Genomic DNA, 72,089 nt, shown 5'->3' with positions numbered 1-72,089 from the left:
TACCAAAGTGTAAAGTGAGGTGTTACTCGAGCTTGGGTTGTGCTCCATTTGAATATTGCAGCAGCCTGCATTTTCTTAGAATCCCTACAGTGTGGAAACAGGCCCTTCAGCCCAACAGGTTTATACTGACCCTGCAAAGAGTGTTACACATCACATCAACATCCCTGAAACAATCGGCAATTCAGCATGGCCAGTTCACCTAACCTGCACAACTTGGAACTGTGACAGGAAGCTGAAAGCTACGCACCCCTCAACTCACTGCTATCCATGTGCATGTCCAAAAGTCACATAAATGTCCCCAATGACTCTGCTTCCACCACCACCTCTGGCAATGCATTTCATGAATTCACAACTCTCTGCGTAAAGAACCTACCTACATCTGACATCTCTCTTTTACCTTCCTCTTAATATTTTCAAACTATGACTTCACGTACTAGTCAATCCTGCCCTGGGGAAAAGTCCTGGATGTTGACTCTATCTATTCCTCTCATTATTTTGTACACCTCGATCAGATCTCCTCTCTCCTCCTTCTCTCCAGAGAGAAAGGTCCAAGCTTGTTCAAACTTTCTTCATAAAGCAAGCCTTCCAGTCCAGGCAGCATCGTGGTAAACCTTCTTTGCACCCTCTCCAAGGCCTCTGTATCTTTCCTATAGCAGGGCGTCCACAACTGGACACAATATTCGAAGTGTGGTCTCACCAGGGACAGGTCGTGCTGCAGCAAAACTTTGCGGCTCTTAAACTCGATCCCGCTGTTAATGAAAGCCGAAACACCATATACTTTCTTGACACCCTATCCACTTGGTTGGCAACTTTGAAAGGATCTGTGCACTTGTGCAGCCAGATCCCTCTAGTTCCACCACACTGCCAAGAATCCTGTATTTAATGCTATATTCAGGATTCGAATTTGACCTTCCAAAATGCATCACTTCGCATTTATCCAGGTTGAACTCCATCTGCCATTTCTCAGCCCAGCTCTGCATCCTGTCTATGTCGCGCTGCAGCCTACAGAAGCCCCCTATACTATTGACGACACCTCCAACCGTTATGCCATCAGCAAATTTACTAACCCACCACATAACCTCCTCATCCAAGTCATGTATAAAAACTACAAAGATCAGAGGACCAAGAACGTAGTCCTGTTGCATCCCTCTCAACACTGTCCTCCCAGCAGAATACTTTCCATCCACTGTCTTCCTTCAGCCAGCCAGCCAAGTCTGAATCCAGATAGCCTAATCTCCCTGTATCCCATCCTTCCAGACTTTATGAATGAGCCATCAATGGGGAACCCTCTCAAATACCTTGCTGAAGTCGACATGCACCACATCCACTGCTTGACTGTAGTCAACCTGTCTTGACACCTCAAAGAAATCAAGAAGATTTGTGAGGAACGACTGCCCTTTAGTCACACTATGCTTTGCCAGATAGTCATAAATCCTATCCCTCGGAACTTTTTCCAAACTTTGATGACCACAGACTTAAGACTGACTGGTCTCTAATTGCCAGGGATTTCCCTATTATCCTTCTTGAAATAAGGAACAACTTTTGCCTCCTTCCAATCCTCCAGTACGACTCCAGTGGAGAGTGAGGAGGCAAAGATCATCACGAGTGACTTTAAAACCTCCTTTCTTGCTTCCCGGAGCAGTGTAGGATAAATCTGGTCTGGCCCTGGGGACGTATCCATCTCAATGTTTTCCAAAATTGCTAGCACATCAACTTCATCAATCTTGACCTGGTCAAGACTGATCTGGCTCAGCTACTCTAAGTTTTCATTTACAACACGTTCTCTTTGCTTGGTGAAAATCGAAGCAAAAAAACTCATTTATGGTTTCCCCTATCTGCTCAGACTCCATGCAGAAGTTCCCTTACCTTCTCCCTGATTATTCCCTTATTCCTCACGTATGAGAAAAATGCTTTTGGATTCTCTCTAATACTTCTTGTCAAGCCTTTTTTCGTGCCCCATCATGGCTCGCCTCGTTCCATTTATGAGTTCCTTTCTAGCAAGACTGTAATCCTCTAAAGATGTGCTAGATTCTTGCTTCCTCCATCTTCCGTAAGCTGCTTGCTTCTTTTTGTCGAGAAGTTTCTCTGTTCTCATCATCCAAGGTTCCTTAATCTTACCCCTTCTTATCTGTCTCAGAGGAACAAATTTGTGTATCACTGGCAACAACTGCTCCTTAAACAGTCTCCACATATCTGCTGTGCCCTTTCTGTGGAACAATTGCTCCCAGTCTGTACTTCCCAACTCCTGTCTGATAGCGTTATAATTTCCTTTTCCACAATTAAACATCTACCCTCCGAAACTGCACCTTTCATTCTCGCAGACTATGCTACATGTGAGGCAGTTGTGATCACTTTCAACAAAGTGCTCTCCCACCGTGAGTTCTGACACCTGTCCTGTCTCGTTGCTGAGCACCAAATCCAAAATAGCCTCTCCCCTCGTCGGTCTATCTACATACTGAGCAAGGAAACGGTCTTGAACACACCTGACAAAAATGGCTTCATCCACACCATCTGCACTTAGGAGGTTCCAGGCGATATTGGAAAAGTTGAAATCACCCATAACAATAACCCTGCTACGTTTGCATTATTCTAGAATCTGCCCGCCTATGAGATCTTCAATCTCTCTACTGCTATTAGGTGATCTGTAGAAAACCCCCAAATGCCGTGACTGTTCCCTTGCTGTTCCTAAATTCCACCCATACTGACTCAGGAGACAAACCTTCCTCAACAACCTTCATTTCTGTAGCTGTGACGCACTCTCTGATTAGCAATGTTACACCCTTTTCCCATTTTCCACCCATCCTGTTCTTTTTTTAGATAAAATTAGATTACTTGCAGTGTGGAAACAGGCCTTAGGGCCCAACAAGTCCACACCAACCCACCCTGAACCAGTCCCCTTCATCTAACACTATGGGCAATTTAGCATGACCAATTTACCAAAACTGCACATCTTTGGATTATGGAAGGAAACTGGAACACACCCACAGACAGTCCCCTCAGTTGGGAATTGAACCCGAGTCTCTGGCGCTGTGAGGCAGCAGTACTAACCATTGAGACACTGTGCCGCCCCGAAACATTTTTAAACGTTTTAAACCCTGGAACATCAAGCAACCATCCCTGCTCCTGTGAAACATACATCTCTGTTATGGCCACGACATCGTAGCCCCAAGTACTGATCCATGCGCTAAGTTTGTCACTCTTATTTCAGACATTCCTTGCATTAAAGCAGACACACTTCAACTTATCCCTTTGTTTCATCGCGTGAGAAACCTTCCTGAAAGATTAAATATATCCTGTCACTGTCCTGTCTGCAACTAACCCCCTCTCAGACACGTGGTCTTATTCCTACCGCCCTGCCAAACTCATTTAAACCGGCCTAAACGACACGAGCATACCTCCCAAACCGGACATTTGTGCCCCTCCAGTTCAGGTGCAACCCGTCTTTCGTGTATAGGTCCCACCTTAACCAGAAGGTATACCGATGGTCTAGGTAACTGAAGCCCTCCCTCCTGCACCACCCTCGAAGTCACGTGTGAAGCTGCATTCGCTGACTATTCCTCATCTCACTAGCTCGTGCCACTGGTAGCAAACCTGAGATCACTACTCTACTCGTCCTGCTCTTCAGCTTCCAAACTAACTCTGTGGAGTCACTTTTCAGATCCTCACTCCCTTTCCTGGCTATATCGTTGGTGCCAAATGGTCTGGTTTCCACAGCCTTCTGTGGTAAGGAATTCCACAATTTCACCACTCTGTGGCTAAAGACGGTTCATCTTTTCTCCGTTCTAATGGGTTTTCCCTTTTCTCTACGCCTGTGTCCTCCTGCCAGTGCCAACGTCCTCCCAATTTTGTCTGTATCCAGATCATTCAATATTCCGTAAGTTTCAATTAGATCCCCCCTCATCCTTCTAATCTCCATCGAGTAAAAACCCAGAGTCCTCCAATGTTCCTCATGTGCTAAGCTTTTCATTTCTGGTGAACCTTCTCTTGACGCACACCAAGTCTAATACATCCTTCCTGAGGTATGAGGCACAAAATACTGGAAATGTGGTCTGATTAGAGCCTTAGAAAGCCTCAGAATCCCCAGCATTATATCCTACTCCTCTCAAGATGAATGACAACATTGTATCTGCCTTCTTAACTACTGACTCAACCAGCAAGTTTATCTAAGGCGAATCCTGCGCTTGGAATCCCAAGTCCCTTTGTTACTCAGATTTGTGATTTTTTTTCCCCATTTAGTAAATAGTCCATGCCTATATTCTTCATTAGAAAGTGCATGACCTCACACTCTCCCACATTGTATTCCATCTGCTGCTCCTTTTCCCACTCACCTCAACTGTCGAAATATTTCTGTATGCTCCCTACCTCCTCAATATTAGGTGCCCCTCTACCTATCTTTGATTCATCTGCAAACGTAGCCAGAATGCCTTCTGTCCAGCCACTCAGATCATTAACCTATAAAGTGAAATTTTGTGATCCAAACACTGACTTGTGGAATACTGCTAGTCACCGGCTGCCATCCTGAGAGAGACAATTTTATCCTCACTCTGCATCCTGTAAGAGAGCCAACCTTTTATCCATGCTGGTACCTGTCCTCTGACACCATGGGTCCTTATCTTACTCTGCAGCCTCCTGTGGGGTACCATATCAGAGGCTTTCTGGAAGTTCAGATCAGTAACTCTCTCTGGTCCAACCCGTCGTTACATCCTCAAAGAATTCTCATTATCTTGAGAGCAATGTAGGTAATTGAAATGGGGAGCAATCAGAATGTCAGGGTCATTCCTACAGACAGAGTGGAGATGTTCATCAAAGCAGTTTCTGTTTAGCTCAGTAATGTAAAGGAGACTGCATTGTGAGCGGCAATGACAGGAGATTGGATTGAAAGCGTAAAAGTGAAATGCTGCTACACCTGGAAGGTGTGTTTAGAGCCTTGGACAGTGAAGAGGGAAGAGATGAATTGGCAAAAGTTGCAGCTTCTGCATTTACAAGGGAAGGTGCCATGGGGGTGAGGGGAAATGTTCGGGGTAATGGAGCGTGCCACAGAAGAAATGGTCCCTGTGAATTTCTGACAGTGGACGGGAGGGGAAGATGTGTTTGATGGTGCTGTACTGCTGGAGGTGGTGGAAGTGGCGGAGGATGATTCTGTGAATGCAGATTCTAGTGCAGCAGGAAGTGAGGACAAGGGGAGAACTATCATTGTTCTGGGAATGAGGGGACGGAGTGAGGGCAGAAGTGAGGGAGATGGGACAGACACAGCTGAAAGCTCCGTCCATCAGATTTAGGGGATTTCTCGTTTGAGAGAAAAGGATGACATGTAGGAAGCTTCCCAAAGGAACGTGGCATCATCGAACAGAAATGACAGACAGGGAAACTGGGAGAATGGAGTCACCCTCCGCTGATCATATGTTCAGCACCAAACGTAGGTTCCCCCTGAATGATTGAAAAGAGCCAGGCATTTCAAATGCAGTTTTATGTCATATACCTGGTCAAACACGGAGTGTGAAAATAGACACAGATGAAGGTCAGCGGATGTGTGTGTATGTGGGGATGGGGGATGGGAGGGTGAAGATGTGGGAACATTTAAGCAAGTACTGATTAATAACTCTCAGTAATGTTTGGCTCTGGTGAAAAAGAAGATGATATGAAGATGTAAAGATGAACCACCCTTGATGCACAAAGGCCTTGAAGGATACTAATCAATCACAAACTAAAGAATTCAGATTGGTGAGCTCGAGCGTCGGCCACATTTGTGAAGTTTACTTTCGGAACAAGAAGCAGATGGTATAAAACAAAATACAAAGAAAAAACATTTCAAAACTGGCAAGAAATATGAAAAGAAACTAGCTGCAAGAGTTTTCCGATATCGAATAAAAAACATTCATGATATATGTGTGACCCTTTGAAGGAAGGCAGGAAAGTATATGTGGGATACCTGGAGGATGTGACTGGGGAACTGGTTTCAGGGAACAGGCAGAGAATTTAAAACAGCATTTTACATCGTTCCTCACAGGGGAAGGCACGAAGAGTTCCAATATTATAAACAAAATTGAAAGTTTTGTACTGTCTCTAACAAAATGAACAAAGCTTTTCTCAAACAGAAAAGACCAAAGGTAAACAGCTCATCATCAATTCATAGCTTGTTTTAATAGAAGTGGTTACAGAGTGACTGGCGGCACTGGTGTGAAATATTCCATAACTCTCGGGATTACAGGAGTGTTCCAGTGAAATTGGCGAAATTCCAAAGTGGCGCCTGTCTTCAAGAAGAGAGTGAGTCTTCAAGTGTTTAGGTGCTCCCTTTGTCTAAATCGTTGAGCATATTTGAGAGGCTTAATGGCCTCATGATGCACTTTCATCCTGAGTGATATATAAAAAAAGTAAAACTCTACTCCTTCCTCTGATGCGTTACATGCTGGGGGATGAACATTTTGCTGAAGTTGAATTATTTTGAAAATTATCTGGAACATTGTACAACCGACATCATCCAGAGAATTCTAGAAAGTGTACTCATAAGAACATTTTATAACCATGTGGGGGTATTGCATAGGTGAGAGAGAGAGAGAGAGAGAGAGAGCTGCATTGCAGTGGTGAGAGTGTTGGAGCCTTATTCTGGGGAAGGCGCTAACAGATATACAATGAGTTTGAGAGAGTAGAGAGAATACGGTCACGCTTATCCTGACAGAACGGGGAAGGTTATTGATGCTTTTCCTGTATTGCTGGACTTTTCTTCGGACCGCAGATACTGCACTGAGCTGGGTGGTGTGCTCAGAACATGCTCTGGGAAGAGAATGGTCCCCCTCCGTACTAGAACAATCACCAGGACCTCCGTGCCGCTGTCGACAAGCTGTGGTGTAATTTTCCCTTATCTGCCATGCTCGGATAAACTGTGCAGGGCAGCACCAAACTGAGAAAGCTCAACCGTGTGCCCATTGGCCTTTTAAAAATGGCAGCAGTACCTGGGATCAATGAATATCCATGGGCATCCGGGCGATAGTGAGCACTGCCAGCCATAATGGGTGGGAAAATCGGGCTGGCGTTGAATGAGAGGGACACCATGGGGTGGAATGGGTAGTTAATCAGTTGTGTTCGATAAGATAACACCAGGAAACTAGCTCTGCCTCGTGCAGATTTTCGTTCAGTCACATTCAATGAAAATGGCACTGAGACAAATTATTGTACGATTCAGCCCAATGAGTCGAAGATTCTGCTGATCCTACTCCCAGTTACAACGCTGCAGGACAATTGCTTATCCAAAACTCTCAATCACCTTAACTTACACCAATATCCTGCTCACCCATCATTCCTAGAAACAGTGGCTTATATTGCAAGATGCTATCGAAATGTTCTCATTTCACAATTTTTAATCCTACCATCAGATCCTTCTCTGAAATTCTCTCTTAATCTCTCCCTCTCTTTTAACCAAGTTCCTCCCATTTGTTGGTATTTAAACTGATTCCCCCGCCATCTCTGTCTGGCAGTGAATTTCACACCCACAGCACTCCTGTGTCATGCCACAATGGAGATATGGAGCTGTAAATGGAGAGGTGCTGCACATCCTGTCACTTCCAGCATGAGCTACAAGTTTCCTCACGCTGGGCAGTGATCTATCATAGTGTTACATAGCAATTCAGCAATTGGTGCATACAGCTGCGTATGCTGGGAAGGTAACTGCTCCAGATTAAAAGATAAATTCACTGCTATTCACTGCAAAGCTCCCCATGCTGCACAGATATCCAGTCCGTGTGTATAGAACAATGCCTTTGTGTGTTCTGCACAGCGCCCTGTGGTGGACAGATCATCGAGTCCAAGTTTATAGATCAGTGCACTGTTGGACACAGAAGTAGTGAACATGTGAGCTCTAAACAGTGTTCGATCCTGAACTGATTGCTGAGCAGTACACTAGCCTGGTCTACGCAGTGCTTTATGTTGAGGAGGTACCTGATCTGGGCTTGTACGGGTCCGGGCTGGATCTGAGAGGTGGGTTGGGTATCCGATATAATTCCTGACATGATTATCACTCCTCCAGCTCGGCCCATTCCGCTGGTAAATGTGAGGTGCTGTGTTTGAGATAGAATTTACTTTGTCGAAATATTCGACATTAAGCAAAACACAATTTATTCGAAGACTGTCGATAAAAGACAACAAAAGGAAGAGGAACTTGCTAAACTTAATTCTGTTGGAAAACTTAACAGAATAATAGTTTATTTAACTACTATACAGTAACTGCTCCAATATGGTATCATCGGATAAGCACACAAATGTCAAAAAACAAATGCAGGAAACAGATTGTCTGACATGCAGTTCTCCAATCCAGGAGGAAAGAACATCAAAAGACACTTCAGAGAGAAATCTCAGAGACAATGTGTAGCACTTCCAACCCTGCTGAGGCTCCAGCAATAACTGGCGAAAGGTAAAACTAAGAATCCTGGTTCTACAAGAGTTTGACCATCACTCCACAGGACAAGGCCGTGGCTGCAAGAACGTGAGGAATGGACTGTATTTACATCGTCTATGGCTCTGTAGGTGTCTCTTAAAAATGCCTAAACCCACCTCAGCCATTTAATGCTGGACAGACAAAAGTCAAAGTTAAACATATATAAATAAAGCAAAAACATGCAGCAGGCCTGGTGATCAGACACAGACGGCCTCGGGAGCCCAGCAATTCCTATATTGCCAAAACACAGCAGAATCATCGAGGTTGTGAAGAGGAAGAATTATGTCTCTCCTTTACCTCGATGTTTACAACTGGAGATGTGCCATTAGCCCAATAATCATCGCTATCAAAATCCCACACAACCAAGTATTATTGTGATATATCAGAATTGCCGTGAAATGGGTTAACTGCAGCTGTTTGTTCAGTGACTGTGATTAATATCAGTCTTCCTGGACCTAACTGGGTCACTGGAGGATATCGCTCTTCCATAATTAGGGACTTCTTTCAACTTGTTATGCCATAGTATTCGGCGCAGAGTCAACCTCAACAAGATTGGGATCAGCAGCTGCAGAGAAAGAGAGAGAGATCAGAATCTGAGAACATTAGAATGTTCCAACAATGGATTTTAATCTGAGAACATTAGCCTGGAATGTTTCAACAATGGATCAGAATCTGAGAACATTACACTGGAATGTTCCAACAATGGACAGGAGTTTATCCTTGGGTCTTTACTGGATTTCCCGGGATTGGGCATTGTTAATTTTGCGGATACGAGCCGGACTGATGATTATTCAAGCTGGGTACTATCCCATCCTCGCTATCATTGGTGTGCCTGGTAAGTCTATCTCTATCAATTCTATGAATGATGCTGAATGTTATTGCTATTCTGGTTGATTATATTTAACAAAAACATAAACTTTCAGTCACAAACGCCACTTCATTCTCATGCATTTCCAAACTGCTTACACATAAACATCTGAGAAGGTAAAAGACTGTTCGGAACCTTGAGTCTCCTCTTTACCGTGAACTGTTTTATATCTCCATATTCTCTCTGCCATCAAACCTGCCGACGCCCCCCTTCATAATATCCACAATCTCCACACTTGTCTGAGTTCTGTTGCTGACTTCGCCATCATGTACCCCTTCGTTAACGACAGATTTTGTGGCTCCAGTTCTCTTCTGACCTCTCCTCCAGTTACAAATATTTTGACCACAAACGTGTTCTTTTCTCTACAGTTATTTCATAACAGGGACTCTTAAACAGAGTAATAATTACACTGACTGTGTAATTCAGAGGCGCAAGTCATGACTCTAAAAGCATTGTCAGACATCCTACCACAGCCGAAGATTAAATTTAAGTTCCAATATCAAAAATTGGAATGAAACCTACTTTCACTCATGGCAAGCATAAACCATCACGATTTCTTTTCTTATTTAATTGATAACCTTTGGTAAAGAAACCTAACGTTTTTACACTGTCTGAACTAAGTGTCAACTCAGATCCACAGCAATATGATTGCCTCCATATTGCCATGACAAATGGCCGCGTGGTCAAGGGTAGTTGTGATGGACAACAAATACTGCCCTTGCCAGTGGTTCTGGCATCCCGCGAAACAACAACACTAAATGTGGATGCTGGCGATCTGAAATAAAATTCTCCACCGTCTGAACGAATGTTAGAGAATCTCAGCAGGTATGGCAGTCTGTCGGAAAAAAAAACATAAATAACGTTTCGAGTTCAGTGAAACTATCAAAACTGAATGCAACTGAGAAATAATATTATTATATCAGGGATGGATGGAAGGGTGAGCGGGAGGTTTGTGTCGAGTGGATAATGTCCAGCAAGAGAGAGAAAGTGAGAGAGAAAGGGAGAGAGATTGAGAGAGAGAGAGAGAGAGAGAGAGAGAGAGGGAGAGAGAGAGAGAGGAAAAGCAAGCAAAAAGATTGCTGATGATGGACTGGAAGGAAAACAGAATGGGAAGTTATTCTACCATTTCCCCTTTTCACACATTCCTGAATATCATACTTATTATGGGATGTCCCTGCTTACCGTGAGTTATGTTCCCTCCAACTCTCGTCTCTGAGTGTGGTGATCAACTCCATCAGCAATACTTATATCGATGAGATATAGAGAAACGTAATGTTCCATTGTCAACTGCTTCTTTGGAGAGAGGAGCTGTTACTGTGCGACTGTGTGGAGATGTAAGAGCTTTCTCAGCCACGAAGAGAAACTGAGGAGCTGAAAAATGTATTGCTGGAAAAGCACAGCACGTCAGGCAGCATGAAAAGATCAGGATAATCGACGTTTCGGGCATGAGTCCTTCTTCAGGAAAGAGGAAAGTATGCCAAGCAGGCCAAGATAAAAGGTAGGGAGGAGGGAATTGGGGGAGGGGCGTTGGAAATGGAATAGGTGGAAAGAGGTTAAGGTGAGGGTGATAGGCTGGAGAAGGGGTGGGGGCGGAGAGGTCAGGAAGAAAATTGCAGGCCTGGAAGGTGGTGCTGAGTTTGAGAGTTGGGATTGAGACAAGGTGGGGGGAGGGGAAATGAGGAAGCTGTAGATATCTGAATTCATCCCTTGTGGTTGGAGGGTTCCTAGGCGGAAGATTCTTGGTAGTGTGGAGGAACAGAGGGTTCTTGGGGTCCGTGCCCACAGACTCCTCAAAGTTGCTATCCAAGTTGATTGGGTTGTTAAGAGGCGCATGGTGTTTTGGCTATCAGTTGCAGGGGGATTGAGTTTAAGAGACACGAGGTTATGCTGTAGCTCGGTAGAGCCCTGCTCAGACCGCGCAGGGAATATTGTGTTCAGTTCTGGTATCCTCATTATAGGAAGGATAAGAAAGCTTTAGAGAGGGTAAAGAGGAGATTTACCATGATGCTGCCTCGACAGGGGCAGGTCTTATGAAGAAACCATGAGGCAGCGAGGGCTTTTCTCACTGGAGGAAAAAATAGATGAGAGGTGACTTGATAGAGGTGTACAAGATGATGAGAGGCATAGAACATAGAACATTATAGCGCGGTACGGCCCTTAGGCCCTCGATGTTGCGCCGCCCTGTCACACTCAGCTGAAACCCATCCCACCTACATTCTTCCATGTCCGTCCATTTGCTTGTCCAACGACGTCTTAAATGCACATAAACATGGCGAATCTATGACAGATGCAGGCAAAGCATTCCGTACCCTTACTACTCTCTGAATAAAGAAACTGCCTCAAACATCTGTCTTATACCTATCTCCCCTCACTTTCAAGTTGTGTCCCCTCGTGTTTGCCGTCCCCATACCTGGAAAAAAGAGAGAGTGATTGGCCAGAACCATTTTCCTATCTCTAGGTGGCATAAATTTAAGGTAATTGGAGGAAGGTTTAGGGGAGATATCAAAGGTAGATTATTTACACAGAGAGTGCTGGGTGTGTGGAATGCACTGCCAGCGGTGGTAGTAGAGTCAAATACTTGAGGGAAACTTAAGAGACTCTAGGGTAGGCAATGGAACAAAGTGAACTGAAGCATGTAGGTTAGTCTGATCTTAGAGTCGGGCAAACGGCACAACGTCGAGGGCTGAAGGTCCTACCTGCATGCATTCATGTAGAACTTTGAGCTCAAAAACTGCATGAATTCATGTAAAACTCCGTTATCTCACTTTTTAGATTAGAATCAATATAAACATCATGGCATAGACAGACAACACAGGGTGCACCACTTTCAACATATTGTCTAGCTATCACCATTATTAACAGCTAACCTGAGAATGCAATTTTTAAAACAAAGTTTTGTGATTTACATATGAAAGAAGTGAAACTATCATGGTATTCTAACAGATTAAAGGCTTAACAGACAATCAATTTTTCAAAGTTTAATTTCAGTTAAATCACACTGTAAATTTCTGCTCTAAATTCTGTGTTAGGCTTGAGCACTTAACTATCACCTGATGAAGGAGCGACACTCCGAAATCTAGCGTGCTTCTAATTAAATCTGTTTGACTATAACCTGGTTTTGTGTGATTTTTAACTTTGTACACCCCAGTCCAACACCGGCATCTCCAAATCAGTATTGTTCTTTGTTCTGTGTTCGATGGAAGTGCTCAGGAAAACTTAAACATTAAGGGAGATTTGAGACTTGGAGCATGTCAGCCTTGATCTTAGTGAAGGGCAAGGCAGGCTTCGGATGTGAATGTCCTTCCCCTGTTTCTGATGTTCTCCCAATCTGTTTTTGGGAAGTTAGTAGGTGTTATTTTCCTGGAAGGGCTTTTATGAAATGTTGCAATCAGGGAGACCAGCGGATTTTATGAGCCATTGCTGGGTGAGATTTGGGGGTTGTATTCACAGTGAATCTGGGTCTCAAACATGATCAACAAATGAAGCACAATTTACTGAGAGTGAAAGCTCTGTAAAAAGAGATGAGCAACCTCTTTCATATCCAGCCTGGGCCTTCCAATTACATTTTCCAAATCTCCCAAACCGTGTGGGACAGTCTCGATGGACGAAATGGTCTCCTCTGTTTTTGTGCACTATGTTATAACAGTAAGTGGACTCCAACTACTCCTGTCTAGCAGGCTAGAGGGATTGAATGGAACACAGAAACGTGGGACTGAGGTGCAGGAGTGGGTCATTAGAGAATTTGAGCCTTCTCCACCAGGCATTAAGATTGTGGCTGATCAGATTGCGGTCTCAGCCTCATCTTCCTCTCTGTGTCCCATCATCCGTGACTCACTTCTCTGTCAAATCTTTAACTAATTCAGCTGTCAATACTTGTAATCAGAGAAGCACCACAAACTTCTAGCGAAAAGAATTCCCATTCGAATGGCACTTTTGGAATTTTTCCTCATATCGTTGTGAGAATAAGAGAGTCATACAGAGTGTAATCAGATCATTTTGCCCAAATTGTCCTTGCCAATCAAGCAGCTTAATCCCACTTGCCACCTCCCTCTGAACCATTCCTATTTATGTACCTATCCACATACATGACAAACGTGTAATTGTACCCGCTTTCACCACTTCCTCTGGCAGTACACCCACCAGCCTCTGTATCAAAAAATTTCCCCTCAGGTCGCTTCTAAGTCTTTGCCCTGTCACCTTCACCCTATGCAGTCTAGTTCTGGACACCCCTACACTGGGTAAAAGATCTTGCCTATTCAGACTGTCCATGTCCCTCAGGAGTTTTTAAACCCATGTCATGTCACCATTCAGCCTCTGACAGGCCAGGAGGAAAAGCCTCATCCTGTTCATCATCTCCGTGTAGCTCAAACCTTCAGGTTCCAGGACATCCTTGTAAAACTTTTCTGAAGCCTTGCAAGCTTAATAACATCCACCCTTTAGCAGAGTCAACTGACATGTACGCAGTATTCTTAAAGTGGCCTCACCTGCGTCCTGTACAAGCGCAGCACGTTATCTCAACTCCTAAACTTAATGTTCTGACCGATTAAGGCAAGCATGCCAACCACGTTCCTCACCACTCTACCGACCTAAACTCCACTTTCAAGAAACTATGAATCTTCACCCGTACATCTCCTTGTTCAGCAACATTTCCCGGGCACTACCCTACTTTAACTTAACAAAATGCAAAACCTCACAAATATGTAAAGTAAACTCCATCTGCCAGTCCTTGGCTCATTGATGTTCAATGACCCCGTTAAATTCTGAGATAATCTTCTTCACGGTCCACTCCACTACTTTGGTGATGTTATCTGTAAACTTACTAAACATGCCACCGATAATCACATCAAATTTGTTTATATCCGTGATGAAAAGCAGTGAGCTCAGCACTGATTCTTTCAGCACACCGCTCGCCATAGGTCTTCACTCTGGAACATAATCCACTACCTTCAATCCAATTTTGTATCCAATTGGCTAGCTTTTCCTAGATTACTTATAATCTAATCTAAGTAATCTGTCGACGATAAGGGACCGTATTAAATGTCTTGCTGAAGTCTGTGTAAACAATGTACACCACAGTGTCTTCTTCAATCTTCTTTGACACCTCTGCATAATACTCAATCACATTAATTAAACATGAATTCCATCACACAAATCCATATTGACTACCCCTAATCAATCGTTGTCTTTCTAAATAGATGTAAATCCTATCGCTGAGAATCCCCTCAAACGAACTCCGCGACACTGACGCTGGCTGATTGAGTCGATAATTCCATGTGTTTCTGTTTTTTTGGATTATTGCTCCCTTTTCTAGCCCCACTCCTCCTCTGGCCACAAAAAATAATTATAACTAGGTTGGTGATATGGCCAATGATAAAGTTCTCAGAGTGTGTCAGGGTCAGTGTTAGGAACAAGTTAGACAGATTTATTTAGGGGAGAAAGTGAGGACTGCAGATGCTGGAGATCAGAGCTGAAAATGAGTTGCTGGAAAAGCGCAGCAGGTCAGGCAGCATCCAAGGAGCGGGAGAACCGCCGTTTCTCCTGTTTTATTTGTAGTCATCAAGTCTTACAGCATGGAGAGAGGCAGAGAGGCTCTTTTGTCCAAACTCGTCCATTCTGACTCAAATATCTAACCACATTAACCTCATTTCCCTGCACTTGGCGCATAGCATTCTCGTCCTTTCCTGTCCATGTACTTGCCCAAATGCCGTTTACATATCGTTAATATAAATGCTTCAACCACTTCCGTTGGCAGCTCATTCGTTTTGTGTACCACTCTCTGTGTGAAACAGTTCCAATCAGTTTCCTTTTTATTCTTTTCCCTCTCACCTTAAAATGATGCCCTCTCCTCCTCGATTCCCCAACTCTAGGAATAAAAAGGCTGGATCCATTCACCCTATCCATGTAAACTTCTATAAGATCCCTCTCAGTCTTCTATTCTCGAAATAAAAAAGGCCTCACTTGTCCAACCTCTCCCTATAATTCATACTATTGAGATATGGCAACATTTTTGTAAATTCTGTCTGCACACATTCCAAATTAAAAACATCCTCCTGATCGCAATGTGACTAAAACTGACACAGCACTACAAGTGCAGCCTCACCAACTTCCTGAATAACTTCAACATGACTTCCCAACGGCTCGCCACCATGTCCTGACCGATGCTTGCTTGTGTGGTAAAACCTTCTTCATTACCATGTCTAAATATGATCTCACTTTCATAGAACGGTGGACCTAAACTCCATGTTCCCTCTGCTCAACTACACTCCTTAAGGTCCTACCAATCACCACGAAACTCCTACCTTGATCTAACGTTGCCAAAATATTCATTGGCCCACTTCTCCAGTTTGATCAAGATCCTGCTGCAATATCTGATATGCTTCCTCACTGTGCATGATACCACCTATTTCAGTGTCATCTTCAAGTTTCCAAATCATGCCTTGTACCTTCGCAAGAACATCATTGTGACAGATAACAAACAACAATGGGCCTAGCACTGACCCCTGAGGCACTTCATGTGTCACAGGCCTCCAGTCCGAGAGCATCCTTCCACTAGTACTCATTGCTTACAATCATGAAGCCAATTGTGTGTCTAATTTGCCAGCTCCCTCTGGATTCCATGCGACTCTAATCTTCCAGACCAGCCTATCAATGGTAACCTTGTCAAAGGCCTTACTGAAAACTATACAGAATATGTCTACCACCCTACCCTCATCAACATTCCTGGTCATTTCATCAATGAACTCAAACAAATTTGAGAGGCATGATCTCCCACTCACAAAGCCATGCAATCTTTCCAGTCTAAAAACAAACATTAATAATAATTATTAAAATTAATAATAACGAACTAATAAATAACAATAAGATGACATTTTCAATGGATAATAAACTATCCATGGTATGTGATATTGGAACGTGTATCATGGTTGAAGGGCAGAATAGAGTTTGTACCTGTGTCATTGAACTGTATCGAAAAAAGCAAGGGTGGCAATGTGATTCAGTGGCTAGTACAGCTGCCACATAGTGCCATGGATCCAGGTTTGTTTCCAGCTTCGGTTGACTCTCTGTGTGGAGTTTGCACATTCTCACTGTGCTTGTGTGTGTTTCCTCTGGGTGCTCCATTTTCCTTCCACATCCAAAGATGGAAAGCACAGGTGAATTGGCCATGCTAAGTTACCCATAGTGTTATGTGCATTCGTCAGTGGTAAATAAATGTGTGGTCTTGTTGGGCCAAATAGTCTGTTTCCATACTGTAGGGAATCTGTCAAAAATATTATGTCTAAACAAACCTTATCTTTCCTTATCAAACCTTATCACATCAGATGTGATCTCAGCACTGCCCTGCACTGATGCAAAAAAAAATGGCTTAGATCATACTCAACATCCCTTGCACGAAACAGAATCATTCCATTTCTCTTCCAAATCACTTGCAACATATTCAGAGTAATTTGATGTGATTCATGTACGAAGACACGCAAATCCCCCTGTACCACTGACTTCTGCATTCTCCCTGCATTTAAATAATATTCTGCTGTTTTGTCTTTTCCACGAAACAAAAAGCTCCCATCGTCTCCATTTGCACTGATTCTTTTTTACTGAAGGTTTGCTCACAACCGTTTTCTGACTGTATGCCATTGCAGATGCGCTGGACTCCCCCGTCTGTATCCTCATGCAGATGGTCTGCCCTCCTACTGTCTGTATCCCATTGCAAACGCTCTGCCCTCCCCGTCTGTATCCCATTGCAGACTCTCTGCCCTCCCCCGTCTGTGTCCCATTGCAGACGCCCTGCCATCCGCTGTCTGTCTCTCATTGCAGATGCTGTGCTCTCCAATGCCTGTATTCCATTGCAGACGCTCTGCCCTCCCCTTTCTGTCTCCCATTGTAGACACTATGCCCTCCAACATCTACATCCAATTGCAGACGCTCTGCCCTCAACTGCCTGTCTCTATTGCAGACCCTATGCCCTCCAATGTCTATATCTCATTGCAGACGCTCTCCCACGGCAGATGCCGTGTCCTCCGCTTGTCTGCATCCCATTGCAGACGCATGGCTCTCCCCCGTCTGTATTCCATTGCAGATGCTCTGTCTTCCTCTGCCTGTATCCCATTGCAGACGCATGGCCCTCCCCCGTCTGTATTCCATTGCAGACGCTCTGTCTTCCTCTGCCTGTATCCCATTGCAGACGCCCTGCCCCTCCCCTCTCTGTATTTAATTGCAGGCGCTCTGCTCTCCCCTGTCTGTATCTCATTTCAGATGTTCTGCCCTCCTCTGACTGTAACCCATTGCAGACTCTCTGCCCGCACACTGTCTCTATCCCATTGCAGATGCTCTGCCCTCCTCGGCTGTGTCCCATTGCAGACGCTCTGCCCTCCCCAGGTCTGTATCCCATTGTCGACGCTCTGCCCCTCCCCTGTCTGAATCTCCTCGAATACGCTCCGCCCTCCGGCTGTCTGTGTCCCATTTCAGATGCTCTGTCTCCATTTAACATCTTATTGAATGACTATCCTGGTCAATGAGCAAACTGAGCTCCATCCCCTTCATCCAATTTATTTATTTCGATTTAAATTTTTGATGACCTCACATAGATCCTTGAAGTATTCTACCAGTTCCAGCTTTCCAAACACAAAATGCATAATGATCTCTCCTCTGTATTTCCTGACAGCTATCCAGGGTGCCCCTGCTCCGGCATAACAGCCTGGGATGGTTATATGGCGTCCTCCTATTCTGTATAATTTTCTGAAATGACTTGAATCCTTCATTCTATTCTTTTCTAACCCCATGGATGGGCATGATGGCCTTCTCTTGCTGCGTTGTCACGATGCTGACTAGCTGAATGGAATCATTCTCTCCCTCTGTCACAGTCTTGAGGGTAAATTGACAGAACAACGTGTGAGTTAGGAGCAGCAGTTGGCCATTCGGACCCTCCAGCCTGTTGCTTAATTTAGAAACATCACGGCTGGTCTGACTGTAGCTGACCACTCCCTCTCCTGTCTTCTCCCAATTAGTGGGCGGCACGGTGGCACAGTGGTTAGCACTACTGCCTCACAGCGCCTGTAGACCCGGGTTCAATTCCCGACTCAGGCAACTGACTGTGTGGAGTTTGCACGTTCTCCCCGTGTCTGCGTGGGTTTCCTCCGGGTGCTCCGGTTTCCTCCCACAGTCCAAAGAAGTGTGGGTCAGGTGAATTGGCCAAGCTAAATTGCCTGTAGTGTTAGGTAAGGGGTAAATGTAGGGGTATGGGTGGGTTGCGCTTCGGCGGGTCGGTGTGGACTTGTTGGGCTCCACTCTGTAAGTCTAATCTAAAACATTCCCTCCCCTGTCCATCAAAGGTCAGTCGAGGTCAGCCTTGAATATCCCGGGAGACTTCACTGTCCCCGCGTCTGAGAAGGTCACAGATCACACAATCCAAAGGAGAAAGGAATAACGTTATCTCAAATGGAAATGGGAGACCCCTTTCATTTTAAACTGTTTTAACCTCACAGCAAGTCACCTCCTCTTTTCAGAAACAAAGCAAATATTAACAAGCATATACCATTCAGCCCCTCAAACGTATCCCACAGTCCTATTGACTGTTCAAACTTAGCTTCTCCTGTACCCTTGGAAAATAACCCTGACACCTTAAGGCCACAGAGCATTGGAAATTGGACTTAGGCCATTTGGCCCAAAAGATCTATTTTGCAGTTTGATCCTGTCTGATGTGTTTCTCAACACAATTTTCCCGCCTTCTCACTGCAACTCTTGATCGTTGTTTTAATCTAACCTGTCTTAAAGACATGGTTGCATCGGTGTCTCTATATGCGTGTGTGATTGCGTGTGTGTTTCTGTGTATATCTGTGTAATGGCAGGAGACAGGGTGGTGGTGGATGTTTGTTTTGTGAACTGGAAGCCTGTTGGCAGCGATGATCCAGAGGCAAAATTGTTGGGTACACTTTTGTTTGTCATTTATATAAATTATTTAGATACGAGTTGTAGAAGGCATATTTCGCAAATTTGTGGATAACTTCGAGTGTGGGTGTACAGTGGATAGTGTTTGTATAATGAAGAACCACTGAAGATTACAAAGAGACCTTCAGTTATTAAATCAATGATTCATAGAGATGTACAACAGGGAAACAGACTCTTCAACTCGCTCATGCCATCCAAATATTTGACATTACTCCGCTCCCATTTGCCAGCATTTGGCCCATGTCCCACTAATCATAAAGCCACCCAGTTGCCCTTTAAATGCTGTAATTGTTCCAGCCTCCACCAGTTTCTCTGGCAGCTTATTCCATAGAAGCACCATCCTCTGCAGCAAAAAAATAGTTGCTCTTCACTGTCTTTCAAACATTTCTCTTCACATCTTAAACCTATGCCTACTGGTTTTACCTTGGGAAGAAAGAACCTTGACCACTCAAACTATCCATGCCCCTCATAACTGATTGGCTATGCTTTCAGTCATCCTGGGTCTAAATTCACAAATTCAGTCGTCGTACCTCTTCCTTCTCCAGCAAGGCACGATTCCAAAAAAGTTTAATCAACTTGTTCAGATATATTATGAAACAGCTCTGTGAGATTTGGAACTACAATTTTCGGCGCAGTTACAGGGACACTACCATCATTCAGCATTAGCTCCTAAAGCTGCAACATGATGCTCCTGTGTGTTTGTTCATCCGCCTGTTGTAACACGCTGTGACACACTTCTACAGAACATGAATCCACTCCACCTTCTCCAGAGATAGGGGCGCTATCAGACTTTGATGGACTGGAATCGAATCAAGAGCCCCGGCTCACACACGTGGGCACCATCCATTAAACAAGGCCTAAATCACGCCCAGATTTCGAGTCATATTTAAAGCGTATGGATTTATTAAATTCTCGTTAACATTACCAAATTATACAGTGGACATTTATAATTGAAAAATAAAACAAGTTATTACCCTCAACTAAAGGAGTTTGAGTGCATTCGCTGTGCCATTGAGACAACCAATGAACATCTTCAATTACTTGGCTATAATTTCTTGTTTAAGTGGCTATTACCAGCAGTCTGCTATATTATGGAAAGAAATCCTGCAAACATACTCTGCACTATGAATGATCTCGAGTAGATATCAATACTGAACACTAGAAACGAGGAACGAGCACAATTCTGGGCCCTAAACACCGGTCACTACTTCAAATCTCTAGCATGTGTCTCCCCTCATCCTAAAATCATTAATTGATACAAGGCAACTGTCTCCTTGCCAGCTTCTCCTTACCGACTCTTTCCTCTACCTGCGCAAGGCAAACCAAGCTCTGGGTCTTTGGGAAACTTAAGAGTGGTGTCCGGAGGCCTTCTGGAGAGGGGATTGTCGTTTTAATCCAAAGTGGGAGTGTGATGAGGGCAGTAATAACATTCACTGAGCTGAGCTGTGGCAGATGGGATTTAACATGGATGCATGTGAGGCATTGCATTTTGATAAAACAAACAAGGGGAGGGCTTACACAATTAATGCTGGGCTTTGGTAGCTATGTAGAAAAGAAGGACCCTGGGCGACAGGCATAATTCATTGAAGTTTTGGGCGCAGGGTGTTTAAGGTTACTTGATTGGTCATACCTTTGAGGTTAGAACCTGGGAAATCATGCTGAGATTATGCAGAATATTGATAAAGCCTTTTCTGAAGTACTGTGTGCAGTTCATTTAAAGGAAAGAGATTATTAACCTGGAGATGGTTGAGAAGAGATTTACCAGGATGTTACCAGTAACACCTCATCTTCTGCCTCGGAACCCAACAAACACACGGCATGAACATTGGATTCACTGATTTTCAAATCTCCCCTCGCCAACCCAGATCCCAGATGCAGCCCCCGGACTCACATCTGCCCTCCTGAGAAGACCTAATGTCCACCTTCCTTCCCACCACTCCGTTCCACACTCCTCACCGATCTATCACTATCACCTCCTCCCTTTGCTCACGTATTATTTATGTTGCCCCCAGTCTCACCCCATTATCCATTTTCTCTTTCCCCTCGCCAGTCCCGAAGAAGGGTCCAGCTGAAACGTCTACTTTCTTGCTCCTTGGATGTTGCCTGACTTACTGTGCCTTTTCCACCACCATGCTTTACCTACACTGAATTATAAAACAGCTGCAGTCTCCATTATGTCTTCGGTACAATTCTCTGTTAACATAACCATATCGTTGTCTGTTATAACTGCATGTAGTCTTAGGGACATTTTCTTCTCAGACCATGGACGATAAAACTTTTCTCAACGTTTTACTGATATTGCAGTGCCTGATCAGTAGTAAAAGAACATAGTTTCAATTTATAAACAGAGAAGCATGCTTATGTTCTGATAAACCTCTGGCATTGCTCCCATATCCAAGGCAGATTGAATGCTTACACATGATTGATCGATCAGCCCAAACGTTTGTTCCTTCAGTCTCCCCACATATCCCATCCAGAATGTGTAAAGTTTAATCATTTTTTAAAAATTTTAGTAAAAATGTATTGAATTGAAATGGGTTAACTGGAGACATTTGTGCAGCGACTGCGATTTCTGTCAGTCTCAGTGGATCCTAAATGTGTCGCTGCAAGGCTTTTCTCTTCTATCAATTAGGATCTCGGTTCAATGTGTTATCCCATTTTATCAGCGGGAGCATCACCGACAGCACTAACAGGGATCAGAAGACCCAGAGAGACGGTGAGGACAGATCAGAATCTGAGAACATTAGGCTGAAATGTTCCAACAATGGATCAGAATCTGAGAATATTATATTCCAACAATGGATTGGAGTTTACTGGCTTTCTCAACCTTGTATCTCATTTGTTTTGCGAACCTATGATGTATTAATGGTTATTCAAGCTGTTTGCTGTCCTATTCTCGCTATAGTTGGTGTTCCTGGTAACTCATTCTATTTGTTCATAAAGCCAGGTTAGGCTGAATTGCGGCTCGCATTATTTAAAAGTTAGAAAGCTGGACGTCAATATTTTCATCTCCAATGATATAGTCAATTCCTTACAAATTATACCGAGCAAATTACTCATGAGAAATTGCTCACCAATATGTGAAGTTGAAACAGACTATTCTTAAACTCCTTAATCCTTCTAGCCCCGCACAGATCTACATTTCTATATTCTCCCCACTGACTAATCCTGTCCAATACCACCTTCATGATATCCTCATCTTCTCGTCAGCGTCAGTGCATCTTCTGAATAAACCGTCAGTTGTGCCTTTGTTAAATCTGGACACACGTTATTAAGTACCTTCTAACCACATGTTAGTTGCGGAATAATTGATCTTGAGTAAGTTTAACTTGTTCACTGCACAGAACCTGTCAGACAGGCAATACTGCATGCTGCTTAAATCATTTACACATAATCTGGTGGCACGGAATAATAATCTGTTGATATCTCATGAAGGAAATTGATGTAATTGAAGTGAAACTATCGTTATTTGTGATTTTAAGAAAGCCCAGCTGCTTGCTTCATGTCCTTCAGAAAAGTCAATGGGTTATACCTCCCCAGTCAAGTCTGTGAAAACCCACCGCAATGTGTTTTACTTTTTATGGTCCTGTGGAACAGCTGAACCAGCCACTCAGTTCAAGATCCATGTAACATGCTGGCATTGTCAGGACTGCACACCTCACATGAGGGAAGAACAAAAGTAAAGTTAGCTCCCTCCCTCTGTCTGTTTTCCTTATTCCTACACTTCATTTCCATTCAGGTAGGTGGCCTATTTCAAGTGCAATCTTTCTGACTGAGTCTCTCCCCAAGAGTGATGTTCATCTCCACAGGCAACTCTGGTGCTGGCTTTACTGATGCTGACATACAGAGGTAAGGAAAATTTAAATTTGACATCGATGGCAGTACATAACGAAGGAATGGGTTTTTACATCATAAAAAAGATACGGCGACCATTAAGTGAGGGAAAGGAATTATTGTGATCATCGCTGAGAGTGTTATAGAGGCTGTATTTGGGGTATTATGGACATATTTGTTATCCTTTAAAACGAATGATCTGATTGCAATAGAGAAAGTGTAAAGAATTTTCACCAGAATAATCAGTGGGCTGGTCGTAAAAGAGGAGTGAGTGAAGGTTAATCTGTAGCACTGTCAGAGAAAAAGAGGCAATTGCACTGAAACTTGAAGGTGATGGACAATCACGCGTTATGTTGTACACAGACACTGAGAAAATGATAAATTCCATGGCTTGTATTTTTTTATTTTAGTCGGGGTGTATGATTCGGGGAATTTAAGTGCCTCTGAGGATAAAATCTTCAGCCACATCCTGCCTTGATACCGGGATAAATCCCTCTTAACTGAGCAGGTCAGTTAACCACTATTGTTAATGTTAATACGTGATGGTATCTGTGTGGAGAATGTTTTCTTCTTATATAGGGTAGTGAATGTCAGAAATTTTCAGGTGTAGAAACGTAGGGGAGTTAGATCACTGCAAGTATTTAAAGATGAGAAAGATGGATATTTGACCTGTCAGAGAGCAGAGGGTGGGAAGAAGTGGGCATTAAAGAGGGGTTAATGCCAACGGTAGATCAGCCATGATCGCATACAATGGCTTGAGCATCCGTATTACCTACTCCTGTTTCTTATGTTCTCATTCTGTCATTGGAAAATGGATGGTTGCAATTGACCTAGAAGCGCTCTTACTGAATGTTGAGGACAGTGAGAGAAAGGTTTCTGGTGAGCCATCTGTGGGCGAGATATGGGTCCGATATTCAAAGTGAATCTGGGACTACAACATGACCAACAAATGAAACTCAGTGAGGAGACACTCTGTAAAGAGGTGAGAGGCCACTTTTGTATCCGGTCTGGATTTCCCATCACATGTTTCAATCCACATCAAATCACACAGTGTTGAGGGACTGAATCACATCCTGTAACATTGCGGACCAGCTATTTGGAGCAAGTGGTCTCTATCTGCTCCTGTTCAGGTGGTTTAAAGAACTGAATAGAACCTAGGAACATCGGACTGAGGAGCAGGAGTGGGTCATTAGACACTTTGTCATTGCTCTACCAGACAGTATGATCTGAGTGTGGTCTCTGCAGCATTTTTCTGTCTGTCCACAATTTTCCTCCATGTCTGTTAAATGTTGAACAAACCCAACTTTGAATAAATGCAAACACCCAGTCACAATGCTAGGGAACTGCACAAAGTTAAACTACACAGGCAGCACAATTCTGGAACGCACCAGGCATTTGTCTAACAGTTTTGTTCCCATCCAATTAATTCTGCTGCAGTTCATCATTTTTTATTTATTCATGGAATGTGGTGTTGTTGATAGGCCAACATTTATGGGCCATGTTTAATTACGCTGGAAGTAGTAGTGTTGAGCTGCATCTTGGAAATAAACTTCTGGGGAAGAGAATTCCCATTTGAACAGCCACGTGAGAATTGCTCATTCCTGCTCCGACCAATGTTGGAGGGTCACTGTTTCATTTTCCAGCCCCACTTCTCCACTGGTTACAACAAATGTGAAGTGTAACCTCGGTCATTTTCTCGAAAAATGTGAGACACAGAGTCACACACATACAGACACATACACCAACGTACATGTCTGAAGACGATAAAGAATAACAAATTATTTTCAGAGTTTCATAGTATTTTTACTCATATCAAATGGAAAAGAGATAACGTCTCCCAATTGCTATTCTGTCTCCGACGTGATTCTACTCAAACAAGCTGCTGGAATGAGACTTCTTCCCGGAACAGTTCGATTTGGCAGAATTTCCTTTCCTTCAAGCAGTGGAGCGATTCCCATGAATCCTCAATAGGAATCCTACACATTTGTTAAAGATGACTCAGAATTTTTTTAATCTCACACTTTGCTGTCTGGAGGGACAAAGTAAGAGAACGGGAGCATCAGACTGCAGCTTACGACCATAAGATCATCGAACATAGGAACAGAAATTAGACCATTGAGCCCATCGAGTCTGATCTGCCATCCAATTACGCTGACAAGTTTCTCAACCCCATTCTCCTGCTTTCTCCCTGTAACCCTTCATCCCTTTCATACTCCAGAAGCAATCTATCTCTATCTTAAATCTACACAATGACCTGACCTCCACTGCCTTCTGTGAAAATGAATTCCATAGGGTGTCCACTCTCTGGCTGAAGACATTTCCCCTTACCTCCTTACTAAAAGGATTTCCCTGTGCTCTAAGTTTGTAACCTTGGGTCCTAGAGTCTCCTAGCAATGAAAGCCTTCGCAACATCCACACGGTGCATGCCATTCAGTATTCTGTATGTTTCAATTAGATCCACCCACATCTATCTGAACTCCATCAAGAGCAGACCTAAAGTCTTCAAACCTTCTCATATGTTAAGCTTTTCATTGCTAGGACCATTCTCGTGTACCTGCTGTGAACCCATTCCAAGGTCAGCACATCCTTCCTGAGACATGGGGCTCACAGTAGCGTATAATACTCCACATGTGGTCTGACCAGAGCCTGATAGAGCCTTAGAAGTACATCCTTGTTTTTACATTCAAATCCTTTCAAAATAAATTCAGTCACTGCATTTGCCTTCCTAACTACTGACTTAACCTGCAAGTGCACATTGAGAGACCCCTGGAGTTGGATTCCAAAGTCTCTGTGCACTTCAGACATCTGAATCTTCTCGGTAGTCCATGTTTTTATTCTTCCTACCAAAGTGCATGTTCCCACAGTTTCCCAGTTTGTACTCCATCTGCCACTTCTTTGCCCATTATCCAAACCTATCTGCAACCTTCTTGAGCCTCCATGCCTCTTCGCCGTTACCTGTCCCTACACCTATCTTTGTATCACCTTCAAACTTAACCACAATGCCTTCAGTTCCTTCATCTTGATCGTGAATGCATAAAGTGAAACGTTGTGGTCCCGACAATGAGCCTTACGGAATACCACTTGTCACTTGCTGTCACCTGAGAAGGACACTTTTATCGACGTTCTCTGCTTCCTGCCAGACAGCCAAACTTCTATCCATGCTATGATATTGCCTGTAATACTATGGGCCCTTCCCTTAATCAGTAGCCATTGTCAAAGACCTTCTGGAAGTCCCGGTGGATGACATCCATTGGTTCTCCTTGTTCTGTGCTGCTCGTTACGTCCTCAAGGTTTTCTAGCAGATTTTCCAGGCATGACCTCCCTTCGATGAAACCATGCCAACTTTGTCCTACTTTTCCATCCAGATCCAACTATTCAGAAATCTCATCCTTCACAATGCATTCCAGGATCTTACCCAGAGCCAAGTTTAGATTAGACCATCTGATATTTTCCGTTTTTTGCTTTACTCCCTTTTTAAACAGGGGTATCACGTTAGCGATTTTTCAGTCCACTGGGAATCTCCCTGATTCGAGAGATTCCTGAAAGTTCACCACCAACGCCTCCCCTGTCTCATCGGCTATCTGCCTTAGATATCTGGAGTGGAGTCCATCTGGTCCATCTGGTCCAGTTGATTTATCTTACCTTCAGACCATTCCGTTTTTACAGCACCTTTTTCTAGGTGATGGCCACCTTACTCACGTATGCCCACTAAGTCTTTTCAATTTTTGGGATATTACCCATGTTTTCAACCGTGAAGGCTGACACAAAGTAATTTTTCATCTCCTCAGCCATTTCCTTGTTCCACATTACTATCTCTCCTGTGTCAATTTCTAGCAGTCAGATGCCCATTTTTGCCTCTCATTTGCCCTTTCCATATCGAAAGAAGCTCTTACAGTATTTCTTTATATTTAATCTTCTAACTCCTTACTCCTGTTTCTTTTTTTTTGCTCTCTATTGGTCTTTACAAATGTTGCGACATGGTAGTGAACGCCTCTATGAATTAAACCAAACACTCAGGAAAGTTCAACTCACCTAGAAATAAGTAAGAATTGAATAACAGAGAACTCCCAAATTCCAGTATTTAAAGAAAATAACGCCAATTTATTTTTAACTGTAAAAGTGAACATTATGCCACAACTATTTACAACTTTAACCAACACACCCCCACCCCATCACCACACAACTGCCCCCAACTGTCTCACAATATGCTGTTTCAATTAGACACTCATGAAGATTACATCAACTTGATTTAAAAACCACACAGCTACTGCCGTCCGCTGTGATGTTACTTTCCAGTCTGCTGAATTTCCTGTGTCGTCGTAATTTTGTTTACTGTGAATATGTTTCATATGAAAATTATCTATGATAGCGAGGATTTCCTAATTTCTTGCGGAGCAAGATGGTTGATTCCCAGGCTTCGTCCGTCTCGATGGCATCTGCTCTCTTCCAAATTTTGAAAATGTTTGCATCTTTATATCCCCAGCATCAAATTGTCTCACTGGTTCAACGTTGGCAAAACAATAAATTCAATCTCGATTTGCATTCAGTGACAGAGAAAGTGGAGGAAAGAGAGTGTTGCATGCAACAGTGTGACTGGTGGAGCAAGAGCCTTGTTCGGGGGTAGGTGCTGTAACAGATATGCAGAGAGTGTGAGGAAGTAGAGAGAATAGGGAGACATTTGTCTTTGCAGAGCGGGGAAGGTTATTGATGTTGTCCTGAATTGATGGGCATTTCTTCAGATCATCTCACCATCGGGGTGGGCTTTCCCAATGTCTTGTCCACGTCTATCATTAATAACATCACAGAGTGCATCCCTCAGCTTCTTCTGAATATGTTTGTATGGATCTTGAAAACAACAAGGAGGAACAAACATTGGTATCTTACATATCTAACCAAATTGTTGATCATCCGATTCTCTGAAAATAAGATATGCAAATATCGTGGGTGTGCAGTAATACTGGATGATCTAAAATTGCATCTAAACTGCGTTAACTAAATGATTACTAATGCTGTGAAAAATACATTTCATAAGTGTATATGAGGTAGGTTGAAGAGTATGTTGTGAACCAAAGTAGAGAACAGGTTATTTCAGGCGTGGTATTGCGTGGTCAGAAGGTCTAATTACCTACCGTGCTCTGAGGAAGCTATTGGGCAATGGTGACATTAATATGCTGCATGTTACACGGCAATATAGAATGTTTGAACATTACACTCAAATATCATGGAAACCCGAAGGCTAGAGGGCCAAGTGAATTGGAAAAAGACAAATGACATTTAGTGTGAAACAAACAATGGTTTTCAGTGATAGAAATACTGTGAAGTCTGAAAAATATGGATATATCACTAAGTTACAAACAGCAAAGAAAGGGAAGCGGATTCATCGAAGGTATAAAAAGGATGGTCTACACTTGAACCTGAGGGGCACCAGTATCCTTGGGGGGAGGTTTGCTAGTGCTCTTTGGGAGGGTTTAAACTAACTCCGCGGGGGCATGGGAACCAGGACTGTAGCTTTAGGATACAGGACCTTGAGTGTAGGGAGGTTAGGAATAATGCAGCGATCTCGAAGGAGGGTGCCTGTAACCAGAAAGGTGGATTGAAGTGTGTATACTTCAATGCCAGAAGTATAAGGAATAAGGTAGGTGAACTTGCAGCGTGGGTTGGTACCTGGGACTTCGATGTTGTGGCCATTACAGAGACGTGGGTAGAACAGGGACAAGAATGGCTGTTGCACGTTCCAGGGTTCAAATGTTTTAGTAGGATCAGACATGGGGGTAAAAAAGGGGGAGGCGTGGCATTACTTGTCAAAGACAGTATCACAGCAGTGGAATGGACGATGGAAGAGGACTTGCCATCTGAGGTAGTTTGGGCTGAGGTTAGAAATAGGAAAGGTGAGGTCACCCTGTTAGGTGTTTTCTACAGGCCTCCTAATAGTCCTAGAGAAGTAGAGGATAATATTGCGAGGATGATTCAGGAAAAGAGTGAAGGTAGCAGGGTGGTTGTTATGGGGGACTTTAACTTCCCAGATATTGACTGGGAGAGCTATAGCTCGAGTTCATTAGATGGATCGGTGTTTGTACAATGTGTGCAGGAGGGTTTCCTGACACAATATGTCGACAGGCCAACAAGAGGGGAGGCTATATTGGATTTGGTTCTAGGTAATGAACCAGGCCAGGTGTTAGACTTGGAGGTAGGTGAGCACTTCGGGGACAGTGACCACAACTCGGTGAGTTTTACTTTAGTGATGGAGAGGGATAATCGTGCGCCGCAGGGCAAGAGCTATAGCTGGGGGCAGGGAAATTATGATGCAGTGAGGCATGACTTAGGATGTGTGGATTGGAAAAACAGGCTTCAAGAGAAGAACACTAATGAGATGTGGGGAGTGTTCAAGGAGCAGCTACTGCGTGTCCTCGATAGGTATGTACCAGTCAGGCATGGTGTAAAGGGCCTTGTGAGGCAGCCGTGGTTTAGTAAGGAATTGGAGTCCCTTGTGAAAGGGAAGAAGGCGGCATGTGTAAAGATGAGGCGTGAAGGTTCAGTAGGGGCGATTGAGAGTTATAAGGTAGTCAGGAAGGAGCTAAAGAGGGAGCTAAGAGAAGCGAGAAGGGGACATGAAAAGTCTTTAGCTGGTAGGATTAGGGAAAACCCAAAGGCTTTCTATAGGTATGTCAAGAATAAAAGGATGACTAGGGTAGGTATCGGTCCAGTCAAGGATAGTAGTGGGAAGTTGTGTGTGGAGGCGGAGGAGATTGGAGAGACATTAAATCAGTACTTTTCGTCAGTATTCACTCAGGAACAGGACACTGTTGCTGATGTGAATATGGAATCACAAATAATTAGAATGGATGCCCTGGAAATATGCAGGGAAGAGGTTTTGGGAATATTGGAAAGGATGAATATAGATAAGTCTCCTGGGCCTGATGGCATTTACCCCAGGATCCTATGGGAAGCTAGGGAGGAGATAGCAGAGCCATTGGCCTGGATTTTTATGTCGTCGTTGTCAACGGGAATAGTACCAGAGGACTGGAGGATAGCGAATGTGGTCCCATTGTTCAAGAAAGGGAGTAGGGATAGCCCTAGTAACTATAGGCCAGTGAGTCTGACTTCAGTGGTGGGCAAAGTCTTAGAGAGAATGGTAAGGGATAAGATTTATGAACATCTGGGTAGGAATAACGTGATCAGGGATAGCCAGCATGGTTTTGTGAAGGGCAGGTCGTGCCTCACAAACCTTATTGAGTTCTTTGAGAAGGTGACTAAGGAAGTGGATGAGGGTAAAGCAGTAGATGTTGTGTATATGGATTTTAGTAAGGCGTTCGATAAGGTTCCCCATGGTAGGCTAATGCTAAAACTTCGGAGGTATGGCATTGAGGATACATTAGAGGTTTGGATTAGGAATTGGCTGGCTGGAAGGAGACAGAGGGTAGTAGTTGATGGATTATGTTCATCTTGGAGCGCAGTTACTAGCGGTGTACCACAAGGATCTGTTTTGGGACCATTGCTTTTTGTTATCTTTATAAATGATCTAGAGGAAGGACTTGAAAGCTGGGTAAGCAAGTTTGCGGATGACACAAAAGTCGGTGGAGTTGTGGATAGTGAGGAAGGAAGTGGTAGGTTACAGCGGGATATAGATAAGTTGCAGAGCTGGGCGGAAATGTGGCAAATGGAATTCAATGTAGCTAAGTGCGAAGTCGTTCACTTTGGTAGGAATAACAAGTTGATGGATTACTGGGCTAATGGTAGGCTACTTGGTAGTGTGGATGAGCAGAGGGATCTTGGTGTCCATGTACACAGATCTCTGAAAGTTGCCACCCAGGTAAATAGTGCTGTGAGGAAGGCATATGGTGTACTGGGCTTTATTGGCAGAGGAATTGAGTTCCGGAGTCCTGAGGTCATGTTGCAGTTGTATAAGACTCTGGTGCGGCCTCATCTGGAGTATTGTGTGCAGTTTTGGTCGCCATACTATAGGAAGGATGTGGAAGCTTTAGAACGAGTGCAGAGGAGGTTTACCAGGATGTTGCCTGGAATGGTAGGAAAATCTTATGAGGAAAGGCTGAGGCACTTGGGGCTGTTCTCATTGGAGAAGAGAAGGTTTAGGGGAGATCTGATAGAAGTGTATAAGATGATTAGGGGTTTAGATAGGGTAGATACTAAGAACCTTTTACCGCTAATGGAGTCAGGTGTTACTAGGGGACATAGCTTTAAATTAAGGGGTGGTAGGTATAGGACAGATGTTAGGGGTAGATTCTTCACACAGCGGGTTGTGAGTTCATGGAATGCCCTGCCCGTATCAGTGGTGAACTCTCCTTCTTTATGGTCATTTAAGCGGGCATTGGATAGGCATTTGGAAGTTATTTGGAAGTTATAGGTTAGGTAGGATTCGGTCGGCGCAACATCGAGGGCCGAAGGGCCTGTACTGCGCTGTGTCCTTCTATGTTCTATGTTCTATGTTTAGGTAAGAAATTAATGATTGCGTTATATCTAACGAAGCAGCTTCAGAAGAATTCCAGATTTTATGCAAATCTAAACATTCTGAGAGAGTTACTTTCCTGGAAATAAGGATGAAGAGAGTGTTAGGAAATTAAAAAGAACCTGAAAACAAACAAGCAGGAAACACAAAGGCTGCTCAAATCTACGATCCATGTACCAAAGAAAACGAAAGTAAGGCCAAGGTGGAAATTTGTAAGGTATAGGAGAATTTATTGTGTGGAACAAGGAAATGGCAGAGAAACTAAACAGCTATTTTGCATCTGTCTTCATGGAGAAAGCGTCAGGAAATCTCCGTGTGAAGCAAGTAATCACCTGGGACTTGTGGAACTAAAGACATGAAACCAATTCATATCAATAATAAGGTAGTACTTGAAAATGGCGCTTGATTGATCATTGTTAAGTCTGATGGGCCAGATATACTTCATATAAAAATGTCAGAAATAAAACAGCATATTAATTGAACTGTCAGTGACTGTGTTTTATTTTACTATAGATCCTGCAAAGACCATAAGCCCTTGTAGATAACTGAAAGGTAGTAAACATGATCCATCCATGTACACAGGGAGGAAGAGATAATGTGGAGGACTGCAGACCAATTAATTTGACATATGTAGGGAAGCATTTAGATTCCATTATATAAGAAATAATATTGGGAACTTAGAAATGAACAGCGAAATTGCACGAATCACAATGCAGTTCTGACACAGAAATCATGCCTGACAAACTTCGGAATTCGGAGTTATTTCTTGCAGCATAGACCACGGACAACCAGTGGAAGTAGTTTATTTGGATTTTCAGAAGTCTGGGCTGGAAAAATTTCTGGCTCTAACAGCTGCTCCTTTTTTGAGGCATTTTAGGTGTTGAAGGTGATTTCCTCGAATTCCAGGAGCAGCAATTTCTGCTTTGTATGCTGTTGCATTATTTTGGAACTTTAGGGGAAAAAAAACAACAGTGGTTTTAAGCGGGAAAGGAACAGACTAAGGAAGCACATGGTGAGGGGGAGAAACTGACAGTACAGTGTACCTGCGCAGTTACTGCCAAAACAGTTTGAATTCATGTATCGCTCGATATTGGAGTGTGTCTAGTAAAATTAACAAACAGTGAAATTAGCAACTGGTTTGGAGGAACTGTTTGGGTAATGTCCCCAACCAGATAAGTGAATTGTTTTAACTGTGTCCTCCAGAAAATCTGCGGAAATCAGTAGAGTGGGTTCTTCCTTAATTATATATTTTCTGAGATTAATCTCTTGATTAATCTTAAAATATAAACCATAAATATTAATTTAACCTGGGGCAGTGTTTTGTAGAGGAATAAGACAGTTTTGTGTTTCTGGGTCTGTAGATTGTGAAAGAGCACAAATGGCCTTAGTAGAATCATATGCGCTTCTTGTCAGATGTGGGAGATTGAGGATTTAAGTGTTACTGCGGATTATATCTGCATTAAATGCTTCTAGTTGCGACTCCTATCAGATCGAATGGATCGGTTGGAGAGACAGTTAGTGACAATGAATACTTTATAGCAGCAAGAGTATGTGATGGATGGCAGTTATAGGAAGGAGAGAATGTCTCAGATGCAGTCACAGAGATGGGTTAACTCCAAGAAACGTAAGGGAGGTTAGCAGCTAGTGCAGCAGTCTTCTGGGGCTGCTGCACATTTCAAATAAATATGCTGTTTTGGAAAATGTCGGGGTGAGGGATTGGATTCACAGGGGAATGTAGCACGACAGGCAAGTTTCTGGTATTGAGACTGTGTCTAATGCAACAAGGAGTACGTCAGATTCCACGAGGTCAATTGCGGTCAGGGTCTCCCTAGTCTGAGGTGCAGACAGATGTTTCTGTGGCCAGCAGAGAAAAAGCAGAATGGTTTGGTGCTTCCCTGGTGCCAGGATCAAGGATGTCTCAGAAAGGGTGCAGAATATTCTCACGGGGGAGAGGGGCCGTTCAGAGGTCATTGTCCACATTGGAACCAACGACATAGGAAGGAAAAATTTTGAGATTCTGGAAGGAGATTGCAGGGCGTGAGGCAGAAATTTAAACAGGAGGTTCTCGAGAGTAATAATATCTGTATTACTCCTGGCGCTACGAGCAAGTGAGAGCAGGCATAGGAGTATAGAGCAGATGAATGCATGGCTGTGGAGCCGGTGTATGAGGGAAGGATTCACATTTTTGGATAATTGGAATCTATTTTGGGGTAGAAGGGACCTATGCCAGAAGGACGGATTGCACCTAAATTGGAAGGGGACGAATATACTGGCAGTGAGATTTGCTGGAGCTGCTCGGGATGGTTTAATCTAGTAAAGGGGGAGGGGGCCAGGGAGATCGTGAGGAAATAGATCAATCTGAGATTGGTACAACTGAGAACAGAAAAGAGTCGAACAGTCAGGGCAGGCAGGGACAAGGTAGGACTAATAAAGTAAACTGCATTATTTCAATGCAAGGACCTAACAGGGAAAGCAGATGAACTCAGGGCATGGTTAGGAACATGGGACTGGGATATCATAGCAATCTCAGAAACATGGCTCAGGGATGGGCAGGACTGGCAGCTAAATGTTCCAGGATACAAATGCTATAGGAAAGATAGAAAGGGAGGCATGAGAGGAGGGGTAGTGGCATTTTTAATCAGGGATAGCATTACAGTTGTACTGAGGGAGGCTATTCCTGGAAATACATCCAGGGAAGTTATTTGGGTCGAACTGAGAAATAAGAACGGGATGATCACCTTATTGGGATTGTATTATAGACCTCCTAATAGTCAGAGGGAAATTAAAAAACAAACTTGTAAGTTGATCTCCATTATCTATCAGAAAGTAGGATGATTAAGGTAGGATAGTTTACCTTTCCAAACATAGACTGGGCCTGCCATAGCGTTAAGGGTCTAGATGGAGAGCAATTTGTTAAGTGTGTACAGGATTTTTTTTCTGATTCATTATGTGGATGAACGTACTAGAGAAGGTGCAAAACTTGACCCGCCCGAGGGAAATAAGGCAGGGCAGGTGACTGAGGTGTCAGTGGAGGTGCACGTTAGGGCCAGCTACCATAATTCTGTAAGATTTAAAATAATTATGGAAAAGGATAGGCCAGATCTAAAAGTTGAAGTTCTAAATTGGAGAAAGGCCAATTTTGACGGTATTAGGCAAGACATTTCAAAACCTGATTGGGGGCAGATATTCACAGGTAAACGGACGGCTGGAAAATGGGGAGTCTTCAGAAATTAGATAACAAGAATCCTGAGAAAGTATATTCCAGTTAGGATGAAAGGAAAGGCTGGTAGGTATAGGGAATGCTGGATAACTAAAGGGTTTGGTTAAGAAAAAGAAGGAAGCATATGTCAGGTATAGACAGGATAGATCGAACCAATCCTTAGAAGAGTATAAAGGCAGTAGGAGTATACTTAAGAGACAAATCAAGAGGGCAAAAAGGGGAAATGAGATAGGTTTAACAAGTAGAATTAAGGAGAATCCAAAGGGTTTTTACAAATACATTAATGACAAAATCATAACTAGGGATAGAATATGACCCCTCAAAGATCAACAAGGCAGCCTTTGTGTGGAGCCGCAGAAAATGGGGAGATACTAAACGAGTATTTCGCATCAGTATTTACTGTGGAAACGAATATGGACGATATAGAATATCATGATTTAGATGGTTACACATTGAAAAATGTCCATATTACAGAGGAGGAAGTGCTGGATGTCTTGAAACGGGTAAAGGTGGATAAATCCCAAGGACCTGAACTGGTGCACCCTAGAACTCTGTGGTAAGCTAGAGAAGTGGTTGCTGGGCTTCTTGCTGAGACATTTGTAACGTTGATAATCACAGGACAGGTGCCAGAAGACTGGAGTTTGGCAAACGTGGTGCCACTGTTTAAGAAGGGTGGTACGGACAAGCCAGGTAACTATAGGCCAGTGAATCTGACGTCGGTGGTTGGCAGGTTGTTGGAGGGAATCGTGAAGGACAGAATGTAGACGTATTTGGAAAGACAAAGACTGATTAGGCATAGTCAATATGGCTTTGTGCGTGGGAAATCGTATCTTACAATCTTGATTGAGTTTTTTAAAGAAGTAACGAAGAGGATTGATGAGGGAAGAGCAGTAGATTTGATCGATGCGGACATCAGTAACGCGTTCGACGAGATTCTCCATGGGAGACTGGTGAGCAAGTTTAGGTCTCACGGAATACAGGGATAACTCCCCAATTGGATACAGAACTGGCTCAAAGTTTGAATACAGAGGGTGGAGGTGGAGGGTTGTTTTTCAGACTGGAGTCCTGTGACAAGTGGAGTGCCACAAGGATCAGTGTTGGATCCCTTTTTTGCCATTTACATAAATGATTTGGACGCGAGCGTAAGAGGTACAGTTAGTAAGTTTGCAGATGACACCAACATTGGAGGTGCAGTGGACAGCGAAAAGGGTTACCTCAGATTACAACAGGATCTAGACCAGATGGGCCAATAGGCTGAGAAGTGGCAGATGGATTTTATTCAGATAAATGCGAGATGCTGCATTTTGGGATAACAAATTTTAGCAGGACTTTTACCATTTAATTCTAAGATCCATGGGAATGTTGCTGAACAAAGAGACCATGGAGTGCAGGTTCATAGCTACTTGAAAGTGGAGTCGCAGGTAGATAGGATAGTGAAGAAGGCGTTTGGTATGCTTTTCTTTATTGATCAGAATAATGTGCATTGGAGTTGTGAGGTCATGTTGCGGCTGGACGGGGCACTGTTTAGGCCACTGTTGGAATATTGTGTGCAATTCTGGTCTCCTTCCATTTGGAAATATGGCGTGAAACTTGAAAGAGTTCACGAAAGATTTATAAGAATGTTGCTAGGGTGGGAGGATTTGAGCTATAGGAAGAGGCTGTCTAGGCTGTGACTGGTTTCCCTTGAGCGTTGGAGGCTGAGGGGTGACCTTATAGAGATGAATAAAATCATGAGGGGCATGGACAGGGTAAAGAGACAAAATGTTTTTCCCTGGGTTCGGGGAGTCCAGAACTAAAGGGTTTAGGTTGAGAGGAGAAAGATGTTGTGCGGCACGATGGCACAGTGGTTAGCACTGCTGCCTCACAATTCCCGCCACGGTCTACTCTCTGTGTAGAGTTTGCACATTTTCCCCGTGTCGTCGTGGGTTTCCTCCCACAATCCAAAAATGTGCAGGTTAGGTAAATTGGCTATGCTAATTTGCCCACAGAGTTTGGTGAAGGGGAATGGGTCTGGGTGGGTTGCGTTTCAGCGGATCGGTGTGGATTTGTTTCCACACTGTGAGCAATCTGATCTAAATGTAAAAGATACCTAAGGGGCAACATTTTCACACAGACAGTGGTACGAGTATGAAATGAGCTGCCAGAGAATGTGGTGGAGGCTGGTATAATTGCTGCATTTAAAAGGCATTTGGATGGTTATATGAATAGGAAGGGTTTAGGGGATATAGGCCTGGTGCGGGCAGGTGGGACTAGACTGCTAGATATGGACAGATTGGACAGAAAGGTAATTTTCCATACTGTATATCTCTATGACTCTATAACTCACACAGTGAGTTCGTAAATGCAATTAGTTTGTATGGTAATTGGAGGAATACGTGTAATTGGAAAGTTAAAGTTAGGTTGGATATTGTTTAAGTGAATCAGAATATTCGCAAAGACATCATAAAGCCGTTCCATAGAGTGTTGGTGAGAGTGTACCTGAGGTATTGAGTGCAGTGTTGGTGACCTAATCTAGAAAGAGCACACTGATCATAGAGGACGTCCAATGGACATTCTCCAGATTAATTCCTCTGATGTCAAGATTTTCTGATGGGGAGATTTTTCTTGAAAACTCTCCAGATTCAATGCATAAGAGGGGATCGCAGTGAAATTTCAACAATCTATGATACACGTGATGAAGTGGAAATGAATAGGATGTTTCTCTAGCTGTCTACTCGATATTTAAGGCAAATAATGACAAGATAAGGGATATTACATTTAAGACGTAATAAGGAGGAAATTCTTCCCTCGGAGGGGACTGACTAACAGAGGTTCATGGAAGCCTGCTGGCAGGGCAAGATTAAGGAGAATTCCAGATATTCTTCACGTATATCAAGTGGAACAGAACAACCAGAGACCATGTAAGGCCTATTAGTGACTTATCAAGTTGTATCCAAACTCAACTTCATGGTAGAATGTTGTTTTTGTGACTGGAGCCCAATTTCCCCTGGTGTACCGCAGAGATCAGTGCTGTTTCCCTAATTATTTGTGATATTCGTAATTGATATGAATGTGAATTGGGTAGAGGGAATGTGATAAGTAAGATTGTGTTTGACACAAAGATTGGCCGGGTGGTTGGCAGTGAGGAGGAAGGTCTTATGTTCCAGGAAGGTACAGATGGAATGGTCAGATGGTCAGATCAATGGCAGATGGAATGTAACCCTGATAAATATGAGGTGATACACTTTGGAAGAAGGAACCAGACAGAGGAATACTCAAAGAATAGCACCACACAAGGAAGCTCACAGGGTGCTTCTCCACACATTTCTGAATGTAATGGATATGATAATTGATGCGTTCAGCATGGCTGTTTTTAAAGCCTTTATTCATTGACCCAAGATTAGACGAATTTTATATGGGTAGGCCAAATGGAATATTGTGTGCAGTTCTGGGAGTCACATTACAGGAAGGATGTGATTGCACTGGATGAGGAGCAGAGGAGATTCACCAGGATGTTCCCTGGGATGGAGCTTATGAGCTGTGGAGAGAGGCTGGATAAGCTTGAGTTATTTATTTTGGAGCCAGGAAGTTGAGTGGGTAAGTAATTCAGGTTTAATATTACAAGGGACATGGACATGGTGAATAGACAACAGCTGTTCTTTTTAGTCAAAGTTTCAGCTTCCTTACAGTCTGAAAACAGGAAATGGAGAATGGAGAACAGAGAACCATGACACAACTACTTTACTTCTGTCTTCACAGTAAAATATATAAATAAAGCCTTCCCATCAATAGGAGAAAACCTGAGTCTGATGAGAAAATGATATTGAATGAAATTAGTAAATCAACTAATTTGGTGAAATTACTGGAACTGAAAATAATGGGCATAGAAAAAAATAAGACACATTGATGAAATGGGAAACATATTTCAGAAACTGTCTGGTAGATTAATTATAGAAAAAAAAACAAAGAGGCACTAAACTTGGATTTTCAGCAAGACATTTAATAGAGTCTCAATCCTCGTGTGCAAAGTAAAAGCACATGAGTTAGGGGGAAATGTATGAACATGGTTTTAAAATGGGAGTGTTGACAGGAAACAATGAGTAGGAACAAATGGATGTTTTTCAGTTTGTAAGGCTCATGAGGCACCTCAATGAATGGTGCTGAGTCGCTAGATATTCACAATACATCTCAAACATCTCGTTGAGGGAATCAAATGCGAAGTTTCCAAGTCTGCTGACGGAACTAGGATGTTGGAAAGTGAGGAGGATGTGAAAAAACTTCAAGGTGATTGAAACAAATGGAGTTAATGAGTAAACATGTGACAGATGAAGAGCAGTGTGGTGTTGTCTTCTTTGTTGGGAAACACTAAAATGCCAGCCAACTCTTTGAAAAGGGAATGGTTGAGAAATGTCGATCTATAAACGGAACTGCAGTTTTCTTTTGTTATTGTTTGGACAGACCTCTGAATTCCTTGCAGGGCAGAGAGTTCTGAAGACAGAAGCGAACACTGGGAATACATTGGCACACAGACCAGTTTACGCAGACCCACCGAGTGGGGAGCTGTAACATTGAAAAGGATCTGGGATGTCCCTGTACACCAGTCACTGAAAGCAATATTGCAGGAGCAGAAACCAGTCAGGAAGATAAATGGGGTGTTGACCCTTATTTCAGGGGGACTTGAGTCCAGGAGTAAGGGTGTCTCAGTAGAGCTGTTCAGGCTTTTGGTGAGACTTTTACTCGAACATTGTGCAGTATTGTGTGCAGTTTTGGTCTCCGAACCTAATGAAGTACAAACCTTAAATTGACGGAGTGCAGCGAAGGATGACCAGACTGATCTCTGGGTTGACAGACTTTTTGTGGGAGCAGAGCTTGGGGCGACTGAGCCAGTATTCCATGGAGTTTAGGAAAATGAGTGGAGATCTCAGAGGAATATATAAAACACTGACATGGTTAGATAGATTGGACACAGTGATGATAATACCCCTGGTTGGGACGTCTAAAACAAGGGGCCACAGTATTAGGTGCAGACAGGTCATATTGCATTTTTATAAGAATAATTGTCTGCACTCAGAGACTCGTGAACTTCGGAATTTTCTCTCACATTAGGCTGTGGAAGACAAGGCACTAAAGACTAATAAGGATGTCCAGACACTGAAAGGATGGGAGACAGAGTAGGAGTACGGTGTGGAAATAAAGGGTCAGCCATCATTATATTGAATTGGATAGCAAACTCGACAGACCAAAGGGACTACCGCAGTTCCTATTTTATAGCTTCACAAGGTTAATCACATTATGGAATGTGTACAGTGTGTGGGGAAAGTGCATTGAGGAGATTTTCAGACATTAACTAAAATGGGCCAGGCTCAATATGCTGTATGGCCTATTCCATTCCCGATGTTTCTGTGCTGTCTGTGGGAACGCTCTGTAAATGATGTCACAAGTTCGCACATGTTAGGAAGGAGGTCTCTGCAGGGTCAAAAGGACTGTGCTTCCCGTTCCCTTATCCATATTGAGGCTGGGGCTGGGTGTTCTGTCTGGTTTTATAATTTAAGACCTCGGAGAGATCTTGATCACATCTCTGTGTGTCCGGTGTCACGTATAGGCAGACCAGGGAACCCAGGAGATTCACTTCCTGAAAGTACATTGGAAAAGCAAATTGTTGTTTACAAACTACATTGACTTCAAGGTCACTGTTACTGACACCAGATTTGAGATCTCGATATTTTATTAATTTTTTTTACCTTCCACCAGCTGGCAGAGCATTAGTCTGGTCTGGATTATTAATCCAGTGACATTTCCACAACAGCATCATCTCCACATGAGAACCTATTAGAAACCACACTGCGCAAGTTATGTCTGTGCCGTTTGACAGCTCTGTCAAAAAGAACTCCCAATTTGCCTATCGTGATGAGACTTGGGGGTTGTAATTGGTCAGATTATAATTATTCCCCTCTTATAAAATGGACATAGTTGAGTCACTTTCCACATTGCCAGGGTGGTGTCAGAGTTGGAGTTAGAAGAAAACAGCTTCACCCAGGGACACGGCTTGTTGTGCAGCATAAGTCTTCAGTCCTATTGCAGGAATGAGGTCAGAGCCCATTGCCTTTGTCGTATCTGCTGTGTTCAGCTGTTTCTTCATGTCACGTACAGCGAATCAAATTAGTTGAAGACTGGCATTTGTGATTCTGTGGGCATCATGATGACGGTGAGTTGAATCATCCACTCAACACCGCTGGCTAGGATAGTACAGATACTATTTCGTTGTTTTTTACACTGATGTGCAGAGCTGATGCATTGATAGAATGGGAATAATTGTGGAGCCCATTCCTCCAGTTAGTTGCTTCATCGTCTATCACGATTTTTGGCCGGATGTGGCAGGCTGCAGAGGTTTCATCTGGGTGTATTGACCTTGTGACAATTTCTCTCTCTCGATCATAAGATTTGGTTTCATTTGAGTTTGATAGGTTTCATTGTTGCATGTATCTAAGTAGAGTGACACTCTTCGTTTATATACAGTACTGGCAGATCATAGTGAGAGTTGGAGCTGCCTTTTTTTAGGGACATGGAGTGGCGGAAATTTAAACGTCTACTTCAACTGTGTGTTTTTGAAGAGCCACAAAAAAGCCAGAAATTAAATTAATTGCTTCAGCATTAGTGAAAAAAGTACCTTTGAGAAGGAAATAATTCCAAAGCAAAAGAAAGGATAATCTGATTCACACGATTCTGAAACATGTCAACCTAGTGATAAAGAAAGTTCTTGTATTGAAAAAATGACGATTTGTAACAGAACACAGATGAAATAATGAAATTATAGCATGAAAACTTTGAAGAATCACGAGAAAAGGTAACTTATTCTGATTTCAGTCAGGATTCTTTTCATCCACAAAACCAGCTACTCAGGTTATCTTTCAGAAGGGAGCTGCGCCTTTGAAACTATTTAAAATAGTAGTAAGTTCGAGTTAAATATTTGGGAAATAATCATGGACACAGATTTCAACGTAATTATAAAACCTTAAAGGGATGCCTGGCATGTCTTGTCTAATTCGCTAGGAAAAGGATTAACTGTAGAAATAATAATAATATTACGATTTTCGTATCAGAATCAACTTTTTAATGTAAAACGTGATAACGGAATTTGTTGGCCTATATACATACGGTGTCAGGAAACCACTCTGCACACATTGGACAAAAACTGACCTGTACAAAGTTATTGAACTGTAGCGTTTCCAGTCAATATATGGAAAGGTAAATTCTTCCTTAACAACTAATCTGTTACTTTCGCTCCTATCCAGTATCATCTTTGTAATCCTTTCCTCTACATCTCTGGAACTTTTCAGAGGGCAATAGAGCACTGTCAACAGGGTCACCTCTCCGTTTTTGTTTCTAATCTCTTCCCATGCTACCTCAGTACACGAGTCCTTATCAAGCATCCTTTCTACCAACGTAATGGTGTCTTCGATTTTCAATGCCACCCTACCCTCCCCCACCCCAAACCCCACCCCTGCCCCACTTTTAGTACCTTCCTTGTTCTGAATGAAGCATCTAAGCCCCGGACCCTCCAACGATAAGTCCTGTCACTGTTCTATCCATTTCTCCAAAATGGCCACAACATCAAGCTGTAGAACTGAACAATTTGGAAACAGGGAGTGATTGGAGGGATGTTAAACGCGGGTGAGTTGGATAGATCAGAAGACAGTATGAGGGGAGATAGACAGGAACAAACAGAAAATGGAAGTTTTATTTAGAAATTCTCACGGACTGCAAGGCCTTTATCTATTGCTATACGGTTTAAGCACTGGCTGTGGTCCCAGATCATTTATCACCAACAATATCACAGAGCTGAGTTGCTGACAGTTAAACAGAGTCCAAAAGGCCAAGTGTTTTTTTTTCTACAGTGAGAAGGTGATTTAATTTAAATAGACTGCGTGAACAACAGCAGGAATTCAGAATCCCCTCAGTACTGAGATAATGCGCCAGACAATTTCAATGAGGTGGATCACTGACAGTGGGGAAATCAGCATCTCAGCTGTGGGCCAAATAATGATTGATATAGACTGCACAACACTTCCGTGATTTTGTAATACACATTTCAATTTATATGGCTCAATATCATGAGTGTTTTTTTTTGTACTTCCCATACTTTAGTACGGACAGAAAATAATTTTGTCCTCATATTTTTTGTTCAATAAACAAATTGTACTCCTCATTCCTCACTTTAGATGTATCCTTGAATCTTTTATTCATATGAGCTATAAAGAGTAATATTCCAACACTGATGACTGAGGAATATTATTGCCCCTCCCTCCTGTCTGAACTGCCAGGCCCCCCAATTCTCTCTGTTTTCTGTCTTCTCCACAATGCCATAGCCACATTCTAATTGAAGTCCAGTAAATGACATTTCATCACAGTTCACTAACATCGATCACATCAATAGCACAGGCCTCATCTGACTCTCTCTGAACCTGGAATAACAATCTGAATTGCATTTGTCACGTTCAATTCTCTGTTAACATAACCATGCCATTTGTCTGTTACAACCCCACGTTTCTCAGACACACATTCCCCTCAGATCATAAACTATAAAAATTGTCTCAGTGTTTAATTGAAATTATGATGTTTGATCAATAGCTCCAGGATGTATAATCAGAGATGCATGTGTACGTTCTGTTGAACTTATAGCATTACTCCTGCATCTAAGCCAGATTGAATGATTACACTCAATTGATCTACCAGCCTCAAGATTTGTTCCATCAGTCACTCTCACATAGCCCATCCAGAAAATGACAATTTGAATCATTGTTTTTAATTTGAATAAAACAATATTGAATTGAAAGGCGTTGGCTGGAGTTATTTGTTCAGTGACTGTGTTTGATGTCAGTCTCCGTGGATCCAAGATGTGTCACTGGATGTTTGCTTCTTCTATTAATTAAGGACTCAGACCAATGTGTTATCCCAGTATGGGCGGGAGCATCATCGACTGGACTAACAGGGATCAGTAGCTCGAGAGACGGAGGATGAGAGATCAGAATCTGAGAATATTAGACTGGGACGTTCAATTAATGGATCAGAATGTGAGAACCTTCGACTGGAATATTACAACAGACCGGAGTTTATCCTTGGGTCTTTACTACCTTTCTCAGCCTTGGATATCATTAGCATCACGGATCGAAGATATCCTTTGGATTATCCAAGGAGGTTACTGTCCCATCCTCCCTATAGTTGGTGTTCCTGGTAAGTCATTCCATCTGACCATTAAACTGAGTTGAACTGAATTGCTGCTCATATTCAAATTTTAAAATTTGGAAGTCATCATTTTCAGATCCAGTCAAAAAAATGATTCCTTACTGATTAAAACTAGCAAATTACTATCCACAACTTACTCAACAATACGCGAGGAGAAACCAGACTGTTCTGAAACTCCAGTATCTTTTTTCTCCATTCATATTCACATTTCCACATATTCTCCCCACTCACCAATCCTACCCAGGACCACTATCAGGATATTTCAGTCACATTCCCAGCCTCAATGCAACTGCTGAATAATCCATCATTTGTGCATTTAGTAAATCCAGATTTAACCGTTTCAAGTCCCTTCTAACTATGCTTACGTCACAACATATTTGCACTTGAGATGGGTAATTTGTCCTCTCCACAGAATCTGTCAGATAGACAGACAGTGCATGGTGGTCAAGTCATTGACTCATCATCAAGCGGCACAGAATAATAATCTTTTTGTGTCTCATGAAGGGAGTTGATGGAATGCAAATGAAATCATCACCACTTGTTTTAAACAAAAGCCTATCTGTTTGCCTCATGTCCTGTAGAGAAGGCAATGGGTTATCCTTCCATGTTCAGGTCTCTGTGTGACTGCAAACCCACAGCAATGTGGTTTACTCTTTATTATCCTGTGCAACAGCTGAATCAGCCACTCAGTTCAAGATCAGCATAACATGTTGGCCTGACCGAGGCTGTACACATCCCATGAGAGCAGAACAACAGGAAAGATAGCTCCCTTCCTCTGCCTGATTTCCATGTCCCTGCAAGTAATTTCCATTCAGGTAGGTGACCATTCCCTGGTTCAAGTGAATTCTTTCTGATTGAGTCTCCCTCTGAACATGATATACATCTCCTTCGGCACTTGTGGTGATGACTGACGCAAAGATGTAAGAAACTTCAAAATGCCATATCATTCGCAGTGTAGTGAGAAGGAATGGTTTTTTATACCACAGGAAAGAAGCTGAGACAGCTAAGTGAGGGAATAGAATTAGTGTGATCCACCTAGAGTGTTGTTGAGATAGTATTTATTGTATTGTGCACAGATTTTCTCTCCTTTATAAGGAATAATCCTCTTGGCAGAAAGAGTGTAATGGAGATTCACTAGACTCCTTGTTGGGATGATTGTACCATCGGGAGTGCCTGTGGGTTAATCTGTAGCACTTTGAAGGAATAAGAGGTGATTGCATTGAACTTTAAGTGGATGGACAGTCACACATTATATTCCAAACAGAACTAATACAGTGATAAGTTCCATGTTTTCTTTACTTAGTTTACATGATTATCGATGGCTTAAAAGACTCTGAGAACGTCCCTCTCACTCCACTCCACTCCCCATTTCGATTGAGAGAGAGGGGGCCAGTCTTTAACTAAACTCTTCCAACATTAATACAGTGTATTTGGTGTGTGATCATACATAGAACTTCACGTTATCCACCATCCCGACAGGAGCCACAATACCTTCACTCTAAAACAGTTAACGATCCCCACCAGCTTCTGACCTCTACGGAGAACATGGGTCTGTCTTCCTGGAGATGCAAGATGCCTCCTTGAGGCTTGGCACAAAACATTTGGCTTCCTTCCTCACTGCCGGCAAAACATGTTACAGTATAATGTGTCCCACAGGCAATGGAGCCACGAGGAACATCGTGAGCCGTCTGTGAGTGCAGTATCTGCTCCATTTGTTTTCCAGGATGGAGCATCAGTGACACCCTCCTATTCCTGTGTAAGTGTCTCGTGGGGTGAATGGTCTCCTCCTGCTTCTATAGAACAGGTTTAGGGGTCTTAAAGGACTCTGCCTGTTCCTGTTTAACAGCTCAATGTACTGACTAGATGCCTCCTCTTCCTGTGAAACAGGCAGGAGGATTGAATGGGCTGTCCCTCTTCTTGTTCAGACATTTCGATGGGCTGAATGGCTTCCACATATCCATGTAACCAGCTTGAGATGCTGAATGAGCTCCTCTTTTAACTGTGGAAATGTGCAGTGTCTGGCCGTGCTGTTACATGAATGTTACCGACACTTTAACAGCACAAACCGGAATGTTGTTTGGGTCTTGCTGAATATAGACACAGACCGGTTCAGGAGCTGAGGGGGGACAAATTGTTCTGAATATTGTGTGATCATCAGTGATCACCCTGCTTCTGATCTTGAGATAGATGGGGGGCGCCAGGAATGGGGGCATACAGGCGTTGATGAAGGAGCTGAAGATGTTTGTGCTGAGCAAGGTAATTTGAGGATCTCCTGAAGAGATATCCCGGGACAGAGAGGATTGTCGGCCACTGACCACAAACATCTTCCTTTGTGCTCTGAAAGACCACAACCAGTGGGAAAGTTTAGACCTGATTCTCATTAAGCTCAAATAAGTAGGTGGTCCCGATAACATCCTCAGTCAACTATCGCCTTGATCTCAAGGCCATTGACTCTTTTCTGAGCCCCTGTGTTCACCTCTTGTTCATATCAATAGGTGATGGTGTATGTGTAGAGAGTGTTTTCCTCTCACAGAGGATAATCAATGTCAGGAATTATCTGGACGACAGAGTAAGGGGAGCTACATCACTGAAAGTATTTAAAGACGTGGTACATGAATCTTTGACCTGTCAGAGAGTTCAGGATTGTAAATAACTGGCCATTAAGGAGGAGGTAATGCTAACAGTAGGTCAGTCATGATTGCATACAATGGCTTGACTGGCCGAATTAACTATTCCTGTTCCTTATGTTTTGATTTTCTGTAACTTCAAAGTAAACAGCTGTAATTTTCCTGGATGTGCTGTTATTGCATGTTATAATCAGAGAGAGCAAAGCATTTTTGAGTCATCTCTGAGTGAGGCTCTACCATGTACTTTGATCTGATTAAGGTCTCAGCAGCACTTTTCTGTTAGTGTATCATTTCCCTACATTCATTTGTCTTTCAAATGTCTTACATAGACAATTTTGAACACATGGAAATATCCAGGCATCACAATCTTCTGTGGAAGGGAATTCACACCTTAACAAACCTTTGAGAATCTCTTGTTTGTGTTCTGACCAATGTTGGAGGGTCACTCATGTCTTTTCCCAGTCCTCTATTGGTGAAAGCAAATTTTAAATGTTACCAGTTGAGTGCTGTGTCCAATGATATCGGTATCAGACTGGGTAATTTTCTAGAAAAATCTGGGACACATAAAGTTGAACTGTGAACAAATGGTAAAATGATAGTGTCCCAAATGTTTTTTTGACTTTGAACTTATTCTGCTCACACAAATGTCTGCGAATGCGGATTTCTTCCCGGAACAGTTGGATTTGGCTGAATTCCCTTTTCTTCGAGCTGTACAGAGATTCCTATGAATCCTCATCAGGAATCCTCTAGGAGTGGTAAAGATGACTCAGGATTTTTCTGCTCTCATGCCTTGTTTTCAGGCAGAACACAGTAAGAGAGAGGGAGAGAGAGAGACCAATTGGCTGCTGCTTCTGAAGCAAGTAATATTTTTCTCCGTCTCTGTGTATAAAAATACAAGAATGTCAACTGAAAACCAAACTGGACCATGTGCACTATCCATGTACATTCCCTGGAAAGGATGATAATAGACTGTATGTTGTATGCAGCATCATTGCTGTTGTTGTGCACAGTGCCTTTCATTAGCAAAAGAAAATAATGTGCCCGTTTTATGATTTGATGAGATGTTTATATGCATCTGCGTAATTTTTAAAAATGGGTTGATGTCTTCATAATATTTGTGTTAATACCAATGCATCTCATTCAAAAAAAATATTATCTAGCTTTAGTCTTCTTAACCAAGAGAAAATATGTATCCAGCTGAACGACTTCTCTGAAAATCGTGGCTCAATAAGATTTCTCATCTAAGATCCAAACAGATAATTCCCGATAACAAAAGGCCTTCATTTCAGGAATGAGTAAAAGGAAGCATCTTTGAAAGGAATTGTATCCGGTTTTATTTTTAGTTTAGACGATCAAAACTGCCCCCAGTGTATCTGATGTGGTCTAAGCAATGCCCTGTACAGATACAGTGAAATATTCCTAATTAAACCCAATACCCGTTGCCACAAACAGCATCATTCCACTTACCTTCCGAATCGCTTGCTGCATCTGCAGACAGACTTCATATGATTCAAGTACCAGGAATATGAAAAACATCTGCATCACAGAGTTCTGCAATCTCTCTCCATTTAAATTGTTTCCGACTGCAATAGACAACTCACATTATATTATTTCTACTGAGGGTATCCTCACTAACCTTCCCTGTCTACATCATAATACAGATTCACTACCTCCATTTGAAGATCTATTGAATGATCATTTTGGTGTACAAGGTAGTTCAGCTTTGATCCACTCAGTCCCTTTATCCAGATATTTGACATAGATTATTGATCATTGATGACCCTACAGTGATCTCTGAGTCAAAACTAGTTACAGTTTTGTTTAAAAAAATCATATACCTCTACTATTTCCTGTTAGTGACAGCATCCCTATTCCTGTGCAGCACTTCAGGCGGGTTGAATGGCCTCGTTCTGGGCTGTGTAATGTACTCAATGAGCTGAATTACTTCATCCTATATTCCTGTGTAATTCTTTGTAGGGATAGAATGGTCTCCTCCCGTCTCATTGTAACGATACAGTCTGGCTGAATGGGCTGGTCGTCTACCCTGTCATCGCGTTGAGAGGTGGATTGAGGGAACAACCCACGGGGTAGGGACAGCAGTATATCTTTTAACGGCCGGGAGCATGGATTGAGGGAACAACATATGGAGTAGGGGCAGCAGTATATTCCTGTAACAGCCGGGAGGGTGGATTGAGGGAACAACACATTGGAAAGGGGCAGCAGTTAGCCATTTGGCGACACCATACAGAATGCTCATGGCTGATCCGAGTGTGTCTGACCACTTGTCTCCTGTCTGTTCCCAATAAACATTGACTCTCCTGTCCGGCAAAGATCATTCAAGCTCCAACTAAAATACCTTAATTAACCGAGTCTTCACTGCTCCCTGAGGTTGAGGACACCACAGACAGCACAACAGTGAAGGGAAAGTGACATCCTTCTTCCACTGTGGGACACATTTTTTTAAAAACTGTGTTAACCTCATGTCAAATCACTACCCCATTTCGGATATAGTGGTACAATAACTAGGAATCGACATTAACCATTCTGCCCTCCAATCTTTTCCCACATTACCACTGACTCTTTCCAATCAAATATCATGCTGCTGCTGTCTCAGGAAGAGCGTGACACCGCATGGGCATTAAAAATAGGAGCAGAATTAGACCTATCGAGTCTGATATACAATTCAGTCATTTCTAATATGTTCCTCAATATCAGTCTCCTACCTTCTCCCTAGAATCTTTGATCTCCTTATAAATAAAAAAAAGTGTTTATTTGTGACTTAATGGCACTACTGTCTGTGTCTTAATGTGCATTTATATGTGTGTGTGTCCATGTGCTTGTTATTGTTTTGTATTTGCGTGACTATGTCTGTCTGTGTGTCAGCCTGTGTGTTTCTATCTGTGTTTGTGTCTATTTGTGTGTGACGGTATATGTCTTTGTGTGCTTCTATGTGTGTGCATGCTTATCTCCTTGTGTGCATTGTGCATGTTAGTACATTGGGGTATTTATCAATACTTCTGTGTAATTGAATGCCTGCATCTCTGTGCAATGGGATATCTGTTCTTCTGCGAGTGAGAGAGATGAGTTTGGAACTGACAGTAGGTTTGAATTGAAAATTGTTCTTTACTGAATATTGCTCCTTACTCGGTTGGTGGGACGTGGATGTTTCAGAATCTCCATACAAGGCTTCCTGGTCCTCTCCAGCTCTCTCCAGGATCCTCCCCACATATCATGGTAGGTGATGAGGGAACGGATCTCCAGCACTCCATCACCCGGCTTGGCCCTTTCTGTCCTATTCCAGGCTGTTTCTCCTGGAATGGGAGAAAGGGAGACAATGAGTGAGGGTGGGAGTGGATGTCCCTGCTGTTAGTGCTGGGGTAGGTGAGCCTTATGCCCGAAACGTCGACTCTCCTGTTCCTTGGATGCTGCCTGACCTGCTGCGCTTTTCCAGCAAAACATTTTCAGCTCTGATCTCCAGCATCTGCAAACCTCGCTTTCTCCCAGGTGAGGTGTGACATGGTGAGGTGGCTGGAGGGCGTCTGTCCATAGTGTTGTATGATTATAGTGCTATTAGTGTGCGGGGCTATTGCATCAGGGACAGAGAATGTGGGGGAGGGAAGGTGCTGAATTCAACAGCGGGAATGGTCGTGCTTGAGCCTTATTTGGAGATAGAGCGTGAGCCTTGGTTGAGGGTAGGTGCTGTAACAGATATACAGTGAGTGTGAGGGATCAGTGAGAATATACGGTGACACTTATCCTGACAAAGCGGGGTGGATATTGATGCTTGTCCTGTATTGCTGGACATGTCTTCAGATCATCTCAGCATCGAAGTGAGCCTCCCCGAATGCCTTATCCAAGTCTATCACTAGTAATGACACAGGCCCTGTCCATCAGATTCCACAGAATCAGTTTGGGTGGATCTTACAAATAGCAAAGAGAAACAAACTTGTTGTTTTATATATCTGAACCAAAACTGTCGCGCAAATGTTTTGCATCATATGCTCTGGAAATTAGTTATGCAACTATATGCAAAGGGAAACCAAGACATACTGATATTATCGCTCGGCTCTTAACCTAGAGACCCATGTAATGTTCTGGGGACATGGATTCAAATCCTGCCATGGCAGATTGTGGAATTTGAATTCAAAAGTATCTAGTATCGAGAGTTTATGATGATCAGGAATCCATTGTTGATTGTTGGGAAAACTCATCTGGTTCACTAATGTCCTTTAGTGAAGGAAACTGGCTGTTCTTACTTGGTCTGACCTGCACGTCACTTCAGGTACAAGACAACACTGTTAACTCTTAACTGCCGATTGGCATGACCAACAAATGCTGGTTATCCAATGAAGCCACCATCCTGTGAATGAGTAACAAATACTCGTGGGTTCTGCAGTAATAATGGATGGTGTCAAGTTGCATCGAAACTGAGTTAACTAAGTGACAGCTAATGTTGTGAAAAATAAATTCCATAAGTGTATATCAGGTAGGTTGAAGAGTATGTTGTGAACCAAACTAGAGAGCAGATTATTTCGGATTTGCTGCTGTGTGATACTGATCAAGGATGATCAGCCATGATCATATTGAATGATGGTGCAGGCTCGAAGGACAGAATGGCCTACTCCTGCACCTATTGTTTATTGTGTGGCCAGAAGGACTAATTACTAACCTTGCTCTGAAGCAGTTTTGGAGGAATAGTGATATTAATATGTTGTATTTTACACGGCGTCTGCATTCAATATGGAATGTTTGAACATTCTAGTCAAACATCATGGAAGCCCAGAGGCTAGAGAGTCAAGTTCGCTCCAGTGAATTGGGGAAGAACAATACAACATTCAGTCGGAGAACAATGGTTGTTAGACTCATAGATTCTTACAGCACGGAGATAGGCCATTCGGCCCAAACTGGTCCATTCCGAACAAAATATTTCCCTGTATCCTTCTGATCCTTTCCTACCAGTGTATTTGCCCATATGTATTTTAAATTTTGTGCATGTACCCGCCTTATCCACTTCTGTTGGTAGCTCGTCCCAATTACATACCACCCTGTGTGTAAAAGAAATTGCCCCTCAGGTTCCCTTTTACTCTTTCCCCTCTGACCTTAACTAGATGCCCTCTAGTCCGTGATTGCCCAATCCTGGGGAAAAAAAGACTGAGTGCATTCACTCTATCCATGTCTCCCATGGTCTTTTACACTACTGTCAGATCCCCTTCAGTCTCATACATTCTAAAATACAAACTCCAAGCTTATTCAACCTCTCATTGTAACTCAGACCATTGAGTCTTGGCAACATCCTTGTAAATTTCTTCTGCACTCTTTCCAGTTTAATAACATCCTTCCTCGAGCAAAGTGAACAAAACTGAACATAACGCTACAAGTATGGACTCGCCAACATCTTGTACAACTACAAAATAACTCCCTCGTTTCGATATTCAGTGCTCTAACTGATGATGGCCAGTGAGCCAAAAGCCTTTTTCACTGCCTTGTCTACCTGGGACTCCACTGACAGAGAACCGTGCACCTGAATTCCAGGGCCACTCTGTTCCACTGCACACCTTAAGGCCCTGCCATTCACCATGAAACTCCTGCCTTGGTTTGACTTTCTGAAATGCAAGAACTTGCACTTATCTGAATTAAACTCCATTTGCCATTTCTCGGCCCACTTCCCCACCTAATCAAGGTCCTGCTGTAATTTCTGAAATTTCTGATAACCTTCGTCATTGTCCACGATTCCACCTATTTTAGTGTCACATTGAAACTTACAAATCATGCCTGTACATTCTCATCTAAATCACGATGACTCTCTTCTTCCTATCATCAAGCCAATTTTAGACTTAATTTGCCAGCTCCCCCTCAATTCCATGCGATCTAAGCTTCCAGAGCAACGTACCATGTGGAACCTGATTAAAGGCCTTAGCGAAATCCATACAGACTAAATATACAATAATGCCCTTGTCAAAGTTACTGGTCACATTATCAAAGCAGTCTAACAAATTTGTGAGCCATAATCCCCCATTCACAAGGCTCTGTCTTTCCAAATGCATGTATACCTTCTCCCTCAGAATCTTCTCAAGTAACTTACGCGCTACACATTTTAGGTTTACTGTTCTATAGTTCCCCAGTTTCTCCTTGTAGCCCTTCTTGAATAACGGCACAGCATTCACTAACTTCCAGTCCTCTAGGACATCACCCATTGGCTACCGATGATGCAAAAGTACCAACCAGGGCCCCCACTATTTCTTCCCTGTCCTCCTGCAGTATTCCTGACTATATATGGTCAGGACTATAGAATGTAGAAATACTCCAAAGTCTGAAACATATGTTTATTTATTTCGGGTAGAACACCCAAGAGTGAGAAAGTGAGTTAACAATGATTAGCATGACAAATTAAAGATTATATTCATCACGTGAAGTGACTTCAGAAGAAATCCAGACATTGTGGAATTGTGAGAATTCTCAGAAATATACGATCCAGAAAAGGAGGGCCATGAAACTGGTAAGGAAATCAAAAAGCGAACAGGAATGCAAACAAACAGGAACACAAAGACTGCATAAATCTATGATCTAAAATTCAAAAGGAAAGAGAAAAGCATAGACAAATGTGGAAATCTGCAATCAGGAGAGACGAGCTGATTATGGATAACAGGGAAATGGCCAAGTAAATAACCAATTACTTTGCATCTGTCTTCATGGAGGAAGATCCAGAAAATCACCCAGAAATACGACATCATCATATAGGAATTGTGGATCGAAAGACATAAAGTCAATTTATATCATTAACAAGACTTTACTTGAACATGCAGCTGGATTGAACATTGCTAACCTTGACAAACCAGATGTACTTCATACCAAAATCTTCAGAGAAAAACCACTAATAGAAGTATTAGTTGCACTGTGGATGACTGTGTTCTATTTCCCAGTGCATTCTACATAGTCTGGAAGCCGTAGTAGATGAATGGACATTAGTAAACGTGATCCAAGCACTATAGATGAACGGTAGTGATCCAAGCATCTACGAAGGGAAGAAGAGATAGTGTGGAGAACTGCAGACCAATTAACTTGACATTTGTGGGGAAACTTTTGGAATGTATTATATAGGATGTGACATTCGTTGTTTAGAAATTAACAGCAACTTTGGAGAGAATCAGTATGCATTTCTGAAAGGGAAATCATACTTGACAAGCTTTGGAATTGTTTGAAGTTGATTCTTAGAGCATAGATAATGGGGAACCAGTACAATTGGCATATTTTAGATTATTAGAAGGCTTTCTATACGAACTCACACAATCAGTTCGTCAATGCAAAGAATGTGAAGGGTATTGGGAGGAATATATTCAAGTGGTAAGCTAAAGTTTGTGTTGCCTTGCTTTAAGGGAGTCAGAATACAGATGGGAAGACATGTTGAAGAAGTTTAACAGCAGGTTGGTGAGGACTGCACCTGAAAAATTGAGTCCAGTTTTGGTGACCAAATTTAAGAAAGAATATGCTGACGACAGAGGAAGTTCAATGGACATTCTCCAGATTAATCCCTCAATTGGCGAGATTGCGTGATGAGGAAACTCAGCCTGTGTTCTCTAGAGTTGCAAAGAATGAGAGATGGGTCACAGTGAAATACATAAAAGTCACAAAACATGTGACAAGTTGGAAATTAACAGGATGTTTCTCCGGCTGTCCAATCCACATTCACTGGAAATAATGGCAGGATAAAGGACAGACCGTTTAATGCTGCAATAAGGAGGTAATTCTGCACGCGTAGGGGACTAACTAACGCAGGGCATGGAAACCTACTGGCAAGGCAAGTTAGGGAGAATTTCCAAACATTCCACAAGTGTGTCCAGCGGAATCAGAATAACCAGGGAACAGGTAGGACTCATTAGTGACTTGTCAAATTGCATCCAAATGAAGTTTACTGGTAGGAGGCAGAGGGTGGTGGTAGACGGCTGCTTGTGTGACTGGAGACCAGTGTCCAATGGTACACCACAGGGTTCAGTGCTGTGTCCTTTATTGATTTGGAGGTGCTGGTGTTGGACTAGGTGGACAATGCTAAAAATCACATAACACCTGATTATAGTCCAACAGATTTATTCAGCGGCACAAGCTTTCGAAGTGCTGCTTCTTCATTAAAGCGCACAATCACCTGATGAAGAAGTCGCGCTTTGAAAGCTAGTGCCTCCGAATAAACCTGTTGGACTCTAACCTGATGTTGTATCATTTTGAACTTTAATATTTGTGGTACTCTTAAATGATGTAGCTGTGAATATGGACAAGGGGTGGGGAGTGTGATAAGTAAGTTTGTGTTTGATACACAGATTGGCCTGTTGGTTGGCAGTGAGGAGGAAGACCTTAAGTTACAGGAAGATACAGATGGAATGGTCAGCTGGGAAGATCAATGGCAGATGGAATGTAACCTTGTTAAATATGAGGTGATACACTTTGGAAGAAGGAACCAGACAGGGGAGGACTCAATGAATGGCAGCACACTAGAAAGGTCAGAGGGTGCTTCTACGCACATCCCGGAATGTGATGGACAGGTTAATACACAATTTGGGAAAGCATAGGGTACTGTAAAAAAAAACCTTGATTCATTGAGGCACAGATTATAAGAGCTATGCGGAACTTTGGTGAGGTCAAGATGGAATACTGCGTGTAGTTCTGGAAACCACATTAAGGGAGGATGTGAGTGCACTGAGTGGGTGCAGAGGAGATTCACCAGGATGTTCCCTGTGATGGAGCATATCAGCTACGAAGAGAAGCTGGATAAGCTTTGGTTGTTTAGATTGGAGGAGAGGAGGCTGAGGGGGCCGTGATTCAGAAGCATAGTATTACAGGGTGGATGGACAGCTGTTGTTCATTTTAGTCAAAGGGCCACACTTTTAAAATGAAGGGTTTGCCGTTTAGTGAGGATTTGAGGATTGCTTTTCACCCAGAGAGTCCTGGGGTCTGAAATGCAATTCTTAAGAGGGGAGTTGTCGTGGTAACCTCAAAACCATTAGAAAATACATTTTGTGCTCTTGAAATGCCTCAAGGTTCATGGCTACGGGAATTGCGTCTGGAAATGGGCCTCATTTGTACTGTGCTGTATTTCTGACGCAGCATCTTTGCTTCTGTGATTGTATGACTGTGGAATTCTAATCACGGAGTACCTTAAAATAGGAATTGATAGGTTTCTTAAGAATATATTAACAAAGTTTATAAGACAGAACTTATAATATTTTCTGAAAACAACAGAGGAAAACAATGCAAAAAAGAAAACTTCCTAGCAATACTAGGGTTCTTTAGTCTGATGAGAAAACGGGAATATAATGAAATTAGCAACTAAACAGTTTAGAGAAAGTATTGGACTGACATTAATGGGCATCGACAACGTCAACAGAGATTTATGAAATGGGAATCATATTTGAGAAAGTGCATTTTATCAAAGTTATGGAGAAGCTATCAATGCAATACAAGTGGAATCTCAGAAAGACTTTTGATAAAGCCCAAGCCCATTGTGCGAAATGTAATCCTGTGGGACTGAGGATAATATATGGTCATGGTTTTAGAATGGGAGAGCTGGCTGGAAACACTAAGTAGGAATAAAACAATGTTTTTTTTTAAATGGAAGGCTAGTAGGATATAGCAAGGATCGTGCCTTGGGCCCCAGTTATTGCCAATACACATCATATCTTTGGTCGAGGGGCTCAAATGCAATATTCTCAACTCTGCTGACAGCACTGAACGATGACAGCATGTGAGTGCGTGAGGGGGATGTAAAAAAGCTCCAAAGTGACCGAGACAGGGGAAAGTACTGGGAAACTATGTGGCAGATGGAAACCAATGGGAGAGATGAGATGCTGTTCACATTGATGGGAACAATAAAATGGCAGCCTCCCATTTGAAAAGGGCGCGGTTGAAAAATGTTGCTCTGTAAAGGAACTTAAGCTGCATTTTTGTTTATTTCTGTTCAGCCCTCTCGGTACATGTAGGGCAATGAGTTCTCAAGCCAGAGGCCAATACTGGGAATGGCATTGGCACGCTGACCAGTGTATATAGACCCAGAAAGTGCGGAACTATGGCATTGAAATGAATCTGGATCTCCCTGCACACCAGTCACTGAAAGCAAAATTTCAGGATCTGAAAGCAGGTAGGAAGAAAAATGATGTTTTCACCTTCATTTCAGGGGAATTGAGTACAGGAGTAAGAGTATCTTACTGCACCTGTACAGGGCCTTGGTGGGATCCCATCTCGAACATTGTACAGTATTGTGTGCAGCTTTGGTCTCCTTACCCAATAAAGGACAAACCTGACATTGAAGGAGAGCAGTGAAAGATGACCAGACTGATCTCTGGGATGACAGACTTGTTGGAGCAGAGTTTGGGGTGACTGGGCTTGTATTCCATGCCGTTTAGGAAAATGAGTGGTGATCTCAGTGAAATATATAAAACGCTGACAGGGCGAGACAGATTGGAAGCAGGGATGGTAATTCCCTGGCGTGGACGTCTAAAACAAGAGGCCACTTTGCATTTAGATGAGAATAAGTGTCTGCACTCAGAGACTGGCGAACCAGGGGTACTCTTTCCCAGATCAGGATGTGGAAACCAAGGCGCTGAATATAAATAAGTATTTCTGGAAATTATAGGGATAGGGAGAGAGCAGGAGTATCGTGTGAAAATAGATCAGCTAACAGTCCAGGTTGTTCTCCAATGGCGCAGTAGCTGTGTTCCTGTGCAACACTGTGTTGTAGAAAATCGTGCAATATTAAAAGTGAGGTCTAAAGGAAAATGAGGGTAATGGACGAACCCCCCAAATATCAGTAAAGCCAAAAAGTAATTTTAGTCTAACACACACACTAGCAAAGTCTAAAATACATCTTTTGATCACATATTGCAATGAAACTGTTCTCTAAATGGAACACTTTCAAACTACAGTCACTGACTACAGCAGTGTAAGTATCACCACACTGTTCTCCAGAAAGTGTGTGGGGCTGACTGACCACGTGATGCCGATGGGGAAATTCCAGTTCTCCTCAAGATTCTCCCACAGTTTGAAATAAAGTTCTCTCTAAATGTAGACTACAATTTCCCGTTTCAGACTCAGCTTCAAGTCTTCCAGAGCGGATTGCATTCCTATTTTAGCTGAACACATTGATTGTACATTTGGCAGTCAGAGGATTCTGAGGCTGGATTTTGCTGTTCAGCTGGTTCCCGGCAAGGAATCACGTCACAGTGAATGAGAGTTCACTTTATGGAAAAAGGTTCATGAATCACATTGCGGCCAAATTATATTTAATCAACACGTGTTATCAGAGAACTGCCTGTATATTGAATGGAGGAGCAAAGTTGATGGGCTGAAGGGACTACAGCAGTTCTCATTTTATATTTCACAATGTTTAAACATATTAAGGCGTACGAATATTGTATGGGTAAAACTGCATTCAGGAGATGTTCGGCCATTAACTGGCACAGGGAAAGCTCAATGTGTTGTGTTGTTTCCCTATGTTCCTGTGCAGCCTGTGGGAAAGCTCTGTAAATGCTGTCACAAACCGGCAGGTGTTAGGAAGGAGGTCTCTGCATGGTCAACAGGACTATGTTTCCCGTTCCCTTTTCCAACACCAAGGTTGGGGCCGGGTTTTCTCTCCGGGTATATCCATTAAGAGCTCGGACCATTTGATACAATTGAGTGTCTTTCTTGGCTGTTTCAGAGACCATTAAAGAGTTTATCACATGTCTGTGTGTCTGGAGTCACTTTTAGGCCAAACCAGGAAAGCACGGAAGATTCACTTTCTGAGAGTACATTGGGTAAGGAGATAGATGTTTACAATCAACATTGGACACAAGATCACTGTTACTGACACCAGATTTTAGATCTCGATCTGTTAATAATTGTTTTTATTATTCCACCAGCTGTCACCAGCTGCCCAAGCATTAGCCTGGTTTGTATGAGTAATCCAATGAAAATTCCACAACAGCACCATCTCCACATGGGGACCTATCGGAAATCACACTGAGCTATTTTTTTCTGTGATGTTTGACAACTCTGCTAAAAAAAGAACTCCCACCAATTTGACTGTTGTGATGGGACTGATGGGGTGCTAATTGGTAAGATTGTATTTATTCCCCTCTTAGGGAACTGGACATAGCTGAGTAATTTTCCACATTGCCAGGGAGATGTCAGAGTTGGAACTGGAATGAAACAGGTTCCCCAGGGATACGGCTTGTTGTGCAGCACAAGTCTTCAGTCCTATTGCAGGAATGGGGTCAGGGCCCATTGCCTTTGTCGTATCTACTGTGTTCAGCTGTTTCTTCATGTCACGTGCAGCGAACGAATTGGTTGTGTTTCTGTGGGCATCATGATAGGGTGACGTGGATCATCCACTCAACATGTCTGGCTAAGGATAGTGCAGACACCACATACTTGACTTTTACACTGATGTACAGGGCTGTTCCTTTATTTAGGATAGGGATATTTGTGGACTCCTCTCCTCCAGTAAACTGTTTAATGGTACATCGACATTCATGCTTAGATTTGGCAGGATGTCAGAACTTAGATCAGATTTGTTAGTCATGTGGTCATTTCTGCGTCTGTACCAGATGTTAGTTCTGCTGTTTCGAATGTAACCAATCAATTGCAGTAGCTTTAATAGGTTGTCATCTGGTAAAGGTAAAGATGGTACTGACCCTGGCATGTTCACTCACACTCATCACTGATCCAGAGATCTGCTTGATGTTCATAGTGGACTGAGAGATTATCCTGAGCGAAAGGTTACAGATTGTCATTGAAGACAATTCTGTTTCTGCTGCTGCTGTGATCTACAGCATCAGATGATAGCCCAGTTTAAGCTGCAATATCTACAATTCAATTCCACTGACTCTCCCCCACTTCACACCAAGACCCATTCACCCAACAGCCCTGTATTCACTGACTTACTCTGGTTTTTGATGCGGCAGCCCTTCCATTTTCTTATTCTCGTTCTGTTGAAATTCTTTCCTTGGTGTCACGCCTCCAATTTGTTACTTTAACTCAATCAATTTAAGGTAGTAATCTGAATCTTTTCCTTTCAGTAATGCCATCTTCTGTATTTGAAGTGAATGTATTTCCTTCTGTTTATCTCCCTGACCATGATTCAGAGCTCTGCAGTGTCAGTGATGCCAGCCTTATGCAGTTTCAGAATCAAGGAACTCGTCATCATGCGTTATCGTTTGGTTCCCAGTGTACGGTGATCCATGTTGGACAGGATATTTGGGCTCTTTGACATTTGTCGTTGGAAATTGTTCAAAAGCAGAAATTGCTGAAGAAATTGCTGAAGATGTTGCAGCATTTTCTGGAGTGAATGTAGATATAAACTTGCAGGTCCATTGAACCTTCGACAAAGCTCCCTGCCTCTCCAGCAATTTTTGCTATTATTATTTTCAGTATCGATCGTTATTTGTTTAATTGAAAATTTGTTCTGTGCCCCTATTCATTTCTGGATAAACTCAGCAGGTCTGTCAGCATCTGCAGAAACAGAGAAACAGAATTGGTGTTTCAAATCTAGTGTGACACTTCTTCAGAACTGAAAATGATTGGAAAATGTGCGTTTAAACCCGTGCCAGAGATAGGGAATGGGTGACAGGGAAAAGAGAGTGTGGCAAAAGATAAAAGAAGAGTATGTAAAACGGGTTTAAATTAAGATGTAACTGGGACAAAGGGGTTCTCTCTATTGAGTGCAAGCTAAGGAAGACACAAGCACACAAGGCCATAGGGAGGCCAGGAGGAGGGATGTTGACGATATGGTATTATATTGATCTGGCCATAGATACGTTTTCATTGACGAGATCATCATGCCCTTTAGACAAATAAGTTCAGGTGCGTGACTTCTTACTGGCACTTGTCAGCGTTTCATGCTGCCTCAGTATTGTTATATTGAGAAAGACAAATAACAATATGACGTTTGAGCTGAACATTATTTTACTGTCATGTTTAATATAGTTTCAAATTTGCAGCACTTATCCTGAAATGCTTGTTCTTGAAGTTAGTATCAGGCGGAGTGTAGAAGGTTGCCAGCTAACATTATAGAAGTTTATGAAATCATGAGAGGTATGGATCGGGTGAATATCCAAAGGATTTTTTCCACAGGATGGGAGAGTTCAACCATATAAGGCAGATGTTTAAGGTGAAAAGGGGAAGATTTAAAAGGGACGAAGAGGCAATGTTTTTACACAAATGGTGGTGTGGGTATGGAATGAGCTGCCAGAGGAAGAGTGATAGATCCATTTACAGCTGCAATATTTAAGACTCATTTGGACAAACATATGAATGGGAAACATTTAGAGACATATGGGCCAAATGAAAGCAGATGGGGCTCGTATAGTTTGGAAATCCTGGCCAGCATGGACATTGAGGAAAGCTTCACACAGAGTCAGTGTGGTTTTGTGAAAGGGAAGTTATATTTTGCCCTGTAAGATCATGCAAAGTTTTTCTGGAGATGCCTGAGAATGTCACAAGCGGAATTGATAAAGGGGATCTGATAGACTAGAGGCTGTCCAGTGATTTTCCATAAGGTATTACAGAACAAAAGATCTTACTCAAGCCAACAGATCGTTGGATGACGGATAATGTATTAACATGCGATGATGATTGGTTAACACATAGAAATCGTAGAGTCCGGATTAATGGATCCTTATGATAAAGATGTATCTCCTGGAGTACCAGTCCGATGGCATCAGTTATTTACAATCTATACTGACAACCTAAAGGAGGGAGCTTAGTGCAATATACATCCGAGTTTGTGGAAGACGCTGAGAACCAAAAGACAGGCTGCTATTTAATGGAGAGGGCTTCCAGAAAAGGAGCAGTACAAAGTGATTGGAGTCTTTAAGTGTCTGAAACATAAAGTCAGCATGCTGATGCTGCAAGTAACTCGGTTGGATCATTATCCAGCTTCCAGAGATGAAAGGGTTCAGTTATTCAGAATCTCTATAATGGTGAGGTGATTATTCATTGGGGTTTAAATGAATGAAGTTTGAAAATGCTGAAATATACAAGATACAGAGCAGGCATGAGAAGGTAGATGTTGAGATGTTGATTCCATTCATGGGCAGAGTGTCGAACTCGAGGATATTGATACCGAGTAAGGAACATCGATTTCAATCTGAGATCCAAAGTGATGTCTTCTCTCAGAATGTAGTGAATATCTGGAATTCCCTAACCCAGAGAGATGTGGAGGGATACAGGAGACGGCGAAAGTTGGAGTTGAGCCCTGGAGTAGATCAGCGATGTTCTTAATAAATGAAGGGGCTAGCTTGAGGGGCCGAATGAACTACATCTGTTACTATTTACTAATTTCACATGTTATGCTTTTGGAACTTAACTAGTTATTTTTCTGGAAGTCGTGTTGCACAATGTTGCATTCAGGGACAGCAGATGATTTGTTTGGGTTAACCGTGGGTGGGGTATGGGGGCTGTATTCCCAGCGTATCTAGGTCTGTAACATGACCCACATCGAGAGCAGAGGTTACAGAGAGGGCAAGAGAGCTTGGGGGTGGGGTTGGTTCCTGACCCAGCCTGGATTTTCCAAGTACATTTCCAAAACTAAACCTAACCATCGGAGTGGCCTCGATCTATCCCTGTGTGGCAGGTCCAAAGGGCTGAATGGAACATCAGAACACAGTGCTTCGGGACACGAGGGAGCCATTCGGCCCTTTGACAGTACTCCACCAGTAAATAAGGTCGTGGCTCATCCCATTGTGTTCCCAGCTGCACTTTTCTCTCCATTAACCATTATCACTGATTCACCTGTCTATGGAAAATCAGGCAAAGCCAGCCTCGATATAATATAAAGATTCAGCCCTCCCAAACTTCTGGGAAAGAGATTTCCCACCGAAATGAATGCCCACTTGGTGAATTTTCCTAATTCCTGCTCTGACTGAGATTAGAGGGTGTCACTGTTTCTTTTTCTAGTCTCACACTAAGGCACTCTCAGACAACAACTCACCAGAACAAAGGACCCGATACCCAGCATGAGCAAAACCAATATAGTGTACAAAATCCCATGCAAGGACTGCACAAAACACTACATAGGACAAACAGGAAGACAGCTAACAATCCGCATTCATCAACACTAGCCACAAAACGACATGACCAGCTATCCTTAGTAGCCACACACGCAGATGACAAGCAACATGAATTCAACTGGGACAATACTACTATTAAAGGACAAGCCAAACAAAAAACAGCCAGGGAATTCTTGGAGGCATGGCACTCATCCACAGATTCAATCAATAAGCTAATCGACCTGGACCCAATATACCGACCACTGCAATGGACAACTGGAACTGACACCCGGAAGCGGCAGATTCAAACCACTACAAATGGTGGAGGAAAGATCACAGAAGCGCTTCACAAGAGGCTCTCAAGCACTGAGGATGTCACCTAGACAGGGGACGAAACGTCTGTAATAACTTGTTAAATCATGTCAATGTGAGAAATGTGAGAAAACAAATGCAGATTCCTTACAAGCTGAAGCTAGAATAGAAAATGGAGAACTATGAAGCCACTACTTCAGCTCTGTCTTCACAGAACTTTCTAACAATACCAGGAAAACCAAGTCTGGTGTGGGAAAATGATAGAGTACATGGAACATAGAACATAGTAAGCAAATGGTTTAGGAGAAATTATTGGGACTGAAAATAATGGTCATAGACAACACTAACATAGATTTATCAAATGGGAATTATGTTTGAAAAACAGACTGGGAGACAAATGAAAGAGAAGCAATGGACCTAAAACATTTAGATTTTCAGAAAAGTGTTGGTAAAGCTCCAAGCCCAGTTTACAAAATCAAATCTGAGTGGATTGGGGCGAATATATGGACATGTTTCTAGAATGGGACAGCTGGCAGGAAACAGTGAATAGAAATAATCAGACTCGTCAAGAAACAGCCTGACATTGTATGTAAGGTATGATTCTGTGAGTATGGCCATGTCCCAGACACCCTATCACCTTCCTCGGATATCTCCTGTCTCACCAACAGGACAGACACGGCAGAAGTGGCGGCACAGTGGGATGCAGTTGGAAGGGAATTGCTCTGCGAATCCTCAAAAGTGACTCCGTATCCCAAGAAGTCTCATGATGTTAGGTTACACATGGGAAAGGAAAACTCCTGCTGATTACCGTGTACCAGCCTCTCTGAACCGATGAATCAGTACTCCTCCATGCTGAACAACACTTGGAGGAAGCACTGAGGGTGTCTAGGATGCAAAATGTACTCTGGGTGGGGGATTTAAATGTCTACCACCAAGAGTAGGTCAGCTGCAGCATTACTGATTGAGCTGGTCGGGTCCTAAAGGATATAAAGGCTAGGCTGGGTCTACGGCAGGTGGTGAAGGAACCAACAAGAGGAAAATACATACTTGACCACATGCTTACTAATCCGCCAGGTGCAGAAGTATCTGTCCATGACAGCATCGGTAAGAGTGACCACTGCATAGTCATTGTGGAGGCAAAATCACACCTGCACATTGAGAATAACCTCCATCATTTTGAGGGGTGCTATTTCTGTGCTAAATAAGACCAACTTCAAACACATCTAGCAGTTCAAGTCTGGGTTTCCATAACGTGTTGTGGGTCAGCAATAGAATTGTTGTCCAGCGCAACCTCATGGCCTGGCATATCCCCCTCACAGCAATTACTATCAAGCCAGAGGATCAACCTTGGTTCAATGGAGTGTGCGGGATGGCAGGAACAGCACTAGGCATACCTGACAATGAGGTGTCAGCCTGGTGAAGCCACCAAACAGGACAACATGTGTGCCAAACAGCATAAGCAGGAAGTGATAGACAGAGCTTAGTGATCCCACAAGCAAAGGATCAGATCTAAGCTCTGCAGTCCTTCCACTTCTAGTTGGGAAAAGCTGGGGACAATTAAACAAGTCATTGGAGGAGGAGATTCCACAAGTATCCCCATCCTTAATGATGGAATAGCCCAGCACTTCAGTACAAAAGATAAGGTAGATGCATTCTTTAGTCAAAAGGACATCTTCGTCAAAAGTGCTGAGAGGATGGAATATCTCAGCCTCCTCCAGTGATCCTTAGCAATTCAGTTACCAGTCATCAGCCAATTTGATTCAGTCCACGTGATATCCAGAAAAAGTTGGAGACACTGGATACTCCAATGGGACACATGCTGACAACATTCTGGCTATAGTACTGAACATTTGTGCTGCAGAACTTGTCACTGCCCTAGCTAAACTGTTCCAGTATCGTTACAACAACATTTCCCCGATTACGTGGAACATTACCCAAGTATCTCCTATACATAAAAAGAAGAACAAATCCAATCTGACCAATTACCACTCCATCAGTCCACTCTCGAACATCAGTAAAGTGATGGTAGGTCTCAGTGCTTTCAAGCAGCACCTCCTCAGCAATACCCTGGTCAATGACGCCCAGTTTGGGCTCCACCAGGGCCACTCAGCTCCTGATCTCATTACCTTAGTTCAAACATGACAAAGGAGCTGAAGTCCAGAGGTGGGGTGAGAGTGACAGCACTTTAAAACAAGTCTGTCTTCGACCAAGTGTGGCATCAAGGCACCTTAGCAAAACTGGAATCAATGGGTATCGGGGCAAACACCCCGCTGGTTAGAATCATACCTGACACCTAGGAAGATGGTCATGGTTGATGAAGGTCAGTCAACCCAGCTCCAGGACAAGTCTGTAGGAGTCCCTCGGGCAGTGGCCTAGGTCCAAATATCTTCAGGGCTGCTTCATCAATGACCTTCCCTCCATGTTAAGGTCAGAGGTGGGGATGGTCGCCAATGATTGCACAATGTTCTGCAACATTTGTGGTTCCTCAGATACTGAAGCAGGCCATGTTCAAACGCAACAAGATCTGGACAGGATCCAGGCTGACAAGTGGCAAGTAATATTCAGGCCACACAAATGCCAGACCCTGACCATCACCAATAAAATACAATCTAACCTGCCCCTTGGCATTCAATGGTGTTACCATCACTGAATCCACAGTGAGCTGCAACGGTTCAACAAGGCAGCTCACCACCACCCTCTCAAGGGCAACCAAGGACAGGCAATAAATGCTGGCCCAGCCCGTCACACCCAGATTCAGGAAATAAATATTACTTTCAATAAAAATAACAGAGGAAGATTGCTGAGATATCACAGAGATCGATGTTCAGGCCCGAACTGTTCACAATTCCCATTAAACATTTGGTTGTGGGAATCAAATACAATATATCACAGCCTGCTGACTGAACTAAAGGATGTTGGATTGTGGGTGGGTGAGGAGGTTGTAACAAAGCTTCAAGGTGACTGAGACAAGTGGAGTGAATGGGCAAATACGTGGCAGATGGAAAACAAGGTGGGTAGAGGTGATGGTGTGCCCTTTGGTGGGAACAAGCGATTGGCAGCCTATCATTTGAAAATGGATTGCTTGAAACATGTTGATCTACAAAGGAAGGTATGCTCCTTTTTGTTGTTTCCTTCTGCCCAGCCCTCCGCAGTCCCTGCAGGTCAGTCAGTTCTGAGTCCAGAAGTCAATACCGGGAGTACATTGGCACACTGACCAGGGTACATAGACCCACCCAGTGGGGAGCTGTAACATTGCAAAGGATTTGGATCTCCCTGTAGACCAGTCACTGAAAACAATATTGCAGGGAAGAAAGCAATTAGGAAGGTAAATGGGATGTTGACCATCGTTCCAGGTGGATTTGAGTCCAGGAGTAAGTGTGGCTTACTGCAGCTGTACAGGGCCTTACTGAGACGACATCTCGAACATTATGCAGTATTGTGTGCAGCTTTGGCCTCCGTATCTAACAAAGGACAAACCTGACATTGAGGGAGAGCAGTGAAGGATGACCAGAACGATCTTTGTGATGACAGGCTTGGTATGGGAGTAGTGTTTGGGGCGACTGGGCCTGTATTCAATGGGCTTTAGGAAAATGAGTGGAGATCTCAGTAACATATATAACACTCTGACAGGTTGAGACAGATTGAAAGCAGGGATGATAATTCCCCAGTCTGTAGTGTCTAAAACAAGGGACCACAGTATTAGATACAGACAGGCCATTCTGCATTGAGATGCCAATAAATGTCTGACCTCAGTGACTGGTGAACCTGGGGAATGCACTCGAACCTGGAAGCCAAGACACTGAATATAAATACGGATTTAGAGACAGTAAAGGGTTGGTGGGAGAGCAGAAGTACGGTGTGGAAATTAGGAGCAAGCCATTATTATATTGAATTGGGTAGCAAACTCGATGGACCAAAGGGAATACTGCACTTGCTAATTTATAGCTTCCCAAGGTTACTCACATTAGCGTATACTGTGGGAAAGCTCTGTAACTGCTGTCACACATTCTCAGATGTTAGGAAGGAGGTCTCTGAAGGGTCAACAGGACTGTGTTTCCCGTTTTCTTTTTCCAATACTGAGGCTGGGACTGGGTGTTCTGTCTGGGTTTATCCTTTAAGGCATCGGAGCAGTTTGATACAGTAGAATGTCTTGCTTGGCCGATTCAGAGATCGTTGAAACGTTTTATCACCTGTCTATGTGTCTGCTGTCATAGATAATCATAGATAATCATGGATAACAAACAGCAATGACAAGCATCCTTCCGCTAAACCCTCTGCTTCCTACCATCAAGCCAACTGTGTATCCAATTGGCCAGTTCCCTCAGCATTCCACGTGATGTAACCATCCAGAGCAGCCTGCCATGTGGAACCTTATCAAAGGCCTTACTGATATCCATGGAGACTACTTCGACCGCTCTGTCCTCGTCAACTTTCCTAGTCACTTCATTAAAGAACTCTAACAAATTTGGGAAGCATGATCTCCCACTCACAAGTCTATGTTGACTGCTCCGAATCAAACCCTGTGTAAGTAATGGGTGCAGACAATGATATTCTGTCCATTGTAAGGAATTTCGAGTCCATAAGTAAAACTATCTTCCTGATGTTGCTGTGAGAGTATTTGGGGCACTCTCTACAGATTTGATCTCCTTTGTAAGGAATGATCTTCTTACCACAGACACGGTGATGGTAACATGAGGATAGAGTGAAGAAGCTGAGTGTTTAATCTGTAGAGCTGTGAGAGACGAAGAAATGGTGATGCTGAAACACGAGGAGTGGCAGCGATCACTTACTTCGAAAAGATACATAGATAGGGAGAGAAATTCCATACTTTACACAGGATTAATTGGTGTGATTTATTGCCACGTGTACCTCAGTACAGGGAAACACTTCATTTATGAGCAGTGGAGGCAGATCATAGTAAACATGGCCAGGCAGGTCATAGGGTGGAAATAGACTTGGATAGAGTAAGGCATACAGGTTACACTGAACAGGACATGCACTAGACAAGATCAACATGAACATGATCAGCATTATTTGAACTTAGAGAGTCGATTCATTAATCTAACGTGACTTTCCTAATAGTTTATATGCCTAAATTAACTCTCCCAACGTTATTGTGCAGTCGGCGTGTGAACCCGTACTGAACGCTATGTTGTCCACAATCCCCAACAGCAGCCACAATCCCTTCCATCTGAAACAGGTAGACATTCCCACCAGCTTCCACCCTACACAGAGAACACCAGGCTGGCTTCTTGGAGATGAAAGGTGCCTTCTTGAGACTTCACACAAGATATATGGCTTCCCTCCTCACCACTAGAAAACTACGTTAAAGTTCCACGTGTATATTATAAGCAAAGGAGCTCCCTGGAACAACGTGGAGCAGTCTGTCCTGCTCCATTTGTTCATCATGTTACAGCATCAATCTGGAGTCACTGAAGACTGCCGATGCTGGAGATCAGAGTAGAGTGTCGATTGTTGCAAAAGTACAGTGGGTCAGGCAGCATCCGAGAAGCAGGAGAATCGATGTTTTGGACATAAGACATTCATCAGGAATGAGCATCAATTACCTGATTCTGCCCCTCGTAAGTGCATTGAGGTGGTAATGGCCTCCTACTGTTCCTGTGTCAGTGACTCACGGGTCTGACTGGCTTCTTCCTCGTCTGACTGGACCGGGCCAAGGGCCTGACTGGGTTACCACTGGTACCTGTTTGACAGCTCGATGTACTGACAAGTGTGATGATGCTGCAGCTTTAAGAGGTTATTTTGTTCTGGTTTCTTTTAAGAGAGAGATTGAATGATCGTTACCAAGCTGGCTAGTTAAGACCACTTGAGTAAACAGCTAGGGAGGCCTTGGATTTATTTTAATGCAGCCTGAATGGGTGTGGCCAGCTCTCACAGATTAGGATCTCTGGGTTTTGGTTTCTCAGTAACATCAAAAACTATACGGGTCTCAACAGAGTTGGAAGTTTCAGGGAATGTCTCCTGTCTGCTACTCTCTCTGAATTTTATCTTGATGCTGTTTACTATTCCAGCATTTTCCTTTTTGCCAAGGGCTGTGTTTATGGGAATTTCCTATGTTGGACTAGTTCATTAGTAATAGCTCCTAGATCTATTATTTTGTAAAGTTGCCCACAGAATTATTTTATTCTAAGTTCCTCTTTCTTTGGTTTTATTTCATCTTTCGAGTTTAAATAAATGGTGTTTTGTTTCACACCGGTAGTTTGACCAGTCGCATTGCATCTGGGACAGACACTTTACATTTCCTTTAAATAAGAAAACATTAGAGTCTCGGCTACTGCCTTCAAATATTGTCGAGGGGCTCTGGTGTGTTCCATCACACTAGACTCCCTCTCTTCCTGAGTAATATGTGGGAGTCACTGAATGGGCTGTCTCTGTTCTTCTCCAATAGTGTCAATGGGCTGAACGACTTCCTCATATTCCTGTGAAAACAGTGTGAGGTGCGGAATGATCTCTTAGTTTACTGTGGCAATGTGCAGTGTCAGACAGTCCTTTATATGAATGTTACGGACTCTTTAAAAGCACAAGCCTCAATGGAGTCCATGTCTTGCTGCACATGGACACAGTCCAGTTCAGGAGCTGACGGGGGCGTCAAATTATTCTGAACATTGTGGAATCCTCAATGACCATCCCAACTTCGGATCTTATGGTGGGGAGGGTGAGAGTAGGGAGACATTGATGAAGCAGCTGAAGATGTTTGTGAAGAGGAAGCTACCCTGAGGATCTCCCACAGTGGTGACCCAGTACAGAGATGATGAACATCTTCCTTTGTGCCACGTTTGACAGCAAACACTGGAGAGTTTTCTCTGATTCCCATTAAGTTCAGATTTGTTAAGCTCCTTGATGTCAACAGAAGTCAACAGAAGCTTTGATATCAGGGCCAGTCATTTTTACCTGACCCCTTGTGTCAACCTCTTTTGTTCATATCAATAGGCCATGATATAGGAGCAGCAAGGTTTTCTTCAAACAGGTGGCATTGAATGTCAGGATTTCTCTTCTCAACAGCGTTCGGGGAGCCAGATGACTGAAAATATTTGAAGAGGAGGTCGATGGGTATTGACATGTCAGAGAGTTGAGGGCGATGAAGAATTGGGCATGAAAGAGTATTTGAGACCAAGAGCAGATCAGTCATGATCTTAATGAAGGGCAAGGCAGGCTTGGGGAGTGAATGACCTGCCCCTGTGTCTGATGTTCTCACATTCTGTTATTGGAAAGTTTGTGGGTGTTATTTTCATGAATGTTCTGTTATTGAATGTTGCCATCAGGGAGACAAGAGGATTTTGTGAGCCATCGCTGGGTGAGGTATAGGGGCTGTATTAATAGTGAATTTGGGTCTACAATATGACCAACAAATAGAGCACAAGTTTCAGAGAGGGGAAGCTCTGTAAAGAGAGAGGAGGGGCCTCTTTCATATCCAGCCTGGGTTTTACAATTACATTTCTCAAATCACCTCAAACCGTGTCGGACACATTTAAAGGGCCGAATGATCTCCTCTGTTTCTGTGCACCAGGTTATAGAAGTAAGTAGTCTCTAAATGCTCCTGCCTAACAGGTTTAATGGCCTGAATGGAACACAGGAACACGGGATTGAGGGATAGGAGTGAGTCATTAGATACGTTGAGCCTTCTCCACCAGGCACTAAGATTGTGGCTGTGTCCCATTATCCATGACTCAGTTCTCTGTCAAATATTTAACTAACACAACATTTAATCAATATGAACATAGAGGCACGATAAACTTCCAGTGAAGAGGATTCTGATTTAGACATTACTTTCAGAATTTTTTGTCATCCCTCTTATAGAATCAGTGTCATGCAGAACAGAAACAGACCCGTTAGTTCAATCTGTTCACTCCGAGCAGATATCACATCTGATCCAGTCTCATTTACCAGCGTTTGGCCATTATCCCTCCTCTTTCAGATACTTTTCAAACGTGCGATTGTAACCGCCTTCACCACTTCCTCTGACAGAACTTTCTGTACACACATCACTCTCGGTGTGAAACATTTACCTTCAGGTCCCTTCTAAGTCATTCGTCCTCGGCCCTTCAACCTATGCACTCCTGTTCTGGACTCCCCTATCCTGGGGAGCAGAACATAACTGTTCAGAATGTCTATGTCCCTGATGATTTTATAAACCTCTATAATGTCACCCTTCAAGCTCTGACACTCCAGGTGGAAACACCTCAAACTAATCAACCTCTCCCTGAAGCTCAAACCTCCAGTCCTGGGACATCTGTGTAAATCTTTCCTGCAGAAAACCGAGTTGTACGCAGTATTCTTAAAGTGGCCTCACCAACATCCTGTACAGATGCCACATGCCACCACAACTCCTATACTCAATGCTCTGACTGATTAAGGCAAATGTGTAAATTGTGTTCTGTACCGCACTGTCTGCATTCAACTTCACTTTCAAGGAACAAAATACCTGCAGCCCTATGACCATTTGTTTCACAACACTCACCAGGCCCTTACCATTAAGTGTATAATTTCTGCTCACAAGCCTCCAGTCTGAAAAATACCCCTCTTCCTTCAAGCCAATTGTGATTAGCTTCCTCTGTATCCCATGTGACCGAACCTTACTAGTCTGCCTACCAATCAGAATGTTATGAACACCTTGCTGAGGTCCATATAGACAATATCTACCAAACTGACTTCATCAATCTTCTTTGTCACCTCTTCATAAAACTCAACCAAATTAATGCGACATGATTTCCCATGCAGAAAGCCACGTTGTCTACCCCGAACAGTCCTTACACTCCCACATGTTTGTAAATGCTATCCCTCAGTTTCCCCTCCAACAACTCACCCACCACCGACATCAGGCTCACCGGTCCCTTTTCTAGTCCCACTCCTCTACTGCTCACAACAAATGTTATATGTAACCAGGTCGGTGATATGGCCGATGATATTAGTCTCAGACTGGGTCAGGGTCAGTTTTAGGAACAAGTCAGGCTAGTTTCTGTAATCTGCTCAAATAGCACGTTTATGATCCTGGGCAATGTTACTCCAACTATGATGGAATGCTGAATGGCAAACTGTTTGGGTATTGCAAATAAAGAAGCGATATTTCCCGTTCTATAAACACTGACACACACACAAAATAAACAAAATCTCTGAAATTTCATGTTGAAAGAACCTTGTCCA

The sequence above is a fragment of the Hemiscyllium ocellatum genome, unplaced genomic scaffold (genome assembly GCF_020745735.1).
Source record: "Hemiscyllium ocellatum isolate sHemOce1 unplaced genomic scaffold, sHemOce1.pat.X.cur. R4, whole genome shotgun sequence".
NCBI lineage: Eukaryota > Metazoa > Chordata > Chondrichthyes > Orectolobiformes > Hemiscylliidae > Hemiscyllium > Hemiscyllium ocellatum.
Note: the sequence above shows the minus strand (reverse complement) of the source record.